Raw genomic sequence first — 72,089 nt, forward strand, 5'->3', positions numbered from 1 at the left:
CAATCTTTTGTCTTGAAAATAGTCTTCCATTCATCACCTTCTCTGATTCTAATCCAATGATAACCACTCTTCAAATCAATCTTGGTAAAATACTTTGCTCCATTCAAACAATCCATTATGTCATCCATCCTTGGCATAGGAAACCTATATTTCACTATGATCTTGTTAATAGCTATGGAATCAATATACATTCTCCATTATCCATTCTTTTTAGGTTCTAATATAGCAGGTACAACACATGGACTCAAGCTTTCTCTGATCAAGTCTTTCTACAACAACTCATGCACTTTCCTGTTAAGTTCTTCATTCTCTGTAGGTGTCAATCTATATGGTGCTTTGTTTGGAAAACTAGCTCTAGGAATCAGATACACACAATGGCTTATACTTCTTACTAGAGGTGAACCATTAGGAATATCATCAACAATAATGTCTTTATACTCATTCAGTAATTCTATAATTTCTACTGGTGCTTGACTATCACTATCTGTTGTCACTTGGTCATTACTAGCTTCTACTACTCAGTCATTACTATCAACACTTGGTCCTCTAGGAACTATAGCAAAACAAACTTGATTCTTCTTACTTTCTTTTCAAATTGTTTCCTATTAACCATGCAAACTTTTATTGTAGTGCAACTAACCTCATTTGGACTTTCAATCAAAGGTAACAATATTTGCTTCTTCCCATTCACCCAAAGAGTATATTGATTCAATCTTCCATCATGTACAACATATCTATCATATTGCCAAGGTCTATCCAACAAAATATGACAAAAATCCATAGGCATAATATCACACAAAATTTCATCAAAGTAATGTCCAATTTTGAACTTCACAAGGCATTGCTCACTTACCAATATCTTTTGCTCATCTTTGATCCATGAAACATGATAAGGTTTGGGATGTTTTAGCCTCTACAACTGCAACTTGGTAACCAGCTCTTCTGATGCTAGATTTGTAGAACTTCCACTATTAATGATCACTTTGCAGCATTTTTCAACCGTATTACATCTTGTCTTGAAAAGACTCCTCCTTAAAACAAGTTCATCATCACTTCCCTTACTACATAAGGTTCTTCTCACCATTAGATTTTCTCTAGCCTCAGGTCCACTTGGTGAACCCTCATCATCTCCTTGATTCATAGCATTTTTGTTACCTTGCCCACTTTCAGAGGATCTACATTCAAAAGATCTATGTCCCTCCTTACAACATCTGAAACAATTACCATGAAATTCACCTCTAGAATAAGAATTACCTCTTCCTCGGTAAGAATTAGTGTCTCCTCGATAAGAATTACCACTTTTTCATTTGGTCTTGCCTTTTTCATCATTCTTCCATTCAAATTTTCCTTTATCCTATACAAAAAAATTAGATCTACCACCTTCACCATAAGATCTACCTCTACCTCTCTGGAATCTACCACCTCTACCTCTTTGTCTTTGTTCATGCTTCTTTGCTAAAATCTCCTCAACTTTCAAGGCATATTGATATGCTTCTTCTACACTTTCCAACTTCACAAAACTTATCTCATCTTGAATTCTAGATCTCAATCCATTTAGGTACCTTGCAATTTTCTCAACATCATCATCCACATGTCTAGATCTGATGTCTAATCTATAGAATTCCTTAGTATATTCTTTTACAGTCATATCCTTTTGTTTCAAATTTTGCATCTTTCTCAACAACCTAACTTGATAATCAGCAGGGAGGAATTTGTTCTTTACCTTGTTCACCATCTTTGGCCAAGTTTGGATCTTCTCCTTTTCTCTTCTTTGTCTATCAGTTTGCAAGTACTCCCACCACAGTGATGCACGACCTTTCAACCTAGTAACTGCAATCTCCACCTTTCTATTATTAGGAGTATTTTCATACTCAAAGAACTTCTCCATATCAAATATCTAATCCAACACAGCATTGGTATCCAATTTTCCATCATAAGGAAGAACTTCTACAGTAGGCTTTGAATTTTCCCTACACAACACTCACAACAATCTCTCCTAATCTTGATCTTCTTCAGGTTCTAGATTATGGTTTGGTGTTGTTGCGTAATCATCACTTACATCATCAAGATGTGCTCCTCTCCTCTGGGCTATCTCCACAGCATCTAATCTAGTTTCAATTTGTCTCAACTAATCCAATATAGCCTCATCAACATTTCTTCTACCATGAACCATCTTTATAAATTAGGTTCTTGCAAGATCATAACCCTCTGCAAGTTATAGGTCAAATCTATAGATCTGCCACCCTACAACCAAATAAAAATTAGGGTTTTACATGATCCAATCTCCACAAAGACGAACCTCAAGCTCTGATACCAACTGATGCAGGCAAAGGGGGTGAATAACTAGGGCCAAAGGCTCACCCAGCTATCCAAACCACCTTGCAAGAGTTAACACAATGGAAGAAATCACAAAAAACAACAACCAGAGGAGGAAGAAGAGAAAAACACTTTTATTGATTCATCAAAACATCTTCATACATACATGCCAAACCGTAAGGCCTTCTGGGTTACGGCTAGATACAAAATATGACTTCTAGATCCACGATCTAGCTTTAAATTTGTATTTCTAGACATAGGCATAAGCACACTATTTATACTTGTCAAAATGGCTTATAGATCATTCTAGAACATTACATAAGAGAAAGGTCGACCCAACAATGGTCTGGACACATCCCAAGAAAAGATCTTAACATAAATATCACGATCGAAATAAATCTCCCAAGTTGGCTCATAGAAAATTTGCATCCAAATGCTGACACTTGGCATAAACTAGGGAACTCGGCATCCACTGGGTAACTCAGCACATGAAGAGTCACTCGGCATAAACTAAGTAACTTAGCACATGAAGAGTCACTCAGCAATCATTGGGTAACTTGGCATATATTGGATAACTCGACACACATTGGACAACTCAACACATACTGGAACTTGACACACACTGGAAACTAGTACTCAGCAATAATTTGAAACTAGCACTCGATAGTCACTAGAAACTAGCACTTGGCAATAACTGAAAACTTGGCAGCAATTGGCAAAATGAACAAAAGGTACAGGATTACAAGGAAACCCAGGATGCTCTTGCATCATTGAGTCTCCAAAGAAGGTCGACTTCTTTTACTATCAAGATGCACCTAACTCCTCTTGAAGAGGAAAAGGGAGAAGGAATGCATAAAATAAAATTACCTAATCTAATCTAAGGGAGTGATGCACCAAAATAGAGTGTTTAACCTTATCTTTTCCCATGAATGCATAGCTAACTAGTTATAACCTCAAAGAATACAGATTTAGATCTTGCTTAATTTAACAGCCATGTGTAGATTAGACAACAAAAGAATGCTATATGAAGATTCTTCACTTAATATCATTCAAATGTCAAAAGTAGATACAATGATGCAAATTGCAGAATATAGACAAAAACATTAACCAGAGGCAAAGAAATCTTACACAGTGTGTTAATGGTTAAAAGAGACTTAACAGAGGATTACAATGGCTCAGAGGCATGAGAAATTATAGTAGTATGCATAGAAGCAATACTAGAGAATAACAGAAAGATCAACCCCTTTAAATATTTTAAAATTTTTCCTTTAAAGCTCAAGCATAACTAAGATATTTCTAATTGAATTTATTCCACAATCACTACCATTAAGTTCTCAGAGAACAAGCAAGACAATCAAACAATAGATTTGATTTCGTACACTTGTAGGGGCATGAAAATCATGGAAACCTTGACTGGAATAAACCCTAAAGTGATGGAAATGACACTAATCAATGCATAGTTGAGTAGATGGATAATCGGATGATGAGTGCATGCTCCTTTTGCATTTACTAGGCATGGGGATGTTGAAAGAAATTTTTAGATGATCAAAAATCCAATATGCCATTAAAGATTCATTTTCCTTTTTTCCTATTAGCACACCAAGTCAAACGTATTAGCAAGTCAATAATATTCAATGTTCATCTTGTACCTTTCCTACAATTTTATTCGTTGAAGACCCTTTTCCTTTCTAGCTTGGACAAGTTAGAACACCTTTATCATGGTCAACTCAAGGTTCTATGATCATATGATCATTAACCTATCTTATGGTTGGAGGCACCCTCAATAATCTCTATGATCTTACGATCGTCAGCTTATCATAACATCGGGTCTCCTTTGAAGTTTCTTTATGATCTTATGATTGTCACGATGCTACAATAATTCCTTTATCTTTGTGGCTTTGGAAGACCTTTGTAGCTACACTTACAATCTTACAAAAACCACATATTGTAAGATCATATCCCTTCTTACAATCTCCTGTGACCATACACTTTTACGATGTTATGATAGTTGAATATCATAACATCATTAATTAACTTCACGATCTTATGCTAGATCCTAAGATTGTAACATGGAACATAGTCATATTATCAAAGCCCTAACCTTTCATCTTTTATAATTTGAAGAAATGAGGGCCTACTAAACTAACCATATCAGAGACTTGGCCAATGAAATGTCCACCATACACCAACTCAGTCTAATTCATCACCTTGTCATGTTGTGGCCCACACAATAAAGTCTGGCCCACAAATCCACATGTTAGAAAGTCACTTTCTTGCATCGTACAATATCCTAACAAGAAATGGAATGCAGGAAAGCAATGGCCAATAAAAATCCATCTATATGCCAACACACATCGTCCACCTTAGCTAGAAATAGGATGACCCACAAACAAGAAACAAGGCCCCACCTTGGACGTGTGTTACATTGTTGTATCCCTGCATTGCATACAGGACTTGCATCTTCAAAATGCGGGAAAGTGAGAGTCGTAGATTACCTAAGATCTAACAGCGAGGCAAGTTGTGGGGGAAATAACTTTAGGAAATAAGGAAATACAACAAGGTTTTATTTTATTATTTCATATTCCCTTTGGCATTATTTAATATTAAAGGTGGGACATGACCATTGGGTGGACTTAAGCATTTAAATTTAATTTTTTTGGAGGGAGGGTGTTTTTTGGTCAACACAACTTTACATAAAGATATAAATTTAAAAATTTAATATTTGGTACATAACACATATTGGGCATTTCTTTCAGTTAGTATGTACATTCTTGATCTTACATACTACAACTAAGAGCTAAAGCTCATACTCATAGTTGTTGATTGAAAACACAACACGTAGTGATATGATAGAGTGGACATGTGTCATTATTATTGGGTTGTTGTTGTAAAAGGTAATGTTTGTTTCCCTTTTGGTTTGAAATACACCTCGCATCCTTGATCATTTGTGATCTAAGAGTCAATGTAAGGTTGCAGTCTAAGAAAACTAGTTGATGTGGTGACATGTATAACAATCCACATGTCATCATTACAGGAGCCTTTGGTAAAGTTTTGGCCCCATTTTTCCTTCCTACTTGAAAACCAATTGATATGAAAGCTGAGTTGCAATGAAAGTTAAGTTATATTTTATGTTTTTTAATATTTTAACACATCAAGATTTTGGGGTAGTTTATGGAAAAGACGAGACTTATTACCCTTTTAGCCTGAAATCCACCGAACATTGTTGATCATTGGTGATCTAATGGTCAATGCCCATAGAATGCTCATAACAGGCAAAATATTTACAAGAAATTCCCATAAGAGGCAAAATATTTACAAGAAAATCCCATAGAATGCATCAAATACCCATTTTATTAATATCAAAATATTTACATACAACCTGTTCAAAGTGTAGGCACCAAGGAAAAAATAACGGGGTAAAGAAAACCCATGGTATAGCCCAAGTTTGCAGTCTTGTATACATACATTTTCTTTAATGAGACTTGAAGAGGGCATCCCCTCTTTTACAAGAAATATTAGGGGGCATACCCCCTATTACAGTGAATTTCATCTGAATGAGAATGGTTTGTTAAAGGTTATTTACAAATGATATTTAGTTTTAAAAGAGACACAATGCAATGTTGAAGTGACACCTTGATGGTAACCCTTTGTTTGCCTTCAATCCACCTGTCATAGCAAAGAGCAACTACCATTCCAAAATAACATCGAATAGGGTTAGAGTATAGTAAACCTGAACACTAGCTATAATTTTCATAAGAGTAAATACCATTCAAGGATTTCACCTAAATTTGACTGATATGTAAGCCCTAAAATAACCAAATGTTCTAGGAAAATAATAAAAGAGAGCATTGTTCATCATTATACTTGAAATGACTCAAAAAAAAACTTCCAATAAAAGCATCCATAGTCAACATAGTAATTTTCTATGCTAAATAGATTAACAATAATGTTAAGATTTAAAGAAGTAGGAGTAAAGTTAAATAAAAGAAAATGTAACAAGAGTTTTAAAGCTTGAGTTTCAGTGAGCTCTATAGATTAAGTTAAAACAAAAAGTACAAGATAGTCACTAGTCCACTCTAAAGGCCTCCCAAAGGTCCTTAATAGAAACCCTCAGGGTTCTATCTTGCAAAATATCCTCCTCCATGAAGTGCTCCTCCAACCAATCTTCTTCTAAGGGCTCAAGGATTGAGCATAAATAGAAGAGGAAACATAGGTTCCTCTTGTAGGAATCACTTTTTGCCCAAAAGACAATCCGGTTCTCTATGAAGATGATTGGGTAGGTGACAAAGGGTTCCCCATGAACATAAATCATGTCATAATTCTCTTCTAATGGGATGGTAAGGCCAACCCTAATATTTTGGAGGATAGTATCCAAGACACCAAGCAGAACATCTTCAAACAATTCCCTACATTAGGTGGCTATGAGATAATGGTCCGCATAAAAATAGTGAGCAACCATAATGAACATGTATACAATATTTGAGTTGGACCATAATCTATTAGGATTGTTAACAAATTAGGTCCCTAAGCATCATAGGACAACACACCAAATGACCATGTTCTTAACTTTGAGAATTTTCATACAATCTATTTTGATAGGTCTATCAAAGGCCATGAGTCGAGAGGGGCAAGAAAGCTTTATCCAAGTATCCATTGAAGAAAAGTGGAGCCTAGAAAGCCAACCATTGAGATAGATAGGTGAAGGGATTCTTTCCAACCTATAACTATAAATGCCATAAAGGTATACAATTTAATTGTTAAGAAAACCTTTTGAAAATAACTGCCCTTAACATGAAAGAAATAAAGAAGGCATATGTTGTAGAACGATGTGACAGTAAATGCAAGTTGCCGAAAAGGAAAAAAACCTTAAGAAGAGACGCATGATGTCAAACTATCTTGAAAAAACATGGACATGTGTGTGGATAGTGGACACATGTCTTCCTTGCGGGGGACAACTGAAAAAATTAATCCTCACTCTGAACTTTCATCCAAAATGATTTCAGCCTTTGATTTTTTTAAAATTGAATGGATAGCATTGAATGTTCACTGTTTATGACATTAAACTTCATAAGAAAAAACATTAATTAATGTTTGAAAAATTATTATTAATAATATAATTTTTTTTTTGAGTAAACTGGACACGTCTTCTTTGCAAAGGACAACAACAATTCTTTTTTAAGGGATTAACTTCATTATGAATGAAAAACTTATAAATATTAAAGCTTAATCATATTTAACTTTAAAAATATATTTCCATATCTTTCAAAGAGTCTGCAAGTCCATAATTTATTAATCAAAACTTGAAATGACGTTGTATATTTTCATTAATATTGAAATGATACTTATAATGTTCATGAGGAATGATGCATGTTTTTCTTGTAATTTGTCAATTAGGGGTCTTCAAACTTGGGAAACCCTAGTGGTGGTGCCCATCATCAGTGTAGAATTGTTATGTAAGTATTAAATCTATAAATTTATCAAGATATACGTTCCATGCAAGGCCCTTTGCAATGTCAACATCTAGATAAAACCATTTTATTAAAAAGTCTCTCCCACATTGTGCCCATTTCCTGTGGCACCTCAATTGTCTAAAATTGAGGTCCAACAGAAAAGATTGCATTGCCACATTTTGGTTAGGTTGTAAAAGCTTGCACAATCGACCAACCCAAGGGATGCCCACATCTAATTTTGCATGCGTAATGACATCAGTGTCAACACCCCTATACACTTCTTTGAATTTTTTCCTCAACAACATAAGCTTGTCTGCCTTTTCTCCTTTGAGATCAAAGAGAGATGCTAGAATTCAGGAAGCAATGTCCGTGTTGACACGATACCTATTTTCACTCTCCAGAAACTCCTAGCTGAATACCATTTTCACGACCTCAAAGACAAAAGGCTCAACATCATTGAAAATTTCATTTAATTTTTCATCAAGAAAAGGGCATAGAAATGCCTTTTGTGGCTCTTCCCATTTGCAGCTCAATCCTATTGGAGTATCCATTACAAACAATTTACCCAAACTGAGTAATTTGCACCACTAAATACTACCATAGTCACTTCAAAAAATAAATTGATAAATGAAAAAGAAAAGAGCCTACTAATAACTTAATAAGGTCAGCTACCATGGCATTCATTTAACCTTTCATATCCCTTAGTCCTTAAAGTTAAATTCTATTAGTAGAAAATCTTTGGAAATCTTTCCCACATATGTAAGACTATAGTTTATAATTTTACTTCACTACCAAACCAAAAGTGAAGCATGTGAAGTGAATGGCAGAGGGATTGTAATTGATAGTGATGGGACATCTAATTAATGTCAACTTACATAGAGAGTGCCAAGTGGAGGTGACAGTGAAGACAATGGACACTTGTCACCATTACAGAAATTAAAATTAGATCAACCCAAAATAAAACTTCCACCGTTGATATATAATTAATTGTCATGTTTAACATGCTTCGAAAAAAGTTGTACAACATTTGCCAATGCATTACATTTTTTTGCATTAAAACAAACCAAACCACCTCATTAATTATATACCCTTTCCAAGTAAGGGGAAAAATAACCTTGTACATGTTAATTATTGTGGATCTCTAATAGATAAAACAATTACAAATAAATACTTGTAGAGAATATCTTACTTGAACAATGTAGAATATATTTTCTCTTCTATGGTAGCGATCTCAGTAATATATATGTTTATCCTTCTCCTTCAACAGTAACTATAAAAATGAACTGTTGTATATCAAATGAAACAATGGTGATAACAAAATGATGCTTATACAATATTGTCGCTTACTGTAGGTACTTGGATGTCGTGTGATTGATGCTTTCCCTGCGGCAGCTTATGCACATATATATAAGGGTGAAAGACATGACTCCGAAGAGTCATGTCTCTACATGGCCCAAGGGCCATGTAGAGACATGCCTCTTCGGAGGCATGTTAGTTTAAATAACAACCAACCTTTGCATAAGTTAGTGCCCGATAACAATAACAAGGCACAATAAGAATTAACACTCGATAACAATAACAAGGCACAATAAGTATTGACACCTGATACAAGGCTTGATAAACATAAGTGCCCGATCATTATGAAGTATGTCAATTAATCAATAACATGATCTCAGTACTACTGCTAATCCATGAACTATTATAGGGATGTAAGCATATATATATATATATATATATATATATATATATATGATTATGGAATCAACAATAGTTTCAGAATATCAATTAATTCATGTTTTTCTTCTTCTAACACTAAACATTAATAGTACATTATGTATTTTTTCCATCAAATGGGAAAACATCGCCTCATAAATTATATATTCTTTCCATTCAAGAGGAAAATATTACTTCATAAATTACGTAGTTCACCCAAAACAATGAATTCATTGCTCAATTTTATGAAAACTTTCCACGTTGGAAAAATAAATAGCCAATAAAACTAAATTTTTGGTACATTGAAAAAAAAAAATCACAAAGGAAAAACAATTTTTCCCTCCTGAAAAAATGATGGATTCACTAACATTTTATAAATTTTCTAAGGGGGTTTCTTAAATTTATCCCTGATATGTGTGTGTGTGTGTGTGTGTGTGTGTGTAGACACACATGTGTACACACATACATTCTAAGATGTATAATGATTATGTATCTTTTTCTATTTAATAGGAAATAACTAGTTGAATGATAATGTTAAATAAATAATTTTATGAAAATAAAAGTATTTTTTTTATAATATTATTAATGTAATTAATCTATACATTTTCTTATTGGTTTCCCATGAATTACTTTTCATTGATTTTCTTCGTATAAATGTAGAGCTTTCTTTTTAGGATTTTATGGACTTTTCATTTTTCATTTTAAGGATTGCAATTTTGGTTTCTTGAGTTTGTTTTGTGGATTTCCATTTGGGAAGCATTGGAAATATATTGCTAAATTTATGGCATTCTCCTTTCAAATTAGTTATATGCATTTAATATTTGTTAATAGCATCTTTCAACACATAATGGATTGTGCATTTATTTTTGACATTTTTTCTTTAACTGAATGATGTGAATATGTCAAGCTCTGGAGATCAATACTTTTATATCTATTTATGGTTTACTCTATTATCTTTTTCATGGATCAATTTGATGGTTGTTCCTCCCAGATTTCTAGATTTTCTAGTTAACAAATGTGAGAAAAAAGAATTATTACTTAATCAATTTTGTACAATAGCCTTGCAATGTGATCAATACATCATCTAAACCAGTTTAAATAAACTAGTACATGCCTTGATGTATAGAGATAAGCCTTTCAAGTTAATTGATTATCCCTCTTTACACTCTTTATCAAAAACTTTTAAGGAAAATATTTCAGAAGAAGACCTTAAAGTTTTCGCAAACAAGTTGGTAGTAGAATATTTTGAGACCATAATTGATGAGATAATGGTAGAGGAAATGGATTTTTCTCAGCAGGATACTAGAACAGATGGCTTGTTAGACTTGCAACATAATAAAGAAGTGGATTATTCAAGGATGTCTATTTAATATGCAAGAAGTAGTGGATCATAATCCATTAAATAGTTCAACATATGGAGATATGTACTTCCCAACTAAATCTGAGCAGAGGTTTATGCAATAGGAGTTACACCAAGATGAAAATTTGGTATTCCATCCTAATCCATTAAACACTTTATCATCTATAGATATGTACTTCCCAACTGAGTCTAAGTAGAGATTTCTATTGACACAAAATTCTACACCCTTGCTTGAGGTATGACACTCAAGTGACCTTGTGTAACATGAAAAAAATCTCCAATTTGCAGGACTTGAACTATGAGATTGAGTCTCTAGAGAAGGTCAGCTTCCTTACAATCAGGATGCACCTAACTACGATTTGAGAGCAAAAGGGAGAAGGAGATGCATGAAATCAAACTACCTAATCTAAACTAGAGGGGGTGATGCACCTAATTGAAATAGTTACAACTCTACTCAGGGATGCACAACATGTCAGTGAAAAGCCCAAATACACAAATCCTAACTCTATTCTACTCCCAAATAATCACATGCAGGTTTAGAACTGATCAAATGCTGGAAGGAAAGACTTCTTCACAATACAAAAATCATCAACAGTTTGAACACAACATACAACCTTTAGAAACTAGGAAAGAAACATTCAAAACAAGGCAAGATATATGCACAAATAATGAATGGCAAGAAGAGGTACAGAAGAGAGCTATTTCATTAATGGAAGGAAAGGAATAAAATTGTAGAGCACAAGGCTACTGCAAGTAGACATAGCAGAATATAGAGGAACCCCTAAAACATATTTGCAATTTCCTTTTATAGAGTTCAAGCATAACTCTGATACTACATTGAGTTCAAACCCCAACTGGGTGAAGTTGAGATTATAGAGGAGAGCAATAATTGAGAATCAGAAGGGAATTTCGATCATATGTACATTCCAACATTGGAAATTATGATCTTTGTGTGAAAATTGAGCCCTAAAGAGACAAAAACGGTGGTCATAACTACTCTGAATGGGTAGATGGATAAACAAAGTGGCAAAAGGATAAAATTTGCATTTACCAGGCATGGGGAACACCAAAGAGTGGTTGCAAACGATCAAGGACTTATTCGCTATTAAAGGAGCTGCTTGATTTTGTGTTCGTGACTATGCTAGGTTAGCCATGTCATCAACAGAACTCAATAGCCAAACTTTTCCATGTGGTCCTATATCTTTTAAGCATTTCGCTCATTCGTTGCTTCATAGCTCATTTTCTTCATTAACTGTTTGGCCCTTCGAAACTATGATATCTATATTTCATGCATTATCACTACTTTGCAACTCTTTATCACTTTAGCCCTCTAGCCATTGTGACCCTGCAATCATCATAAAATTGGACTTCTCACATCCTCATCGCAATTTGGACTTAAAAACCCTTTAATCATGCAATGATGCAAAGCCATCCATTTTTGCATTTGTCACTCCATTGGAACCACCAAATAGACATCTTTCTTCACCGTGCAACCTCGTGAACACTACCTTGGATGACTACTACCTCTCTTCGCAACTTCACAACCAGAAATTTAACTACAACATTAACCCTGTGAAGATGTGGACAAAGCATTTCGCATATTTGCAGCCCTAACTCCTGGTTATCTTTAACTTCATCTAATATTGTGATGCCCCTGTTGGGTGATGCAACGCGCTCCCCTGCCCACAGGTTGTTGATTATGTGGTGTTCCATGTTCACTAACAGTCATGGCTTTTGGTGCAACGGTAAATGGGCCCTACAATTGGTATCAGAGCCTGGTTTTGGCCTGGTCATGGGTTCAAATCTCCCTGGTGCCATCCCGACCCGCGTAAGCACCTGGTATGCGCGTCGAGGGGGAGATTGTTGGGTGATGCGACGCGCTCCCCTGCCCGCAGGTGGTTAATTATGTGGTGTTCCATGTTCACTAACAGTCATGGCTTTTGGTGCAACAGTAAATGGGTCCAATAGCCCCTTCGTTTCTTAATTGCCATGATTCTTCATCACAACTTCGCAACTCAAAAACTCAGTTCATGGCTTAACCGTGCAAAGCTATGATGATCGTTAACCTGACAGTTTCATGCCATCGTAACCTCGCAATTGCATCTCTTCATTAACCATGTTGACCCGCAAAGATGTCTTTAACTACTGGTCACTCCATCACAACCTTAACTATTAACCCATATTTTAACCCTATGAAGTTGTGACAATAGACTTTCGCCACTTTGCCACCTTAACTCTAGGCAACCTTTGACCATGTGCAATGGAGCGATAGCAAAAAAATTTGACTGAGGCTATTGACTATCGCATCATTACAACTTGGAACACTGAAGCTTTTGATAGAGTGGTATAGATTCAATCTATCTTCTTTATTCGACAAACAATTCCTTTGAAACTGATCATATTAATTGTCTCTTGACCCTTGCGACAATGCAATGAAGAGACTCACGTGTGTTTGGCCCATGTTGAGATAATGGGTGTTGCACACATTGCATAATATTGTCATATTGTATTATTTTATTTTATTATGTAATGTTGCATCTAGATGGACATGCAACATGTAAAGATTCCCTTGGGATATACTTGATGACTTGTATTGTAACATTGTGATAATATTTCATGTAATTATTTAATATTGGAGAAAATAATTAAAATTCTAATATTAAATGTGGGGTCAATGGGTTAGGTAGGACATAGTTTTAGCACATGGTTTATGTAATACCACTTGGTGGTTTTGTGGGACTTATTACTATATAAGCAACCAAAAAGGTAGTTGTTGTAGTAAGCCAGAAGGAAGAAAAAGGGAAAGAGTCGAGTGGGACAAGGCTTAACATATTAGCCAAGGGAGCATTTGTGAAGGTTGGAAGCATGACATGGGATGTGTGGATTCATGTTTGTTCACATGGATTGCTTGTTTGTGGCTACAGCTTTGAAGGCTTCCATGGTTATATTACATTGGTATTTTTTGTTGAATAATACATAGTGTTGGATACTTTTGGAAGCTAGGTTTTTCCCTCAATTAGGGTTTCTTAGGGTATATCTTGTGTTACAATTTTTGTGGATATGTTGTCTATTATCTTGCATGTGGATTTTAATTGCATATTTATTTCAGATCTATTATGGGTTATGCGAAAACGATTATATCCTTTGTTGCAAGTTTCCTTACAAGTGGTATTAGAGCTATGGTTTTATAATTCTAACCCTAGATTAAATCCATGGGAATGCATGAGAAGATAAAAGAAAGGGAAAGATATATGAGTTGTTAATTGCATATCTACGGGTTTTGGATTTGCTATTATGATGGAATGTTGAAATATCTTGGGCATGTAAAATTGTTGGTCAAATGGATTTTAGGGGGAGCTTGCACAAATGATCTCCTGGTAAAAATAAACCTCACCATTGGATCCGGATAGATGTTTCCATAAATTTTAATATATATTATGCCCTAGTTCAACCATGTTTAGAGGAAATGAAAGTTTTATTTAGTTTTAGCCCGTGATGGTTGTTAAATTTAATCTCCTCAAAATTTTCATCACAAAAAAAAAAAAAAAAAAAAGTTCATAGTGGAAATGGTAAAAAGACTGTCTTAGTAAAATAGTCATAACTTTCTTTCAAGATATCGAATTTCAGACTTCTTACAAGCATTGAAAGCTAATCTAGAGCACTACAACTTGGTGTAGGTTTGGTTTTGTGATTTTGACATTTTATCAAGTTTTAAGAGCCTAAAAGATGTTGTTTATTTTGAGCACATATTAGGGCATAACTTGGGTATACAAAGTCAGATTTTGGACTTCAAGTAGTCAACGAAAAGCTCTTAGAGAGCTCTACACATTGGTTTAGATTTGATTCAAGTTTGACATAATTTATTTAGTGATATATTGATTTAAAAATTTTATGGTATATATTGACTATGGTAGTTTATGACATTGTATATTTTTTTAAGATTTAAGATTTGATGTCATTGTATACTCAATTCATATTTCAAATTGGTCTCATGATGATATGGTTATCAATGTTTGGTTTGGATATGTATGATGACTTACTGGGTCTACAAGTTGAGTAGTGATGTAAGCAGTCTATACTTATAAGTTGCATTTATGGTTTGGATATGGGTTGTCTTTTCCCATTGATCTTTCATTGTTGATGCATATTCAGATTGGTGGCTTGGTTTTTGGGTTGTTTATGCCCTAGGTTATATGATTTGTTAATTTTTCTTCATGTAGAAGGGATGAAATGTTGTTACCAAGTACAATCATGGCAGAGGATTGTGGTTGACTATTTTACGTTGATAAGTTGGACATATTGAGAGTTAATTGCTCGGTTCATGGATGTGATCATGGTACCATGAATATTGGCATGACATGATTGGATATAGAGGTAAATCTTTGATGTTCATTTTTTTGGATTCCTAATTTGGTTATGGTGGTATATCTTCTTGATTGATGATCATAGTTATTTAGTTTCTTTTGAATAGCTCATGATGTACACTTTGGGTTCTTTGATGGTTTGATGCTTTAGTTGATTCTCATGGTTAGAGGATGGTATTTTTATCATGATGTCATGGATAGCTTGGATACATAGTTTAGTGGGAGCTTGTGACAATGATAAGGTGACAGTGCATGATTAGTTCCTGGTTTGGTTTGTATCTTCTTGAGTTTGGAGATTTTGGTTTCACTTGGTATTGATACTTTGGTTGTGTGTAGACCTGGAGGATCTTCATGTAGGAGATGGGTTTTATGATGCCTTGGTACCATGGTTGAGTGAGAATTTTTGGCATTCATATATTTATTGAGTGGTTGCAAATGTTGGAGGTTTGTCTTAGACCCTGTTGCTACAAAAACATCTTTAACATTTGCATGGTGCACTTGGTTATCTTTATGGTGTGTAAATATGGTTAGATCTTGAGGACTCATGGGGTTCTTGGTTATCTTCATGTTGTGTGGAGATGGTTCTTCATGGTATGTGGAGATGGTTTTCTTCATGGTGTATGGATTTGGTTGCATCTTGAGGACTAATGAGGTTCTTGGTAAAGGTGTGGTTTATGCTTTTATTTGACATGTTATCCTTGGTGTTAGGATGGTTTCATTTTTTACATCATGTTATACTCTTGATATGCATTTAGAGTTTTGACATGTTATAGTATGTTCATATGGAACATGTTATCTCTTTGGTTGAGATGGTTAGATCATGTTGTCATATTTATGTTCTTGAGGCTATGATTGGAACTTTGACAATGGTCTTGGTTTAGTTTCTTGGTATTGAGTACATTGATCATAAGTTGAATACTTCATGATATTGATATGTTGCATTTGGAGTTGACATGGATTGATTGTTTACAAGTGCTCATGGATACTTAGAGATAGTGGTGATGTTGATTTCTCTTGGATTAGAGAAGTATTTGTTGGGATGGTTGATGATCTCAACAAGAGAGTCTAAGGGGCATTCATCTGATATGGACTTGAGAGGAGATTGTTCTTAGTTGAGTCTTGGTTGAAGACTTGGATATTATCTTGATGAGCATTCCCATTCTCCACTCTTGGTCTACTCGACTTTTTTTCTACTTGAGAGGTATAGCCCATTGTTTCTCTTAAGTGCATTATATTTATGCTTGTCTTTCATGGATATGAATCTTGAGCTATGGTACATGAGTTAGTTCTAGAGGGTTCATTTGAAAAATGGTTTAGCATTGGTTGTCTCCATTTGCATATGTTGTTATGTTGGTTGAGTTTGGGAGATGGTTTTATATTGGGCATATTCCTTGGATTAGGTATAATTAATGAATTTAATCTTCTTGTGAAAGGCTTACATCCATGATTAGTTATATGGTATAGTTTGGGTGTTGTTGAGGCTTCTTGATTGGGGTTTTATGGAGGAGATCATACTTGCATAGTTTACATCTAGAGGTGTGTGTAGGACATGATACATGTTATGATTTGCATAGTTTCTCTTTGGTCTTGGTTATCTTCTTGGATGTTCGATTTTTGCTTACATTGATTTGAGATTGGTTAGAGATTGTGATCACTGGTTTGTGCTCATGTATGTCATGTGAAAGATGACATGGTTATTCCTTTATCTATTTCCTCTGTTGGTTATGGAGAGCTTGGGAGACTATTGAAGATTTTGATGAGAGTTGTTCTTGCAAGTTATTAGTTTATGTATTGTGGATGTCCTTGAGACTACATGGATTCACTTCTTTGAGATGTTGTGAGTGGATTGGTTACAAATTTGATATTATCTTTTACAGTGGGAGCTTTTTAGTATATATGTGGCAGGTATTTCTCTTGAACCTTGTGATTGTAGGTTACAAATTGGATATGTTGATGATGTGAGATTCACTTGGTATACCTTTAGAGGTATGGATAGTTGGATGGGTTTGGCACTTGTTGTGGGTGCTATTTCAGCTATGGATATTTTGACAACTACGGATACATGTGATTACCTTTAAATCATATTTTTGTGCTTAGCATTTTAGTTAGTACAGGATTTTATGATCTTCTAATGTGACAGGTTGGGTGGTTTTCTCTTTGGATGACTTTTATGTATGTTTGGTGGTAGTGGCATAATATGAGGTGAGATTATTCATGTTTGAGATGTTGGATACTTTGATTTTGTTGTGGGTACCAAGATAGAGCACATGGTGTACTTTGATCTATGATGGTGGATATGCTGGGAGGGATTATTCCATTGTTCATTTATGTGGCTATAGATTGACCCTATACAATGTATACAAGTGGGAGATTGTTGAGATAATGAGTGTTGCACACATTGCATAATATTGTTATATTGTATTATTTTAATTTATTATGTAATGTTACACCTAAATAGACGTATAGCATGTAAAGATTCATATGGGATATACTTGACGAGTTGTATTGTAACATTGTGATAATATTTCATATAATTATTTAATATTGGGAAAAATAATTTAAAGTATAATATTAAATGTGGGGTCAATGGGTTAGGTAGCACGTGGTTTATGTAATACTACATGGTGGTTTTGTGGGACTTGCTACTATATAAGCAACCACAAGGGTAGTTGTTGTAGTAAGATATAAAACAAAAAAAAGAAAAGAGTCAAGCGGGACAAAGCTTGACAGGTTAGCCAGGGGAGCATTTGTGAAGGTTGGAAGCATGCCATGGGATGTGTACTTTCATGTTTGTTCACATGGATTGCTTGGTTGTGGCTATGGCTTTGAAAGCTTCCATGGTTGTATTGCAATGGTATTTTTTCTAAATGATACATGGTGATGGATGCTTTTGGAGGCTAAGTTTTTCCCTCAATGAGGGTATACCTTGTGTCACAATTTTTGTGGGTATGTCTATTTTCTTGCATGTGAATTTTAATTGCATATTTATTTCAAATCTATTATGGGTTATGTGGAAATGGTTATATTTTTTGTTGCAAGTTTCCTTACAACCCACCATGACACGCATCCAATGCTCATTATATTCTCGCTTTAGTTGAACTTCAAGCATCTCTGAAAAGTGGGGAAATGCCAAGCATTGATTTGCTGAAATCTGATGGCTAGGAAAAAATAACTGTAGATGTTGCTAACCTTCACAACCTAACAACCTAAAATTGGATGCTAGGACTAACCACTACAAAGCCACGCTGACAGTGAACTAGACTGCGTCGTGCTCTCATAGCCCATTTGACGGTTAACTATTAAATTGGAGCGACAAGGTGACAAAAGGTAGTCGCATGATTGCAACTTGAAATATTCATAATAACATAACATGTAGTATGAAGAATGATTAAGACTTAGGGATATAAAAGAAAGGAATAAGGTTTTTACATATCATGAACATGCTTGCATGGTAATTATGAATAATCCAAAGAACATGGTCATGACCATCACCCTTGGTACTTCGTGAGATTGGAAACATTGGAACAAAAGGGGGGGAACAAAAATGGCTAACAATTTATGCAATACAAATTAGACTAGGATGAGAATCTAGCATCCCATGAGGAGGATTTGCTACACTAAATAGCAAATAATAGTAGGCTATCTCAAGGGGAATATAACTATTCACAAATTTTATTAGCATTGCAATTGGATGCTTTAGATAAGGTGGATAAGAAACCCCCCTAAAAAGGTGTAGAAAATCCAAATATGCTAAAGAATAGGCAGAGATTGAAGCAAGATTATAGTTTATCGTTAAAGATAGACTGATTGCACCCAAACATCTAATGAGGAGGACAACATGTTCTCCTCATCCACAATGAATATTTCCACATGGAATGTTAGATGCATTAATTATTTTGACAAAAGATAGAGAATCAAAAAAGTTATTAATTCTCTATTTGTAGATTTAATATTGCTTTAGGAGACTAAGCTATCACAGGAGGCTTTTAGTAAGTATATTCACTATAGGTCTAAATAGAGGCAATCCATTCTCCAAGCTTAAGGGCTTCAAAAGGTTTAATAGTATTATGGAATCCAAAATCAACAAATGTTCAACTGGTTTAACAAGATATATTTTGGCAACTTGTTAAAGTTCAACATTTTTCAAATAGCATTCTTTGTGATTAATGTATATGGCCCATCTTCAATACACGACAAATTATCCACATGGATGAGACTCTATGTCATTTTACAGCAATATGCATATTATAATTTCAGTTTCGGAGGCGACTTTAATGTGATCTTTAAGTGAAAAACAAGGAGGCATTTTTCCACCTATGAAAACTATGGAAGACTTTGTAGAATTTATTAGATCAAATACCTTGGTGGATATAATTCCCATGAAGTGAAACTTTACATGGACTAATAGACGTATGGGTTTTCTTCAAATTGTGGAAAGGGTAGACGTTAGAAATTACTTTATTTTGACTTTGAATCAGAGATCCCTAACTTTTTAGATTCTGATCATTTTCCTATTATGTTGATTGTTAAAGCCTCAATGTTAGAGAATCTTCATTCTCACAAATCATCTTATAAATTAAAAAATATATGGTTTTGTTATCCTCATTTTCATGTTCTTCTTCGATAGGGGTGGATTAGTGCACCAAAAGTTAATGGGAGAATGATGTTTAGATTTTATCATACATATGTTGAGGCAAAAATTAAAAGATGGAATAAACAAGTGTTTGGGAATGTTTCCACTGAAAAGACAAGGGTCAAAAGAGTTGGAAAAGATAAATGAACACATTTTTTCTCTAGCTTAGATGGCGATACATTTATCAAACAAAGAGACATACAAGCTGAATGGGAAGAATTATGTGCTCAAGAGGAGTATTGGAGACAAAGATCCAAAGAGATGTGGTTATAGCAAGGGGATAAAAACACACAGAAAATGCATACATTAGCTAAAGAAAAAAGGGTAGAAAAAACCTATACTCAAAATTAAAGATTATGTAATAGGTAATTTAATAATTGATGTTCAAGGGTTTCAGTTAGAGGGGGTTGAATTTTTTAAAAGTTTGTTGGCTACAACTTCATCATCTCACAAACATGACTTTGAGCTAATAGGTAATTTAATAATTGATGCTCAAGGCTTTCAATTAGAGGGGGTTAAATTTTTTAAAAGTTTATTGGCGCCAACTTCTTCAGCATCTCACAAACACGACTTTGAGCAATAACTCCTTGATGCTATCCCTCAACTAATAACCCAACAAGATAATAGAATGTTGCTTGCCCCATTCACATTGGAGGATATTCAAAAAGTTGTGTTCTCAATGCATCCAGATAAGGCTCTAGGTTTGGATGGATTTACAACATTATTTTATCAAAAATGTTGGCATGTTGTGGGTTGGGATTTACTTAAAGTCATTAAAGAATCTAAAGGAAGCACTTCAATGTTAAACAATTTTATTGTTACAAACATTGCCTCGATTCCAAAAATAGTAAATCTGGAGACCTTTGTAATTTTAAGGTCAATCTCTTTCTGTAATAAAGTGTACAAAATAGTTACAAAAGCAATATATTGAAGATTACAACCCACCATAAAGAAAATAATCTCGCTTGAGCAAGGATTTGTACCTGGGAAACAAACTATTGAGGGCATTTTGGTTGCACATGAAGTGTTATATCCTATAACCTCTTACAGTACTCCCACATTTATGGTAAAACTTGGTATGATGAAAGCCTATGATAGGATGAGTTTTCCATTCTTGATTAAAGTTCTCCTAAAATTTGGTTTCACTCATAAATGGCACAAGTAGATTTTAGCATGTTTAAAGGGTGCTCAATTTTTAGTAATTATTAATGGATCTCCAGTACAATTTTTTGTTACAGCTTAAGGAATTAGATAGGGTGATCTATTGTCTCCAAGGCTTTTTATTATAATTGCTAAGACTTTTAGTAGGTTTTTTCTCCACCAGATTTACATGGTTATTGGAAGGGAGTATCAATCCAAGGCACAACCATCACAATAATGCATTCCTTTTTGCAGATGATACTCTTTTATTTGGCAATTCTATGATATTAGAAGCAATAGAGATTAAAAAAGTGTTGGATATGTATACGATGGTTTTGGGGAAAAAACTAAATTCTTCAAAATCTATGATTTATTTACTAAATATAGAAAAATATTCTATTGATAGTATTGTAAACATATTGGGCTTTGTCCATAATGAACTTCCTATTATGTATTTAGGAGTTTCCCTTTTCTTGGGAAGTAATAAAACTATTTACTGGAAAACAATTCTTGACAAACTAAAAGCTTGAGTTGCAACATGGAAAGTAAGGTGGTTATCACAATTAAGACGCATATTTCTCATAAAATTGGTCCTTACAACAATTCCAAATTATTACATGTCAATTTTAAAAGCACCTAGGGGTATAATTCAAAAATTGGAGAAATTGATCAGACATTTCCTTTGGCAAGACAATATGTAAAATGAAAAGAAGATCCCCTTAATATCATTAAAAGAGGTTGCTTTATCAAAAGATGAGGGATGAGTAGGTTTTCACAATACAATAGATCATAATAAAGCCTTTGGTGGTAAAATAGTCTGGAATGTGTACTCTAAACCACAGAAAATGAAGTCCAATTATGCAACAAAAGTATCTAAATTCATCTCATACAATAGCTAACCACCCAATTGGATCAATAGCTTGGAATTTTATGATGGCATCTTGTGATATTATTACCAAATATACGTTTTGGGAGGTTCATGATGGACAAAGTAAATTTTTGGATAGTAAGGAGATTCAAAAGTACGATATTGAAATTAAGTTCACTAGGTTCATAGGAGGAGGCTTGTGCAAGATGATGTCAGAAAATTGTTAGAAAGTAAAGTCTGCCAAGATAACTAAGAGGGGGTTTGGGGGTTGAATCAATTATCTTATCAAAATAACTTTTAGTAACCTTATTAATTCTCAAACATGTGATCAACATAAACCATAAGAAGATAATCACACAATAACACTAGATATGTTCACTAGGGAAACCCTTGATCAAAGGAAAAACCCTGATGGGGATGGTACCCACAAGATGATTTACTTATATATAAGTTCTTTGTAAGAGGATGGACTCTATTAGGAGCCAATGAAATACATTCAATATATATCATTCCATGTTAGGGGACTTTGAATCCCTGTGAGAAGATTCCAACCCTGATAGGAGTTGTAGAAGGTAGAAGGACCCACTGTCCAAATAGCTTCAAGGGAAGACCTCTAAACTCACTATCCAATTGGCCTTGTATTATCCCTTATAGAATAATACCAATTACAACTGATCTCAGCAATTCAAATTCTTTCACTATCCTCTTGTTGTGCCTCTTCCACACCAAACACTTCTCAGATCTCAATACCAGATCTGCAAACTTGCATCACAATAATCCCTTAGATCGCTTACTCGCATGTACTAATTTTCTTCACATACACTTGATCTACTTATTCTACAACCAAGGAAATAATCCTTCATTTATACCAAGTCCTCAAAACAATTTATTGAGTCGGCCTTGAGGCTTTCCCAATTACAATTACAATTACAATAGAACTTCATTAAGATAAAAAAAAGTGCATGCTTCATTACATCTTTTCATAATTACATAATATTGTCGGTTTAGTCTTCCCAAATCTTCTGCACATGTGACCTCGAACTTTGCACACTCGCTGACATCATCATCATGATCTCTTCTACCTATGTCTAACTTTTCTCATCCAAATTCTATACCTATTAGAAAATATAATCCAATTACCAAAAACCACTTCTTAAAAACTTTGTCTACAAATTGTCTTCTATAAATCTTGAATAACTATCACTAGTCTTCATCTTTCTGCATGCACACTTAACTACCGAATCAAGACACTCTACAAAACATATCCCCTACTACACTTGACCTCATCTTCAATCCTCAAACCATAAGCTCTCAAAAACTATCGGTTACTCTACAATCTTCTCAGTATGTTGACATCAATGACAAACATGGCCATGAATGCAACACACAATCATGCTAACAATCTCTCCAATGCTCCAACAATGCTAGGATACTCCCCCATAGGAATATCATTAGCATTCATGCTAACAATCTCCCTATTTGGCATTGATGGCAAAATAGATGAAAAATATCTAAGTTCCAAGAATACCAAACATACGGCTCTATTGTTGTTGTTCCTCTCATCTTTTCAAATCCTCTTCATTAATCAAATATGAATCTCTTAGGAACAACTCTTCACCATTGTTGTTGCTCCCCCATTGACATACTTCCCTTATCAAATATGTATCCATCATCTCCTCCATACTAAGGAGTTCATTCTCTTCCCCATTCACATGAGATGTTTTTCATGCGTTCTCTCCCCAATTGACATCAATGATAAAGGTATCATTATGTTAATCTTCTACTCAAAATTCTTCAATCAACTGAAGTATCCAAAGACACTATCCAATACCAGTTACAAGAGTCATTTATGACTCTACTCAAACATAGGTACTCCCCATAGAGGAAGCATCAACATCAAGTCCAGATCAACAATAGTGCTATGTACCATTGCATTGATGTAATATCTACATCATCTACTTTGAAGTGGACAGGGGCATAACCCCAAGCATACCACACAAATATTCAAATGTGTGTTTAGGCAAAGGCTTTGGAAATATATATGTAATCTGCTCCTTTGTACTAACATATTCTAGTATGATATCTTTCTCTCTCAAAACATCATACTTAATAAATATGTGTTTTTTCTTAGAACGTAACACATGATTCTTAGACATACGTATTGTACTTATGTTATCACAATGTATGATAACAAGTTCTGAAAACTCTATCCAAGTATCCTTCAGCATCTGTTTCATCCAAATGATTTGATTGTAATTGTTTATTGCTGCTACATACTCTGTTTTTATTGTACTTTGTGAGATATAATCTTGTTTCTTCCTTACCCAAGAAACCAATCTTCCTCAAAGGAAAAATGCTCCACCACTTGTACTCTTTCTTTCATCCATACTATCTACCCAGTTAGCATCAGTATTAGCACATAAAATAAAGTCATTTGATTTTTCATACCACAACCCAAAATCAATTATACCCTTCAAATACATGAATATTCTTTTTACTGTGGCATAATGTGATTCCTTAGGATTAGCTTGAAATCTTGCTACTATACCAATTGCATTGGCTATATCTGATCTTGTGTGAGTCAAATATTGCAATCCTCCAATCATACATCTATATTTTTTCTACTCAACAATAGATGTCTCATCCTTGCTAGATAACTTGTGACCAATTACCATAGGTGTATCAATAGGCTTACAACTTTCCAAACCAAATCTTTTCAATAAGTCTTTCAAATACTTAGTTTGTGATAGGAAAATATCATCATTGTTTTGCACAATCTATAAACCCAAGAAAATTTTCATTTCACCAACCATGCTCATCTCAAATTCCTTATTTTATTAGTAAATTTGTCACTCGCCTCATCATCACCTCCAAAGATTATATCATCCACAAATATCACAATAATCAATAGACCATTCTCAATTTCTTTTAGATGCAGGTTATTATTTGTAGTACCTTTAGCAAATCCCAATTTTGTCAAATACTTGTCCACCCTTGCATACCAAGTTTTAGGCTCTTGCTTCAGTCTGTACAATGCTTTCTTCAACTTGCATACCATATCTCCTTCTCTTGTCAAAGGAAATCATCCAAGCTGCTCAATGTAAACTTCAAGTTCAACATTCATAAATGTCGACTTCACATCCATCTGGTATACTTTGAATTTCTTATTAGCTGCATAAGCCAAAAACATTCTTATTGCTTCAATTCTAGCAACAAGTGTGAATTTCTCCTCATAATCTATGTCTTCTTGCTATGAATATCCTTTTCATACCAATCTTGTTTTGTTTCTCACAACTTTTCCTTGTTCATTCATCCTATTTATGAAAACCCACTTAGTTCCTACAATATTTTTTACATTAGGACTAGGAACCAATTCTCATGTCTCATTCTTCACAATCTGATCTAGTTCTTCCTTCATTGCTTCAATCTAATGATCGTCCTTCCAAGCTTTGTCCGCACTTTTTGGTTCAACTTGAGAAATCAAACACAACTCTTCATGTAATTTGTTTCTTGTCATCACTCCTCTGTGTTTGCTTCTAATAATCTTATCAGCAGGGTGATTCTTTATCAAATTCTTGTTTGGTGTCACTATCTCAACTCTTACTTCTGCTCTAGGTTCAGATCTTGGTTCTTCTCTCGATTCCATAACTTGGATCTCATTTTGCAAATCATTGTTATTTTCATAAAACAACTCAACACTTTCTTGATTAGTCTTAGGATTAACTTCATCAAAATTATAATCAAGTATTCTTTCTTGAACTCCAAACTTCTCGTCCACTTTAACATTTGTGCTCTCATTAATAGTCTTAGCCCTTTGATCATAATAGTCTAAGCCCTTTGATTAAAACATCTATAAGGTTTTCTTTTCAATGCATAACCAAGGAACATACTTGCATACTTCTTGAATCAAACTTACCAATGTCATCATCTCTCTTAATGTAACACTTGCTTCTAAAATACTTTACTAATGGTGCATGTACAAACCATAATTCATAAGGAGTCTTGTTTGTACCTTCTCTTATTTGCACTTTGTTCATTGTAGACACTATTGTATTTGTTGCTTCTCTCCAAAATGTCTTTGATGCATCATTTTCAAACATCATAGCTCTTATTGCTTCTATTACAAACCTATTTCTTCTCTTAGCTATATCATTTTGCTAAGGTGTTTTAAGGGCTAAAAGTTGTCTCTTAATACCATGTACTTCACAAAACGTGCTAAATTCATTTGAAGTAAATATTTCACCTCTATCAGATCTTAGACATTTAATCTTCAATATAGATTCATTTTCAACTCTATTCTTGATTAACTTACAAATGCTTTAGACTTTTCTCTAAGAAATGCTACCCACATCATCCTAGTAAAATCATCAACAAGAATCATGAAATATTTTTCTCCATAGAATCCTCTTGCCTTCGTAGGACCACTCAGATTTATGTGAACAATCTCCACCTTTGTTGTTGTAGTAAACTTCTAGCTAGGAAAATAACTTTTCTTCTATTTAGCCATGACATATTCTTTGCATATAACGTTAGTAGGCTTCACAATTTTGGGCAAACCTCTCATTGCAAATGTACTACTTGCTTTAACAATATTATCACATTTTATGTGACAACTTTTTATGTCATAACCAACTCTTGTCAACTTTAGCAACCAAACATGTCATCTCAATAGGATTCAATTGAAAAACATTACCTATGGATCTTGTGCCAGTGACAATCATCTTACCGTTCTTATCCTTGATAGTGCATGTCTTCTCTATGAACTACAGCTGATATCCCGTGTCAACTAGTTGTCCAACACTCAAAAGATTGTGTTTCAATCCATCAACAAAATAAACATCATCTATGTAAGTGTTAGCATCAAGAGTAATTGTTCCTATTCCTTTATGTGACAAGCTACATTATTTCTAACTTGACAATTTATCCATCATAACTATTAAACTCAACAAATTTATTCATATCACCAGTCATATGATGTGAAAAAACATTGTCTATGATCCAATCATCCTGTGACACTCTAGTTCTTTCTTCTCTAACTTCTTTTTCAAGACTTTCTTCTTTTATAACAACAAATCCTAACTCATCATCACTTTCACTCAATACTCTTTCATCTAATTCATCATCATCATTTGCATACAAACATTCTCTAGGCTTTCTAGACTTGAAATTATTTTTGTACTTCTTAACTCTTTTAGGACATTTAGAGGCATAATGACCAAATTCATCACAAGTCCAACATTTAAAGATTTTCTTACCATTTGGTTCTCTTCTCACAAGCAAGCAATTCCTTCTTCAATCTTTTTTGTCCTCCTCAAATCTTGATCTACTGCTACTAGCATAATTTCCACTGGTGCTTGCACTCCTTGATAGAGTAGGACAAACATAGTGCACTAAAGGCTATTTCAACTCTAGGAAAATTTGCAATCATACTTATTATTGTTGCTTCCAATCTTCCAAGATGAGTCTCTCTATAGATTTTTTTAGTGTAAGGTATCACTCGCTCAATCCTCTGCGCTGTCTTTTTGAATGGTGGTGTTAAAATTTTCAAGATTTTCCATACGATGTCATCTTCTTCTTTAGTTCCTTCACAAGCCTTGATTCTGTCAAAAAAATTTGATATTTTGCCAATATAACTTCTTACAAATTCATCTTCCATCATTTTAGCCTTTTCAAATAGACATATCCAATTTTGTAGTCTAACCCTCTTAGCATGTTTATCACCTTCAAAGGTAGATTCCAAAGCTTTCCAAATCTCACTACATAACCCTGAAGATTTTACTCAACTTTCTGATAGCCTTAGAAATATCATCCTACCCCTCTCCTCCATGTTAGAGGTTCCTCTAGCTCCCTTTTACCCCACCTTAGATGAAAATCAAGCATTAAGTGCACAGCTAAAGAAAGATAGGCACATGAGAAGAGTAGGTCATAACAGGGTGGAGGATATCAAAATGAAATGATTGCCATGCATTGATTATATAGGTGCATCTTATAAGGCATTAACACAAAGAATGGATAATATCCAAACAGATATTGAGCTAGCAAAGGAAGAAGATAAATCCTATAAACAATTAGTAATGACCTTAAAGGTAGTTGGGGACATGAAAGTGAAAAATGCAATGAAGGCAGGCCTGCTAAAATCACTAGATGAAAAATTGCAAAAGTGGATGTTATCTTTAATTTTCAAATGCGAAAGTGTCGCTAAAACTCTAAAGAACCTAAAGCAGTTGATAAATGATCTAAGGGGTGACATTAGAAGGATTAAGAAGTATTATACTGATCTGGGTTGAGCATTATATCAGGGTGATGGTAAAGATGTCACTGACATGGGGAAGATGAAAGATGTTTATCAACAAAACATTGATAAAATTGTAAGTCCTTCAGTGTACTACAGAAAAGAACTTCCTAAGCTTGCCAGTGTTAAGGCTACCTTGTCATTATGCAGGCAGGAACTTCAAACTTTCAACGAGGAAGCTGAAGAGATGAAAGATAATCATCTATATCGGATAACAAGGAATGATAATGTCATCATACTGGATGACAGGGATATTGCACATGTTATTGCAGCACTCCAAAAATGCAAGTCCAATCAAGATGCAATTATGAAGAACAAGGAGATGAAAGGACCACATGACACCTACCGGATTCCTCTTCAGTTTTAGTTTTTATTTTGTGACATTTGTTCTCAAACTTTTATCTTTGTTACTATTTCAAGAATTGTGTTTTGAATTCAGTGATCTGAGTGTCATTATTTGTTTTCCTTTGTCATTTTGTCATATCTGCATCATTTAGAAAAAGACCATTTCTTTGTATGCTTTACTGTATACATGATTTTCATGGTTGTGAGAGTATACGTACAAGAATCTTGGTAACATATAACTATGTTTCATTTTCATGGTTGTGAGAGTGAATGTCATGTTTATATCTGTTTTAGTTTATGATCTCGTGTCTATTCACAGATATTTCATGGTGATGTATATCCATTAGGAGCCTCCTCTGCTCTCTGGCTAAGAGTATAGCCACTTTTATATGCAAAATACCAAAAACAAATTCATTGAATAACTACCACAGGGAGCTGTACCTGTAAAATTCAGAGAACTAACTATTTGCAATTTGTTCAAGTGTTGTTGATAGAGAAAGCTTTAGTAAGGGTTTGAGTCAATATTATAGAAAGGCCTATCTATTGTTCAACACTAGGATATCCATGGTTGTATGAAGACAACTTTAGGAGAGCTGCCTAAACCAATTTTTTGATGAAGCAAGGCTGCACAAAATCACTAGTTTTCTGATATAGATTTATAACAGGAAGGCAGACATTGAAAAGAACATGAAAATGGTGTAGATTTTGATGTTGGTTCCCTTATACTGTTGGTCTTGTTCCTTCATTCATTATAGCCCAGACACTAGAAAAACTTCTTTATCACAGACCTCACAAAACAAACGATGCAGAAAGTTATTTGAAATTCAGCAAGCCATGGACAAGGAAGACAAATTGTTTTACCATGCATTCTGACACTATTTTTTAAGCCCAAAAACAATGCTTTTTGCTAAGAACATTTCAATTTACTCTAAAAAATTTATGATGTGATTTGTATCCATTAGACATGGATTAAAGTTTATTACCACACCGTTGGAATTAATGTTGGTAACTGCACATTTATTTGCCAGATCAAAATTTCTAATGCTGGAATTCCTGGGATCAATAAAGCTTTGTCCACCTTTTTTCTCCTTCAATAGTCTCCAAGACTTTAAAAAGTAGCATACCTCACCAAGCCCACCAGTTTGGATTTTTAGCAAAGGATTCCACTCCACAAGTAGTTCATTGTTGGTTCTACAGTGCTTTTCATGTCTGTGTTTAACCAGGGTGAAGTTGCCGTGCAATATTTTACAAGTTCAAGGCTTGGGCTGCATCAAGAAAATAATGACTATAATTCTTGTAAATTGGAGAGATCGCATAATTTATTGTCAAGTTTTCTAGGAAACAAGATTGCTTCGGCAATAATGAATCCCATAAAATTTAGGCAAATGCCAAAACAGAATTTTATGTTCTTCTTTTGAACGTTAGTTTTTATGCCTTGCAGTTGATTTTCAACAAGTAAAACCTTCAGTTAGTCATGAATTTAGTTCCGTTTATTGACTTCACAATCTACTTATTTCCTCTTCTATCTTAACTACATGGATATTTTTCTGCAATTCCATGTTTGTAGTTCAATCCAAGGTACTTTCAGAAAGATAATCATCAGAAAACGAAAAAACCACTGATGCCTCAAAAATGGCTTGGATGATTGGAAGCTAGAAGCTGACATTACTATGAGGCATATGCATAACAAATTGAAACAGTTGAATTCATATCTAGTGCCAGTTGCGTAAACATTTATTCAATACAATGTGATATATTATGAAATAATCATTGCTTGCACAAGGAGCAAGCAATATTTTGAGATCTTATATTCAATACTCTCTGCTTTGAAACTTACAATCTTCTTACTCAATAAAGCAGGATCTTGTGACCCTTTTTCCCGACATTTTATCATGCTAGGAGACATTAATCTCTCCTACTAACATGTTAATATCATTCTAAAATTCAAACGAGTCACTTGCACATTAACCCTAATCCCCGTTCAGCTGAAAGGGCTAAAAAAATAATTTACATGCAGGAAAGGAGATGGCTAAAAGATTTTTATCTATGCAGAAAAGAAGACAGTGGAACAACCACTGAATTTGTCTGCATAAAATGCGTCACAAAGAAAAGACATATACTATATTATCATCCTTGGGAAAGTAAAAAGTGTCTGAGACTTGTCCTAAATAGCCGATTATCCAAGGATAGATAATATATCTTTTGATGGAAGATCAAAGCCAAATTCCTCAAGAAAAGAGAATTGCAGAGTACAGCTAGCATATGTCAGGGAAGGTGCTACAATCAGCCTTTGATCTTTTTCCTGAATTAGAAAGCATATGAACCAACAACACATTGATCTAACAGTACTTACCTATTATTGGGAGATTTTTCATAATAGTGGTAAATACAGATACCCGAATGCGCACCCTTTTCCACTTACTCTGCTTCAGATTAGGAAAGAGACCCAAAATGTGCTCCGCCATAAAATCATGTCTAGTTAATATTCCAACTATAGGAGGTCTCTGCAAAGTCATCAACTAATGATAAGATAATAATCCAACAAAACATTTTTGACCAAGTATCCAATTCAAATGTGCATGAAGGTTGGCAAAAACTAGAAAGGCACGTACCCCAGAAGATTTGGGCACCACACAAAGATGGCGCAAGCCAACTTGTCGAAAAAGCATCAATGCTTTTGCCAACGACATGGTTTCCACAACAGTATAAGGTGATGTATTGGTAAATGGATGCAAATCAACAAACATTTCCTCTTCATCTGCACTAACCTCAATATCTTCAAGCTTGATGCCTTTCCCTGAACCAGGCTTGGCAAAGTCAACAGAAGAGAATTGTTGACTAAAATCTGTGCTGGAAAATGTTTGTGATGCTAAAAACAGTTTCCTCTTCAGCAAAACAACCAAATGTGAACGCAGCACAAGGCCACATAATACAGGTGCCTCTGACAACGGAGGTTCATCTATTACAGGAAAACCATTGTGTTTACAGCTCTTCAAGACCCGCAAAACATTGCCAACCCTTTCTATTCCAGCAAATGTCACCAATGGGCCTTTAACAACATCGCCTGCAGTCAAATGCCTCATATAAGGCTCAGCGTTTGCTTCAAGAAATGGAAGTCCCTTTAGGTGAACAATCTGGTCATAAATGCTGCTGTTGAACGCATCACCAACTGCCTTAGATATTAATAGTACCAACATGACTAGAGGAAGCATCAGTAAATTATTGGTCAGCTCCAGAAGAATTACACATAATGACACTGTCATTCTCATTGAGCCACCAAGAAAGGAAGCCGCACCAAGCACGGCAAAAAGTCCTTGATCCAGTTCTGTGAATGATCCCATAAACATGCCAACGAAACGACCATAAGTGGCACCAGCCAAAATCACAGGTATAAATAGACCTGATGGTACTGCGATTCCGTATGTCAAAAGTCCAAGCACATACACCGCACCGAAGAACAGTAATATAGATGAGGGATGAAATTCTGTTGCTGTGCCACTGCTGAAGAGATTGCGAATTGCATCATCATTTGTATTGAAAAATAAGCTAGCAAGATCATTGTAATGACCAGGTTGACACTGGAACTTCTTGAAATTTCCCGAACGACCAATTGTAGGACATGACTCTTCTAATCCTTCAGGACAAGGTATACATTTAGCAAGCCATGGTAGTCCAAAGGCACAAGCAGATGTAATGATAGACAGAGTGCCAGTAAGAATCAACTTCAACAAGGGACCCCTCCTGTACAAAAGAAACTCATGTCAAACAGAAGACTGATCAGATTACCAAAGAGAAATAAAGTTGTACACTTGCAATTGGAGATTAAGTCTTCAAAAATTATTAATGATGCATCGATATTAGAAAATAAAAAGAGATATAATTACTAATGATAAATTCAGTTAATAAAACATTATTCAGACATAACATGGAGGAAAAAGCACGTGTTGTTGAATCAAATTTAAAGATAAAATAGTACTGTATCAAACTCCGCAATTGGGAAAATGAAAACATGATTAGGATGTAATTTCCATACTCGTTAATGAGACTATAAACCCTCAGAATCTTGTCCAAAAGATAGTTATAAAGACCCCCAAGTATGCCACCAAAAACTCCAAGAATTATAACTGGAAGTAGATCACTGATGTGATAAGATATTGTCACTGAACTGACATCGAACATGATCAAGCCTCCTTTTCCAAAAAGGCCGCAGTGCCCACTCTGACAATAGTCAATAAGTCCTCTCAGCACTACAGCAACCACTGCTGTTGTAAAAAAGGTTCTCCAAAGAAGTGCACTTCGCCACCTAATTACAAATTTAAAAAACCATAAAATTCTTAGTGAAACATAAAACACATCTATGTTCCAGAAAATCTGAACCAAATTTATCACTGCGTATGAAGGAAAAAATGGCAAACCATGATGCTGCTTCCTCAAGTGCAAAAAGAACTCCACCAACCGGTGCACGAAATGCTGCAGCAACTCCTGCAGCAGCACCACACGTAACCAAATCACGCCTATCTCTGTCATTTTTGAAATATCGCAACCATCTCCATGTCAAATGATAACGCTTTGAACCTCCCTGCCCCAATAGTGATGCAATGCATGCACCAGTATGTACCATTGGCCCCTCTTTACCTACGTGCAGAGAACCAGAGACAGCAAAAATGCTACCAAATATCTGCATGTAGAAGCCACAATCAATACATTATGCTTGAAGAGCGCTATGGTGTACACCATGAAATCCAAAGAATAAGTTCAAAAAATGTCTGTCTATGTTGCTTTAAGGAGTGGGAGTGAAATGCAAATATGCCTACTCAAACTTAAACTTAAATCCCATGCCTCTACATATGTTTTTTTTTTTTTTTTTTTTTTTTTTTTTCTTTTTTTTTTGGTTTTTTTTTTTTTTTAAATCAGTAAGAGGCAAATTGCCCAATTTATTATATTTCAAAATAATTTTACAAAATATTTTACCCCATTCAGAGTGCAGGCATTGGGTTTAAAAGAAGATCCCTCTAAATATGTTAATCTTTGTATGCTTGTATTATTTTATCATAAATAAATGTTCAAAAATTAAAAATATAAAACTTTGCACCTAGATTCCCTAATCCATACATAAACAGAGACTAGCTAGCTTACCAAGGTGACTAGCCAGCAAACAAAGGCTCCAATAATAATTCAGAGCTGAACCAGTTCATTGTACAGAATAATAAACTTGAAGATTAATCTTCATTGTCTCTATTAGTTTTTACCAAAATAGAAAATCCTTATCTAGGGGAGAGGACCCAGTACTTGAGCATGTTCCAATTGTTGCGATAGGAGTTGTTAACACCCACACTTGTTGATTTAATATTCAGCATTTTTTACAATATTGCACCAATAGTTGTGACTTTAAAGTTGTTCTTGCTAATGATGTGATGCAGGAGCATCCAGAGGTATAAGGGCAATCCTGTGTCACCCAAAAAAAAATGTACTTAGACTTAGTTTCTGTTTCATGTGTTTTCATTTCTGGATACCCATTTGGGTCAAATAAAGGTTCCAACTCTCACAGTTCCACTATCAGTGTTCAAGGATAGAGTATTTGAACACCTTGGGATACATGTAAATGCCGAAAAACTAGGAGTATGTAATTGAGCCATCATTTTGGTGAACTAGGAGGTGTAAATTGGCCAAATGAATGTAATTGTAATTTAGAGCATTCCAAAAAAAGAATCAAGTCAAAAGGCCCCACAGTTTGAAAGTTATCGCAGTTTTTTGGGTTTTGGAAACCTCCTAAGAATGCTTCAAAGTCAGGTTAGGGGTATTAAATGACCTCGAAAAGGGCCGAAAAATGGGGGACGAGAGAAGCTGGTCCATAGGGCTATAGATCGCTTCGAGAGCTTTCCGGAAATGTAAACGGTTCGTCAATCGGAGCTACAGTTCAAAAGTTATGCCTCTCGGAAGTTCGGTTACCGTTTTTTGATTCTTTTAGATTTGCACCAACTTCTAACGCGGCTTCTGGAGCCTTCTACTTGGTCGGTGGATGCCTGCTAGCACTTTCTAGAATGTATTCTTAGTCCTCAACCCTCCAGGGTCTATTTAAGGACATTTCTGGCATTGTAAAAGGCAGTTCGGGGTGGAGTTTGAGAGGAGGTACTGGAAGGAGAAATTATCTCCAAATTTATGTTATTGTAAGCCCTTAGGGCATGTTTTGAAGTCTATTTTCTCTGTACTGAATGTACTAGCTTATTTTCACAGTTAATACAATTTCCCTTTTCCTGTTGTGTCCATTTTGTGCGTGGGTTGCGTCCCCATCATGATGACTACCCATAATTGAATGAAGTGTGTCCCTTTTCCCAAAAAACAACCAATAGTGTGATGCCACATCAGCTGCACAAGTATGGGGGTCTCCAATGCACTATGATTGGTCTCACTTTTTTTGGGGGCTGTTTTGGACACCTTGGCAAAAAGGATGGTGATTTGGCACCATATTTGATGATGTGGCTCTGAAACCTTAGTTATAAGCAGGGGACTTGCCGAGTAAGCTACTATCAAAAAATGGGAGTGATTTGAAGTTTCCACATAGGATTTTGAGAAGCACAAAGTTAGGGTGCTCAACTACTAGGTCCTCTCCCCTAGGAGAGATTTCAAATCTTTTGTATTTTAAATGATATTCAATGAATGCAAAAGATTGTGAACTGAAATTTCTAAAAAAGAAAGAAATTCTTTAGTTATACAACCGAACATCATAAGCTTCCCTCCAAGAGGAAGATGTAAAGATAAAATATAAATCTCAAAGTAAGGCATCCCTTTATTTGACAATAAACATTAAAGTAATTTCCAGGAAGACTGCCAAAATTCCAAACTTCAGAAAACCAGCATCAATAAGGAATACAAAGCTTGACTAATTTCTCACCGCATATACAGTTTGTCTATAACCATGGTACGAATTTACTACAGTGAAAGAATTGATTGATCAAATTTCCAGCCAAGATCCCATATAAATGAAAAGGGAAGATTCCATCTCATTGCATTAGGCACAGAACAGAACGTAGGATAAAAGTTATGTTCCTGACAACACAATATAACAAATAATCACAAGAAAAAGAATAAAGCTACTTATAACAATATGTCAATAATCTCCCTCAAAGTCAAATTCATTAATCACACTTCGTCTTTGTTTTCAACCATAGAATTTGGTCAATTTTGGGTAGTGCCTCCTTCCTTTCTAAAAGGAAAGGACTTAGATAGAGCTAATTATATATGAATGCTCTCCGTCAATTATAAATTCAATTACAATAAGATTTCAATCATACTTGTATTTGTATTTCAACCATAGAATTTAGCCAGTTAGGTACATCTCATTTACTCTTCTAATTGTATTGTAACCAATGAAGCAATAAAATGCCACATTCTGAGAGAATACATAGTATTAGGGTACTACGTTTAGATCCATTAGCCAAGGTACACATACCTTCACAAACAAGGTGCTTGGAGCCAAAATAGCAGGAGCATCCACTCCATTAAGGTAAGCCTTAACTTCCGGTATACCAGACCCAGCAGCAGCTGGAGCAATGTAAGCACACAGCAATGCTGACAAGAGAGCCAAAACCAAATTAGAGCTGGCAAATACTGCAAAAGCCAGCATGTACCTGCACTAAAACGAATATCAATTGTTAATCTTTGTAGAACAGTTCAATTTTCAAAGACATTAATAATTTAAAAAGCTTTTCGATATCCATTAGCCCCCTGCCAATTTTTCTTCTCTAATCAATTCGATTAAGAATAACCGGATACAATGTGATCTGAAACAATAGTGTTAAAAAAGTAAAAACTAACACATTTGTATCCAGAAACACTCTCAGCTTCCTAACCCGGTATGTCAAGCAAAACATCAACAGGCCATAGAGTCCATAAAAATCATAGCATCGCCATCTTTTTAGCACACACCAAATGCAATACAGTCATACAAGTATCATGGTCAATTTGAAGTTAACCCAGAGATTCAAATTACCACAACTAGCATTTATTATCAGTTCATCCATTCGATGGGACTCATTATTCTCCAAGGATGTTAAACAACTCATCCAATTAGATGGTGTTAACATTAACCAGCATATAGAACCTGTTAATACAACAGACCAGTTGAACGGCATAATCCCGCATGAACATTTTAGGTCATGATATTAGCAATTACATGTTCATTTTACGTAGTTCTTGCATGTACATTTTACGTGAAAACACTAACCATCAATTATGTTCTGTACATAAAGCCGTAGAAAGCCCAGTAGAAATGCAATAACAAATTGATATTGATAAAGTAAGAAACCTATAGGCATTGTGATTTCCAGGTCAAGTAGACCATTGGATCAGAGCATAAAAATCGGCAATTTATTGATTAAACTTGATAGATGAACAGGCCACCAGACAACAACCATACCTTTTATCAAGCATATAGTTGGAGGTGATCACAAATTTCATCCCAGCTATGTTCTCAACTGCTAAGTTGTTGAAAAACCCGACTAGCCCTGTGAAAATGCCAATCAGAAATGCCAGAGTCCATTTCAGGACAATGTACTGAAAGATTTGAACCCGCGACCTACTCCTCCAATCATGCTTAAACAGATCATTCTCAATAATCCTGCCCGCAAACCAAGAACATTAGAAACCAAAGAAAACAAGAAACACGTAAAAGAACCATTATCTAACTTTTAGATCCACTAAGCCTACGCATGATAAACATACGCTGTAAGTAATGTAAAATAGATTCAATTTAGGCAAGAAAGATCATTATCAATAATCATGCGCGTACAGAATAAATTTTTTCTACAAAAGAACGCAATAAAAAAAACCCAAAATCTGAGTTTTAAGATCCGCAAAGTCCAAATATGAGAAATAGCTTTGCATATATCCAGAAATAATTCAATTCAAAACGAGCTAACATCTAAGATCTGAAAAATTATGCAAAGAATAAACATTATAGAAAACAGAGCATAATGATTTATTCCCTTTCGAATTAAGAATAAAACGAACCCCATACAAGATAAAAGAAAATAAAATGGGAATGGTTTAATGAGGCAACGTACTCATAATCCAAGCTCTCCACAGGGGAAACATTAGCACCAACAATTGCTAGCTGCGATGTGCCCTCAATCATAGACCCTCTGAATGTTCCTTTTCTCTTGAGGAGAGGTGCATGCAAATCATTTTCCACATACCCTACTTCCTCGCTCTCAATATTTAACTCTGCATCTTCGATTACGCGGCCCATATCTGTCAACACACCCAAATCGTACCTTCATACAAATTAATTTCCAGACATTATCAACCCACTTAAATTCTCCTTACATACTACACGAGGCCTAATTTTTCTGAAATGCAGGAGCAGAGGAGTTCACTTATTCTAATGGCTGATAAATCGACCCTGAAGACAATATTAGTACACGCAAAAAGCTCGGATATTTACTAAATTTAGTAGAGAAAAACTTTAAATATCATTTCGAACAGATTCTTCGCAAGCAAGGAAGAGGGCACCATGTAGAACCATCAAATTTCCATGGCGCATGCCTCTAAGAATAGTATAATACTGCACAGAATGTCTCGCTGAAAGGCTACAAAAAAGTCTGAACTCATCCATACGGGGCGCAAATCGCCAAAGACAAAAAAAACAAAAAATAAAAGCGGCCCCTCTATTTTTAGGCCTTTTCTAATTCACGCATTGCTGCACTAAATTTTCTAGGATAAGATTGTTTAAATACTAAACCAAATGTCTGGGCTTTTCATCCACCACTTGTTCTACGAGTTGGGGGTGTCTGTCAGTCGGCCTACATGGCGATTTTTCCCTGAATCAAGAGCACTTTAAGGTGGATATGCTTTAATCCATGAATTTTCAAAGATTAGGGTTACTTAGAAGGTTCCTGACTGCATTCTTGCATGTAATTTTCACACTGTCTTATTTCCGAGTCTCCCATGAATCATGGATTTGCTTGGGCCATTCCAGTGGGTAGACGATCTGGTTAGGCAGTTTTTTCACATGTTGGAGAAGTTAATGTTTTGTAAATTGTTTCCTCCGATAAGGGTTGTTGCATGACAACAGAACTTAGCCTTACTATCTAAGAAAAACTGATCAACGGGTTTGAAAACACATGGTGTTATTGGAAATTGTAAAGATCGATGTAGTCTGATCAGGGCATTCTTTTTAACGTGGTGCAGATCTGGCAGCCAGCGTCATCTTCTATTTTGACATAAATTAGAGAAAGTCTATTCCAAACCAGATTTCTGAAAGAAATATTTCTCAGAAAACTTCAATTGACGCCAATGCCATAAACAAAACTCAAATAATCATGCAGCATGTGATTATTATTTTGTGTTTCTATCTGATTTTTTTGCAATTTGTAATTGGCATTTATTCAATATTAAAAAAAAAAATCTGTTATTATTATGTTTTTTTAAAAGAATATCGGCCATAGGCTTTGACAAGATGAAATTTACTTATATAAAATAAAATCCTTCCAAATTTGCATCTCTATTCAAAGCTATTTTATATTTCCCAAAAAAATGAAATTTTAGGGTCAAATTAATATTTGCGACTACCCATACTATAGAATCTCTAAGATTAATATTTTGTGTTAGGGTTGAGATTATTCAAATTAATTTTTTCATTAAAAAAATAATTCTAACGTTTTTATTAAAAAAATAATTCTAACATTTTTATTAGTACTTGGTTAAGTACTATTGCATTTTTTTAATTGCTTATATTAAATCGTGATTAAATGAATTACAATTGACCAATTAAATTTTTATATATTTATCTTTTATTATAAAAAATTTATTTTCTAAAATATACATGCTAAATTTTAACTTTATAAATTATCGATTTGTGAAATATTAAAAAATATATTATGTGACATTAATGTGTTAGTATAGATGCTTTTTAGACCATTTTTGGACAATTACATCAATGAGTCAATAAAAAATCATTGCACGTAGAACAATACCACATTCTTATCTAAAGAAAAATACATTGAATATAATTATAAAAAAGATATCAAGTAAAAATAAATATATTTAATGTAAGATATGCATCATAAATAATAAAAAGAATTTATTTGCCTAGCAAAAATAGCGAAAATGACAAAAAATTTGAAAAAGGTAGGAAAAACGATGAATTCAAAATGTAGACCTCCCTTAACCTATAGTGCCAACAAACATCAGACGATAGGAGGGAGCGGGCTACCTATCAAAAACCAATTTGAAGTACTTTCGGCAGTGCAAGAAAAAAGACAAATCTTCAAACCACCAGAAAGGGTAGATGGTTTTAAAACCCTAATCAGGCTTCATGTAGAATGAAATGAAACCGTTCAAAAATAGCAATAAAACAATGATGAATATGGGTGGAAGATAGTCCAAAATAGAAAAAGCAGAAAGTATGGTGGCAAAAAGTAGATTTCAAAAAGTTATACCAGGACTGAAGGACTAGATCAGTGGTTGAAGAATCAAGAGGTTTTTTTCAAAAAAACCAAATATAACAATAGAGAAGTAAATCATATCCAATCATCGTTGAAACAAAGTCAGCAAAACTATCAAGCCTTTCAACCTATCTAGATCTCAAGACCTAATAACATACATCTAGGCTCTCTGAAGTCACATTAGTCTTTGTCATCAATTCTAGCAGAAAAGCTTAAATCATTTACATCGATACAGGAAAACCCTATTGATTTACCTACTCAAAAGGTAACAAGACACCCTCAGTATCGGCTTACATTCCTCCCCACTAGAAAAAGCACTCAAACTCATACAACTGAAGCAAAGATCCAGACCCTAATCAAAGCAAAATAGACTACATTGAAAACAATGAAACAATCATCATCATCAACAAATTTAGTGAAGCAAAATGGCAAGAATGCTTAGATCTAAGTATCTATGCAATTTGGAATGGTCGAACAAAATACAGAAACAATCTGGAATGGAATCTAGGAAAAATCCATAGAGCGAAGGTAAGTAATATAACACCTCATACAAATCAATATTGGCATTTGCAATGTCAGGACATTAAATCTAGGAATGTATTAATAGAATTATCCAATTGTTTTTACAAAGGGCACCATATAATTTTTTTAGCATGGCAACCCAATTTTAACGAAAACTATAATAAATAGAAACATGTAATTAAATGGATGGAGTGTGAAAATATTCCACTAGAATTAAACAACAGTAATATAATAAGAAGAATAAGACAATCTCTAGGAACTTTAATAGGATTTGAAGCTAATAAATTGAAAACTAATAAGATAAGATTCTTAGTAAAAATAGATCAAAGTGAATCAAATAGGAAAATTATCACAAATGGATCTATATATAGATTAACTTTAACTGAATATATAGGGGAAATTAATAAAATCATAGGAATAGATTTTAACAACATAAATATCAAGAATAATCTAAAGAAAATATTAAGGAATAGTAGGACAAGAGAGGAAAAGGAGGAAGTAAATAGAGATAAAAGAATATCAGAGTATAAAATCCAAGACCTGAAGGAATCAGAGATAATCCAAGATCATAAGGAAAATGCTAGGAAAGAGGAAGAGACAAAACACATATGAAGGACAAACAAGGATTTTCGACATTCAATAGAAAAATATAGAAAATGTATAGATTGCGGTATAGAAAAGGAAGCAATAGAAGAGATAGAGATCAATGTTAAAAAACTTAACATGCTCTCGCATGAGGTACTGCTCCTACAGAATGATATGGAAGACCAATTCATTATAGCAAATATTAGGCATAAAGAACATAAAGGCAAGGTTGTCGTGAGGGAAAAATCAAAAAAAGAAATAGGGAAAGGAGGTAACTCAAAGTTAATTTCAATGGAAGAGGAAATAATTACAAAACAAAATGCAGAAACTTACAACAAACAGTTGGAGAGAGAGGCCCAAATAAGAAGGGAAATCGAGGAAGAAGTAATTCAAGAACAAAATCATATAAGGGATGAAGAATTGTTGTAGAAAAATGATCAAAGCCTCAATATATCGCTAGCAGATTCAACCCAATGGAGTAATGTCACTATTAGGAAAAAATCAAAGAATTTTGGTAGACACCAAGCAATGGGAAGGACATGTTAGATTTGGTCGAAGAAGAGGTAAGAAGGGTAGTAGACAGAGGTGAGAAAGAGGCACTATAGTTGGCAGAATTAGAAAAAATATACTCAAAAACATAACAAAACAAGGAACAAATAAGCAAGTAGTGAGAAGAACAGGAGGACCAAAGAGAAGAATACTCAATATGGGAAGACTTTGAATCCATGGAGGAAACTCCCATCTGGGAGGAAAGATCAAAAAGAGACAGGATGGAAGGTGAAGAAGGAAATTTAGAAGCAAAAGAAGAACCAATAAACAACCAACTAATTGAAGAACTCTTAACAGAAGAAGATCAAGAAACAAAAGAATCATAAATTATAGGAAGAGAAAGGAATCAACTAAATTTGAAGCAAATGGGTATAGCCATTAATCAGGAAGGGCTAAAGACACCTAATTGTGGAAAACAAAAAAGAAAATAAGGAAGAAAATCATTAAAAGAGCTTAGGGAGGTAGCAGGACAAGCAAAAGAACAAACTAAGATTATAGAAATTTTACAAGGCAAGAAGGGGAAGAACCTTCGCAAGGATAAATGAGAATCACCACATGGAATGCTAGGGGCCTAAATGCCCCTAGCAAGAAATGCTTATTAAATTGTAATCTAACACTTTTTGACACAGAGATCTTATTAATTCAAGAAACTAAATTAAACAAAGAAGAAGGCTTAAAGTTAGGATAGAAACTAGGCACTTGGAAATTAGAATTTAAACCATCACAAGGAGCCTCAGGAGGATTGGGAATTATTTGGAATAACCGAAAAATCAATCTAGAAAGTATTACCCCTAATTCTAATTGGATGGAAAGTAGGGTTTCCAACACAAAAACCAATCTCTAGTTGATAGTAATAAATGTTTATGGGCCCACACAAACAACAGACAAATTAATAGTATGGAATGAGATCAATATATTTCTTACTACATTACAAAATGAGAGCATTATTATCGGAGGAGATTTTAATGCAATGTTAAATAGAAATAAAAAATACGATGGGATTCGAACAATAACTAGAGCTATAGAAGACTTTAGATAATGGACAGAAAGAAATTCTTTCATAGACATTCCAACAAAAAATGGAGTGTACACATGGAATAATAGAAGAAAAGATTATAGCTACATTGCAGAAAGATTAGATAGATTTTTCTTTAAAGGAGAGATAAGCAATTTGGAAAGGGAAATCTCAGCAGAAATTTTACTAATGGCAGGATCAGACCATTTTTCGATTAAAATTGAAATCAAGGAACTGTCCAAGCCTAGCAGAAATCCATTTAAATGTGAAAAAATATGGTTTATGGACAAAAACTTTATGAATAATATAAAAAATTGGTGGCAACAAGAGCAATTTCAGGGATAAAAAATGTTCTGCTTCGTATCCAAACTAAAAATTATAAAAGAAAAGATACTTAAATGGAATAAAACACAATTTAAAAACATATTTAAAGAAAAGTTAGACATAGAAGAGAAACTGGAAAAATTAAACAAAGGAGTTATAAAAAAGGAATGAATAATGAAACCTATCGACTAGAAAAAGAATACCTACTAAAACAAGAAGAAATTTTAGCCAAAGAAGATGTATATTGGAAGCAAAAATCTAGGGAGAAATTGTTGGGAGAAGGAGATCGCAATACAAAATTCTTTCATAATAGTACCCTTCATCATAGAGCCTGTAATAATATAACAAAAATAAAATATACATAAGGTGAATTAATAGATAATCCAGATAAAATGGCAAAAAAATTTGTAGAGTGTTTTAAAGATATACTCAATAATTATGACACTTCTAATAGAATAGACCAAGAAGAAATGTTCAAAAACATACCCAATGTAATTTCAATTGACAATAATAAATCTCTCAATAAACCATTCACATTACAAGAAATCAAAACGACTCTCTTTAGTATTAACTTAGACAAATTACCAGGACCTGATGGATTCCAAGCATTCTTCTTCCAAAAATGCTAGGAAATAATAGATGAAGGCTTATGGAAAGCAATGGAAGCATCTAGGAATGGAGGAACTCTTTTAGTGGAAATCAATCATACCTTCATTACTCTTATCCAAAAGAAAAATAGGACTAAAGAACCTAGAGATTTCAAACCTATTGTTCTATGTAATACTATCTATAAAATTCTCTCGAGAGCCTTAGCTAATCGCCTCAAAAACTTTTGCCTAAGTTAATTTCAAAAGAACAAACAGGATTTGTACCCAAGAGATATATTCTAGATGGCATTTCCATCATCCAAGAAACAATTCATTCAACATCCAAAAATAAAGAAACTTGCATGTTATTAAAACTAGACATACAAAAAGATTATGATAAAGTAGACTAAAAATTCCCATGTAAAACACTAGAAGCTTTTGGATTCTTGAATCAATGGATAAACATCATTTATCAATGCATCTCTACCCCAAAAACCTCTCTCCTTATTAATGGAACACCAGAAGGATTTTTTAGTATTTCTAGGGGGCTTTGACAAGAAGACCCTATCTCCCCCTTTCTTTTCATCATCATGGTAGAATCTTTTGGAAGAGCTATAAAAACAATGCAACTTCAAAATAAAATCAAACGTATAAAGATCACCAACAATGTGGACAACACCACACATTAGCAATTCGTTGATGATACTATACTACCTGGAACAAGCATGAAGAAAGAGATAGACTATGTCAAAACATTTTTAAATAATTACATGAAAGCATAAGTCAAAACATTAATGCAGAAAAATATGAAATATTTTATCTAAATGCAATAGTAGATAGAGAAGAATATATATGCAATACGCTACGATTTAAAAAGGGCACTTTTCCATTTAAATAGCGAGGAATATATTTGGAAAAAAGAAACAAAAATAATCAAGGATGGGAACAAATTTTGGGAAAAATAGACAGTCAAACAGAAGCCTGGAAAGGGAAATGGCTAACTAAAGCCAAGAGAACAACAAAAATCAAAGTCGTTCTATCAAGCATACCTACTTATCAAATTTCATGTTTACAACTACCTAATATAAATTAGAAAATCAAAAAGAAACTAAGAGATTTCCTTTGGAATGGATTAGAAGATAAGAAGAAGGCTACATTAATAAGATGGAAAAAAAATATGTAGGCCTAAACAAGTAGGGGGCTTAGAAATTAAAAAATCTAGAATGGCAGAATGGAGCTCGAGGAGCAAAACAAGTATGGAGATTGTATCAAGAAAAAGACCGTAAATGGGCCAAAATTCTATATAACAAATATCTTAATGCATCAGATAGTTCATCACTACTCAGAATTAGCAACCCTCCCAAAGGTTCAATAGCATGGAATTTTTTAATAAAGTGTTATCCCCTTATAACCAAATATACGACATAGGATATCAGTAAGGTGATAAAGCTCTTTTCTGGGAAGACTCTTGGAATGGCTATCCCCCCCTTGACCACTTTGACGTAACCCATGATGTAAAAGTTCACTTACAATCTACTTGGGGAACAAAGGTAGAAGATTATATTCAACCGGTCCAGTCCAATGAAGAAACAACTTAGGAATGAAAATCCTTAGACAATTGTGGTCTCAATTAGGTAGACCAAGAGAATCTATAAAAAATCCTTAGAGATCGTCCTATTACCATTAAAGATAGGGAGGATAGACTTATTTGGGTAGCCTCCAAAGATGGAAAATATAAAGTAAAAGAAGGATATAACCAAATCATAAACTCGCAAAGATGGGAAGCCATAAACATCTTGATGAATCTCTGTTGGGATCCAGCAGGGTTACCTAAAGCAGGTATCTTTTTATGGGCAACCATCCAAGAAAGAAATAGACAAATCTTTCAGAATGAAGAACTAAATGCACTATCTATCTACAATAAAATTGAGGCTAGCATTGTGGATGTCATAAATTATGACCTAAGAAAAACTTTGAAAGAAGAAGGCTCCTTCTCAAAGTGGGATGCTAAAATTAAAAAGAACTAGAAACTCCTAATCAATCTGCCACTCGCATATAAGAAAAACAACAATGCGGCCAGAAAAGAATGCAAATGGGAACTACTACTAAAAGGCTGGAAGAAAATGAATTTCAACAGAGCTTCTAGAGGCAACCTCGAGAGAGCAAGATTAGGGTTTATTATCAGGGAAGAATTTGGAAATTGGTTAGCTAAAAGAGAAAATTCATGTTGGGATTAGTCTTGAATAATATAGTAGAACTAGAAGTAGTAGAAGAAGGATTCAAACTTTGTATTAATCTTAAAATAAATTAAAAAATCATAATTGAAGGAGACTCACAAATAGTTTTAAATGCACTCAAGAAAGGAAGAACTCCAAATTGGATATTAAATTCTAGATTAGAAAAAACTTTAAGACTATTGAATGAATTTGAAGAAATCAAATTCCCACATATATTTAGAGAAGGCAATACTGAAGCAAATAGTTTAGCAAATAGAGGTACATATGGAGAAAACATAGCAACATTTAATCATAGCTAGAAAAGAATTATTATCATAAGATTTCGACCCACTTTGCACTCTCCCTCGACACTTGGATATATGATTATATCTATTGGTACTAATCTCGGCTCACATATCTCTGTATATTTGAATTCTCTCTGCAAAGATAATGTGACTGTAGGCATCATAGTAATTATGATCTTGAGTGGAGGAATAATCACTTAGTTGCATGGAGTTGGTGTCATCCCCCAACTCTCTAGATGCTTTCCATTAGTGATTTTACAAATTTAGGTCAGAGTCATTAATCTTCATACTCTCCTCACCTTGTCTGGATTAGGTTCTGTGTTGCCCCAATCTATGGATTCCAATATTTTCCTGTATCATGCTTTTGAAAATAGAACTATGGCCTTTCTTGGTCCAGTTAAACCTGAAAAGTGGAATCAATCACTCAAGCCCATTCATGATATGAGTAGGGTAGTAGTTAGTAGGATTTTGGGGGAAGGTGTTTACAACTACAAATTTTCATGGTGCACCAATAGTGACATCCTGGGGATATGGATAGGATGCCTGGCTAGGGCTAGAGTTGAGAAATGGGACATTATCAGACTTAGCTAAAATATATTTGACTCGAGTTGGCTAGTAGGCTTAGAGAAAGTGGTTTTTAGCATTGATAATAAACCCAAAATCCCACTGCCTGAAGCCTACATGGCTCACCAATAGGGTAGTTCCGAACTTGCCACTACTCCTAAGTGCTCCTACCTGGTTGTCAGAGATAACATCCTTTTATTTTGAGAATGGCCAAGGATGGAAGCTAATGTGCAATTCTTGTTTTGTTGGAGAGACATTAAAGAGGATCCAACAAGGGAGTGGCTTACAACTTATTTGGAGGCCTTTGATGTATACATTCACCTGGATGTAGACTTCTTTGACCTAGAAGTGGTTGAGTTCTATCTCCCCAACTTTGACAAATCAAGTAAAACTAGGAATACTTATTAGTTTCTACTTGGTTCCAGGGAAAAAAATTTCAAGGATGCCATAGAAATAATTATGGTCTTTGGGAATAGACTCATGATGTTTAATCTGGATCATGGGTGTGCTTTATGGCTTTCCCTATTTTGCTATGTAGTCCTAGGTTTGTTTATTATAATAGTTTAGGGTAATATCCGGTTTTGACTTCTGCATTTTCCATAGGCAGCAAGTAGAATATGTATATTTTAGGGCCTTCCCTATACTTGATGGTTTACAGATCTCTCACTTATGTCAATCTTGTTTATGTTAATATTAAATATTATCTTAAGAGTATTTGCTTCCAATTCAAGGGAATGGAGATCAACCCTTTGAATGATTTTGTCTTTTGTGCATGTTTATGACTATCAAATCTAATAAAACGATCAAATCACATCTTGCTAATTCGTTTCTCAACCTCTTAAGGATTTAATTTGTATATTCTCACTTGCAATTTATTTTTTCAGAGTTTAAACTGCAAATGGAAAATGCATGGTGTTTTGGCATTCCCTCCTATTACTATGTTACCTATTTTAATATTAAATTATAAAGGGTTGTCGAGGATTTTTAGGAACTGCCTTTTTATACCATCCTAAAATAGATTTTAAATTTTAAATTATTAATAAAGCTAAATCTCAAAATCAATATAGATTTGAATATAATTAAAGCAGAAAAAAATCCTAAATTGGATGATGATTAAATTTAGCCTATTAAATCTATTCAGTACATATTAATAACCCTTTGATATCAGGCACTTCTCGCTTATTAAACTTAGAATCTAATAGTCTTTATCTCCTAACAAGTAAGCTTTAAAAAAGCGTTGTTTTTTATGCTATTAAGATTATATCTAACCCTTTTGGCTGTTAGACTTTGGTGTTGGTTTCCTTGTGGACAGGTTTCTTGCTATTCTTCAAGAAATTATAAATTTGATTACGATGTTCTACTTTCCCAAGTATTTCAACTTTTTTTTTCTTCTAGCACTGGGGTATGCCCCTTTTATTATATGTATAATAAAGGACTTCGGTCCCAAGCTAGACTAGAGGTTTTCTTCCTTCGTTCTTTCCTATCAGTGCCCGTGAGAATGGAGAATTTTGTAATTATTTTTTCTTATTTAATATAATATAAGGGTTTGGTCATTTACTGATCTATATATATATATATATATATATATATATATATATATATATATATATATATATATATATATATATAGAATTGCAGCTAAATTTATTAAATTTAAACTAATGTTGCTCAGGCAAAAGTCTACAATGCAATGATAACTTGTGAGCCTCTCATGTGGGAGGTCTTGGGTTTGAATCTACCTTCACTTAACATATAATAATAATTAATTCCAACAAATGATAATAACTAATAATTTTAAGAAGTGTTCTAAAAAATCAATTTTTAAATCAATTTTTAATCATTTCTCTTACAAATAATTCTAAAACTAAAATATAGACAAATAAAAAGGGGATGAAAAAAATGTGGTGAAGACATGTGTCACTTTTTTCAATAAGCAGTCACTGCTTATTTTTAGCCCCCCTCTTTTCCCATAGCTTATTTTCATTTCCTAAAAAATAGCTGCTTCACAAAAGTAGGAAAAAAATCTAAATTTTCCTTTTCCTACAATTTTTATTTTGCATGAGAACACATTACTACTTTAATTTAAGTTGAAAATTGATTTAAGCAGCAGCATGGGGACATGGTGTTAGAGGCAAGTATGAAGCCACTAATTGTTTTTATTTTGAGTTTATAGGCTTTGTATGAAAGCTTTGTTCTTTGATAGAAATATTGTAAAAGGTTTTTTAATTTTCGAATTGATTTTCTCATAATTTAAAATATCTATTTTTAAGATTTTCTAAATTAAAAAAAAACTTCTATTTTTTATTTATTTTTGATCGGTAAGAGGCCAAAGCCAAGATTAATTATTATTTATTTTTAAGCACAGGTAGATTCAAACCCAAGACCTCTTCGATGAGAGGCTCATAATCTACTGCTGTGTTGTAGACTCTTGCCTATTAAACTTTTATTTTGACTTGTCAGTGGGACAAGTTTTTAATGACCCAAAGGAGTCCCATTTTTATATTAATCATTAAAAAATGGTTTACTATTTTCTAATATGAATTTTATAGAATTTAAATGGACTATGTTGTATATTTATTCAATTTTTTTATTAATTTAAATGCGGAAAATAATGAAAGGAATGTAACTTGAGGAATATTCATTGTAAGAATTTTATGAATGAGACATTGGTAACAAACATCATTTAGTAGTTTAGGCATTTATTACCTTTGCACACCATCTTCTTTTTCAGGTAACGATTCAACATGCAATTTGTATCACAATGTGTATCTAATTCAAGCAATTTTCTTGATTTTGAAAGTTTTCCAAATAGCACATTCTTTTTCTTCATTTCATTCACAAAGAAGAACCTTAATGTATGTGTTTGTAAGTCCATATATTTGCAAACTTTCACAAAGACTGACCTTAATGTTTGTATTTGTAAGTCCTTACCTCTACAAAACTTCATATTTTCCATGAGTTTATTTTCCTATTTGTGATATCCTTCCCCAACTTGTCTACAACTTTATGAGAAAACACCATACAAAATGATTTTTTTTGTCTTTTATCAAAACTCATTCACAAATGCAAAGCATTTGGTTTGAAGAGCACACAAGTTATTGAATCATGGGCATAATTTAGATTTGTGTATTTTCATATCAATTTTAATGGGGATAAATATATTTGACATGTATGTTTAATATTACATGTTCTTTTAATTTATTTGATGGATATTAATTTGAATTACATCTATTATTAGTAGTTTATTCTTCACATTTACTTCTTGTTTGAGAAATTTGGTTTCTTAATCTTATAAAATGCACTTCTAAGTGAAAAAATGAGTTTCTATTTGCATGAATTAACAAAAAAAAATTAATGTATTGTTCATTTTGATAGTTGTATTGATACTCATTACATTATTTCTATTAAGAATCTACAATATTCTTCATTTACAAAATAAATAAGGCATGTTGTCATGCCTCCCAAAAAATCAATACATTCTGGAAAAAGAAATTGAGGATTTTTTTTTATTTTTAAGCTATATTTGAATTGAAAAAGTTATTTGTTTGATTGTTTAGATTGGTTTTTACATACACAATATGAATATATTATTTGAATTCATTGATGCCTAAGTTTTTAGATTTTTTTAACAGAATTAATAGAAATATTTTATTTTGATTTAAAAGATATTTCTATTTTTTTAATTTTTTTTAACAAATAGATATTTCATCATTGGCCTCTAAATTTAGTTAGGGTTTGACGGTGGAAGGAAATCATTTAAACAAGCAATTAAAGGAAGGAATTTGGAATTCCATATGACACTAGATTTGTCAAAAAAGAAATAGAGAGAAGTGGAGATCAATCCAAGATTGGAGGTAGAGATAAGATTTTTGACCCTTTAGCTAATTTTTTCATACAACCTAACTCTCAAATGACTATGGCAATAGATAATTAAATTAGTAGGCTTAAGGACTCTGCAATATTATTTTTTGTAGTGGATATTACCATTTTCCTTCCCTTAACTTCTTAAATTAGTGGTTTCATTGAATATAGGAAAATAAATTTGGGTATCATTTCTCATACTGTTGGATGTTCAAACTGTAAATCTCATTAACATATTGTTGGAAAGAAAATTTGAATTGTTAGGAAATATGAATTTTGAGCACTTCATTGGTCTATGGATGTTGTTAATGATGAAATCCTAACATTGTCTAGCCCTAGATGGCTTACAATTGGGAATTTTCCACCTTTTTTATGGAGCTTCCTACCCCATGCCATGGGAACTATTGGAAAAGTTTTTAGAATAAATAAGTCTAATACCCTAATACCTAATATTTATGCTCAGGTTCTTATCTTAATTTACCCTAGTGTGAATATTCCAAATAGCAATTGGTTTGATCTAAAAGATAACCATATTTGTTGCTCATTGACCTTGTTTTGTTTGTAGAAAAGGACATAAGAGAGCTAATTGTCTTATCCTCAATAAGAATATTCCCTTGCTTCCTAAGCTAAAATAGGTGGTTTTTGTTAACCCTAATGGAAAATATTAGAGTAGGGAAAATAACACCTTTCTTCCCTATCCGTTCATGGTCCCTCAGGATGTTTTCCTAATGTTGATAACATTGATGCCCTCAAAGTCTCCATGGATTCTCTCAAAATACAATTTTCCTCCCCTTATATGGTAAAATATTCGGCTCCATCTATTCGTGAGCAATTGATTGATATTCCCCCCTAGTGACCTATATCTTGGGTTAAACCCGACTCCATAGAAACTCAAGCATAGAATATAGAATGCACAACAAATTACTCTATAAAGACTTAGTAAAAAGGTTGATCTTATCATAAAGAAGGATCCATCTCATTTGAATGCAAATAAACCTCTAATTTCCTCTATACACAGATATAAGATTGGAAGTATCACCCAACCCTTTAGCCATGTACCTAACCATGAAGGACTTGATGTTGACTTGGTAAATGCGAAAGAGGCAATCAAGGATGAAGGGCATGTTGTTGAACTATTTATAGACAAAGATGCACCTAAGTGTGTTTCTCATTAAGATAGTGATGAAACACATAGTGATGGTGTAGGAAACATTAAAGATATGTAGAGAAAGGCTTTGATTGATAATGGATTCTTAGTGGGTGTAATACTAGCTCCTCCACCCTTGTCACCACCTCCAAATGTTTGAAACTATCAAGCCAAGAGAAGATCCTTCGAAAGATCATTGGATTGGATAATGCTTTTGAGTGAATCCTTATTTCAACTAGGGTAAAATTTTTTATTTGTTGCATCCAACTCAAAGGTGGATCACTTCATTTATAATGCTAAATAGATTAAGACGAGTACGAATAAAATCACTAAGAGGACTCAATGAATGGACAAACATGACTTAACAGAGGAAGAAGGTATTCCTACAAGGAAAAGAGGAAGACCTAGAATATCATATGGTAATACTAAACCTTCTAAAATCCCAAGAACTAAACTCCCAGAATGTTATAAGAATTTCCAGACCCTAATGGATAATGAATAATCTTGTGTACCATGATGAATGTGAAATGTGCAACTTGGAATATTAGAGGGTTGGAGTCCTTGTATAGAAAGTATATAATCAAAAGATTCCTCAAAATGTGTAATGATTTAGGAATTCTCATGTTTTAGGAGGTAAAAGTTGTAGGATTTGGCCTAGAGATTTCCTTGAAGTGTATATGGAAGATGTCACCTCCTTCTCTTTAATTCAATATCGTAAATGGAAGGGGGTTATTATATCCTTATTGGGCTAAGATGGAAGAGATATGTAAAATATTGGAGTGATTCACCTTTTAATAGAATCATATGGGTGGCTTTTATCCATATGAGAAGTAGATTGGTTTATGTTCAGTCTACTCTCTGAATGAATACCTAGAAATAATTGAGTTATGGAAATGAATTTCCAATCTCAAAAATGAAAATGAGGTTTTAAAACATGAACTAAAAATTGTTGAACTTGAGTCTTAAGAAAACTGGTGGCAAGAAGAACCTGAATTGATAATTGAGAATGTAGACCTTAGATCCCAGTTAATTTAAGTTACATTTGAATTAGATACTATCAAGATTGAGCATGCAAAATTAGAAAAGTACAATATCATTATGAAAGGAGAATTAATACAAGCTCTTGACAATAGTTAGAGAAACTTTATTTCAGTACTGAGAAGATAGATGAACATATATTTCACCAAAGATGTTCTTATAACAAGATAGGACTTGGATATCTTATCGGAGAGAAATCAACCAAGAAAGTTGAAATCAGAAGAGAACCAGATCTAGTTATTTAATCCCCTAAGGAATCTGATCTGAGTAAGGTAGAATCAAGCACATCTACTGAAGTATCAAAGGAAGTTGAACTAGTCAATTTGTTAGCAAAACATGATGAACCTAAGAAAATAGAGCAAGTTGATAAACCTAAGCAAGATGAACCACCCAAGCAAGTAAGAGATGAGTTAAAAGGTAGATGCTTCATATACAATGAAATTGGACATATGAAAAGACATTAAACAGGTAAGTCTTTTAAACCTATTACTAATTTGTATTGTCATAATTGTCATGGTTATAGACATAAAGTAGTAGATTGTAAGAAACCTAAGTTTGATGGTAATAATAAAAATAGTAGAATGTTTAGGAACACTAACCCTATAGGTAATGAAAGAGGGAGATCACAAAGCAAATCCAATGATGGAGAGAAATCTAATGGAGAAAAGAACCAGTTCATGTGTTACAAGTGTAATAATCCTAGACACATTGTAATGAATTGTAGAGAACCTCAAAGTCAGAATGGAACAAATCAGAGAAGAAATGCAGTTTTATGTCAGTTATGTAATAACTTCATACACACAACGAGATATTGCAAAATGGATAGAAGAAACTTTAATAGGAATCTCAACTACAAAAGGAACACCAACATAAATGATAGAAGGAATGGAAATGGTAGTGAGAATAGTTAGAAGGAAGCAATCAAGGAACATGTTGGTGAATTGAAAGAGGTATTTGTGACAACTAAGGATCCAAAAAACTCTTATACAATTTTGGAGGAATAATATTTTGATGCAACTGATGAGAAATTGAAGTTGCAGATTGTTTGTGACTCATCCTACCTAAATTAAGTGTTTTAGAAGAGGTAGAGCATCAATTGGTTAGAACTCATGTTAGAAAGTGAGTTGGAAGTTGCTTAGTAAACAAGAGGTAGTTGACATATAGAGGAAGCTATGGTTAAGTGCACAACTCTAGATATGATTGGAATAAGAGAGAATTAAGAAAACAAGTTTACCAGTGAACAAAGACAGTACTTGAATTTGTGGCAGATACACATTTAATGCACAGTGCGATTTGAAATGATTTAAGGATCACAAACAAGATTATGCATACCATTTGATCATGTGAAGTGTCTTAAGAAAATTGAAGAGTGGTTTGACAATGAAGTAAAGTGTGAAAAGAAGTTCTTGAAGCATGAAGTTGAAGAAGACCTAAAACATGATTTTAAGGTATTTTATGGAACTAAACTAAGTTTTTTTAGTACATATAGCTGAATTGCAATGTTTAGTAAGACCATTTATGATGTGAATGAAAGGCCAAGATATGTATTCAAGAAACACCCATTTGTTTCTCTTATGGATGACCCATTGGGTATATTTTCTCAAATTCTAGAGAATGTGCTTCATGTCGAAGATGTTAGAAGCTATATACATTGTAAGATTGAGAGCATAGGTGATGAAGATATACACAAGGACTTAGGGACTACATGTAATAATTATCTATCCTTGAAGTTTGAGTATGTGTACCTAGATAACTTGAGTTTAGTGAAGTATATGCTTTATATGAAGTTTGACAACCATGAATGGACCCAAATCATTTCGAGTAGGGTACATGATGATATGTTTTGGTTAGGTGATGCACAAATAGAAATTGATAATGAACTAATTGACAAAAGGTGATAGGTTTGAGAAATGAGGGATGTAATCCCATGAACAAGAAAAATGTAAGGAAAATGGTTGAGACAAACCTCAACACAAGATTTGATGGAAGGAACATGAGGGTAGATACAATTCAAGAGAAAGGAGTGAAATTGCTAAGTAAGACATTAGGGTACAAGTTTAGCCATGGTTGAAGGGTTAACTCAGTACCAACTGGATTTTTACATGCCACCTATGGAATAGAAATTCAGGGAAGAAAAGTAAATATGTGTGAGATTATCAAATTGTAGTTGTTAGACAACATTGCAAAAGTGAAGAAGAAAAAGAGTGCAATCTTTAGATTTGAGTCCTTATTGACTCATTTTTTTTTCTATGCTACAAGGAAGTTCCTAGGAATGACAAATTGGGACAGAAATGAGTGCACAATGAACTTGGTGACTCAATGCTACATATCTAAGGTAGAGAATGTCAGAGATGATGACATTGATGGAATGATGAAGAGTTTTCAGTCAAAAATGAAAAAAGGTACATAATACCTCCATTCATGATAGAAAAATATAAGGATGAAATATGCTTCATGGTGGAGATAGATAACACTTGTATGGAAGTTGTGGTACCAAGGCTTAAGTTCATTAAACCCATGGGATATGAGATGAGCGCATAACTCATAGAAGGGTATGCGCAAATCATACTCCAATCAAAGAAGGACATAGAGTTCCCTAGATGGGGAACCTATGAGGAGAAAATGAGAATAGTTCATTCTGAACTACATAGCAAAGATAGTAAGAAGAAAGTGGAGAAATTTATTGATTCCATCCTTAAGGAATCAGTTATGACTAGAGATGAATTCAATGAGGTGAAAGGGATAACACTTGAGATGATAACTAGTGGATAGTCTAAAGTGATAGCAACAACTCCTATTGCTATTGTAGGACCTTCAGAAGGTGTAACAATAGCACAACCATATGTGTAGATCCCTATTGCACCATATGCAATAGTTGTGCAAGTGCAACCACTGAGGACAAGGAGTGATCAACCTAGGAGGCATTCAAAGGTGTAAGTACCTATTGTGAAAAGGAAATCAGAATGATTGGTGAAGGTGAAGCAAGAACACGCACCATCATCCAAGAAAAGGGTCAAGCAAACTACTTGTAGACTAGGCAAGAGAAGGAAATCGATGCAAGTTAGTGAATTGAAAGTTCTGAGGATGAAGCTGAATATAGACCAGTAGTGCAAGATGCACAAGAAGGTAAAACATCAGCTAGAAAGAAAGAATGGAAACCAAAGGTAGAGAAACTTAACATGCAAATAATTAATGATGACCAATGATAATATTAAGAAACGCCTCCCAAAAAAAAAGCCTAAAATGCTGGTGAATCCAACATTTTTTTGGCAAGAAAATTTTAATGTCGAGGGCAATTTTTTTGTTCCATATAGGGAAATAAAATATTATATGTTGGCAGTTTTGTCTTGCCTTAGCAAAAATCATTTTAAATGTGACGAATTAATGTTTTTTTTGGCCGATGGATAAATAAATGGTGGCTATTTTTTCCCTTGCCAAAAATGAATTAATAATGTCAGAGGAAAATTACTTGTTTTGTAAAAAAATGAATAATAATGGTCTTGGCTAATCTTTAGTGGTAAACTGAAAAATTGTTTAATCTGAATGCGAAATTTGCACATGTATTGGCTATTGACTGTACTCATTGCTGAGTAATCACTTCAAGTATCAACTTGTGTACTGTCTTAGGTGTGTTATTAATAATGTCGTAACATCGTTACTTCAGTGTCACTATTACCAAGTCGGCTACTGTCACTTTCGTATTGTTAATAGTAAATACAATAGTTTTATTGACTGTTGATTACTTGGAGATCAATGATAACAGATGCATCTCGGGGCCACTCGCTTGAAAAGACCTATAGTCGCATGTAATTGTCCAGAATGGAGACATGTGGAAAGGTTTACATGCAAATCATTACTCAATGTTAGGCACTATCAACTGTCTAACATTAATGCTAGTACATTTGTGTCACAAACTTAAAATTAATAGGAATACAAAAATTTAAGATATGAAAGATTGTGAATGCCAAAGAATTAAATGCAACTACCATGATGGAAGTGTCATTAAATAGCAAGTGCCATTAAAAAGCCTCTTCAATTCCTCTTTTATTATCATTTCTCATATTCTTCAGACTTCAATTTGAATTCTGTTTGCAGTTGCAGTTTGCAAAGTTTCTTGAATCTTAGTCATGGTTATGCCAATTCGCCTCAAATGCACTACAATGGCTCTCCAAAAGCCCTTTCTAGGTACAATTCTTGATGATGTCCTTGCCATGGTTTGCAAGGTAGATGCCCGAAGTCCTTTTATCTGCTATGCTATATTCATGGTACTCGGCCATGAATTCTTGAGAAATGATAAGAGGTACTGTGTGTTCATGGATATTACCTCTCGCTTCCTCACATCTCATCTCGACCTTGGAGGCAGTCAAGTAGACATGTTGATTCTTCTACCTAATGTTTTTAAGGAAATTTTTTTAGAAGATGATGTCAAAATTCTTGTATTGGCCAAGCAGATATCAAGGTTGGGCATTGGCATCCCTTTTACAGATGTAGCAGACAAGTGCTGGGAGGAAGGCATAGGGTGCATTATACAGAAGCATCCTTTCTTGCTCGACATGAACGAACAACAATTGACTCGCCATCGAAAGTGGGCGTAGCTCGGAAGGGATTTCCTACAAAAATGGTTGTTGTTGGATGACATTAGCAAGACCGACTTCACGTGGCTAGACAAGTTTAGCGACATCATCTTCTCCAATAGATTCCTCGCGGATAGACTTGAAGATCTTTCTGATTAAAGGCTTCAAACTCTTGGCCCCTCAGCTCACTCATGCTTCCAGCCTCCCCGGTTCCCTATTTCCTTAGCCCTATTTTCAAATATTGTAACTTGTTTCCTTACCCATTGCCCTTAGGGAAAAAAATTGTTTTAAAGATATCTATATTTTTCTTTGAATTAGGCCTTGCCTTTTTTCGTAAATTACAAAATTGTAAAACTAGGCTGATTTAATCAGCTATTTTGAATATCTATGCTATGAATCAGTACTATGTACATTGTACAATCTAAAATATTATTAATGAAAACAATAGTTTAGGGCTTCTCAAATCGTTGTTCTTGTTAGTCTACGACTTTGTAAGTTTGTTTTTGGCATTTAGATTCTCAATGCACTGTTGAAATGTTACTATTAGTCTATGACTTTGTTAAAAATAGTTAACTGCTAATAATTAACTATTTTTGTTTAATTTGATTGGTTAAAACAAATGGAGCTTTAAGGAAAACTAAAGATTAATAGATTATAACCTTAACAAAGTTAAATATAATTTTGATAACTTATGTGTCAAATTTTTATTTCATACCTATCTTGTCACCTATTTCTAACTTTTTTTTTCATTATGAAATCTTTTAAATGATGAAGAATAGTTTATAAACAATTATCACAATTTTCAATAGATATAGATATTTTAACTATATTATATTTTAATTTTGAAACTAAATAATAAATATGAATAAAAATATAGCATTTGCAATTATATTTTTAAATTTTAATTATTTTATTTACATTATTATTATTTCATGATATCTTGCACCAATTTTATTTTATAAAATTTAATAAATTTTCATTGAAATTTTCATATCGTCTTTACAATAAAAAACTTATGATAGAAAAGAAAATCAATTCTCTAATAGAAAAGAAAATCTTTTATTTATATATTAAAACTATTATAATAATAAAAATTTATCGGTAACAAGTTCTGTTCGAAATCCCAACTGTTGCATAAAAAAAGGATCGATGGCTCAAAATGAATTTCAGGCCAATTTGGAGAATGCTTTCCCATGTGCCTAGATTCATTTGGAATCGAGACACATGTCTGGTTATTGCCAATCATAAGACTCAGTTAGTATTTTTATTTTTTTTAATCTAAGTGCATTGGTTTAAATTTTATATTGTAATAATATATATTTTTATAAATTATAATATATTTTTTTGTCATTCAATTAAAAATAATATTAGTTATATTATATAATCATTTAAGATTTATTATTATTATAAAAATATTATTATTATTATTTATAATTATTTATTATATAGTAGAACATATAATATAATTATTTATAATATAATATAATTATAACCATATAATATATATGTAATAGAACATATATATCAATGATTATATAATATATTTATGAATAAAATTTAAATTTAAATTAACATCATTACAAAAAAAAAATTATATTACATTTTTATTAATTTTTTTTTTATTATAATAAATTTATTAAATTTAAACTAGATTTATATAAAAACTAAAGGCAAGTACTAGTGGCACTTGTTTCATATCTTCCACCAATTCTATTTTATAAAATTTAATATATCGATAATTAAATTAACCCGAAATTGAGACACGTGAACTATAAGATTCTATCCGAAAATTGAAATATCGATCGTTGACTAAAAGAAAGATCGACGGTCTGAGATGAATTTCAGGTCGAATTGGGGAATGCTTTCCTATGTGTCTAGATTCGTTGAAATCCCAACACGTATCCAGTCATTGTCAATCGGAAGACTCAATTAATATTATTATTATTATTGATAATTATGTTTATAAACAACAATTATCAATATATGTTAATAATTTATAGATAATTAAACTATATTACATTTTTATTTTGAAACTAAATAATAAATATGAATAAAAATATAACATTTGTAATTTAAAAAAAAAAATTATTTATGTTATTTAAATTAAACGATTGTCATTATAATTTATTAATAATTATTAGTACTTGACGATAGCTACTAGGCTTAGGGCTAAGAGCTAAATATTTCATTTTCAATGTGATTCATTAACGTTAATTTTTTTATTTTTTTAATTTAAGTGCATTGGTTTATATTTTATATTGTATTAATATATTTTTTTATTAATTATAATGTATTTTTTGTCATTCAATTAAAAATAATATTACTTATATTATATAATTTTTTAAGATTTATTATTATTATAAAAATATTTTTATTTTTATTTATAATTATTTATTATATAATAGAACATATAATATAATTATTTATAATATAATATAATTATTAATATAATAAAATTATAACCATATGATATATATGTAATAGAACCTGAACATATATATCAATGATTATATAATATATTTATAAATAAAATTTAAATTTAAATTAACATCATTACAAAAAAATAACTATATTACATGTTTATTAAAATATTTTATACATTATAATAAATTTATTAAATTTAAATTAGATTTATATAAAAAATAAAGGCAAGTACTAGTGACACTTGTTTCATATCTTGCACGAATTTTATTTTATAAAGTTTAATATATCTTCATTGAATATCAATAATTAAATTAACTTGAAATCGAGACACGTGTGCTACAAGATTCTACCCAAAAATTGAAATCACGACCGTTGATTAAAAGAAAGATCGATGACCTGAGATGAATTTCTGACCGATTTGGAGAATGCTCTCCCAAGTGCCTAGATTCATTTGAAATTCTGACACTTGTCCTCGACAAGTGTCACAATGTCATGATTGACGGATGCGTGTCACAATTCTGGATGACTCTTGACAACAGTGATATCACTCCATAAATTCACCCGAAAATCATATCAAATCATTGATAATTAAGTTCTTTTTTTAAATTTTTATTATTGTTATGTACATTACTAAATTATTGAGTCTTGACTCTTTATGTCATTTACATGTACATTGTACATACTATTAATAAAGTACCTAAAACCATTAATTACTAAATACTTTCTTTTTAACTATTAACCCCACCTTGTATGTTCATTATTTTTAGAGTCCAATACAATAGGGTTTTCAAATTTCAAATTTTCTCAAACTGGCAGAATTCCATTTTGCATTCTAAAGATTGAAAGTGTGAAACTTGAGTATCAGACGACAACACCAATTATCCAATCTCAATTTCGGATATTTAATTTTTTAAAAACTTTTTTCATTGCAATTTTCAGCAATAAAAATCTTGATTTTAACTGTCTTAGGTTTACACTTTACAATTATTTCAAATAGGGCCTAAAGAAGAATTTTGTGTAATAACCAGTAGCAGGCATGGGCAAAACAAAGTCAAAAACTTCCCATACAAGTGCAAGCATAAAGGAAAAGAAACAAATTATAGAAGTCAGGCAAGTGCTACAAACCCCATATTTCACTGATGAATGTCATGATATTTTTTATCCTGTTATCCATGGAGATTTAGGAATCATGAGAATTAGACATTCATTGTTTAATAAGTGGAAAGATCCACAGAAGGGGAGAAATTATTAAAAATATAACAATAGTATTCGTGCACATACAAATAAACTAGCTGCTCTGGTTTTTGGATTAGCAAACCTCATTGTACCCAAAGTATTCCCTTGCCCTAAAATTGTAATGCTATGCACTCAGAATTATGATGAAAATAGAAAGGCAATTGTAAGCCAAAACACCCAGGAGGAAATTTTATCCATAACTAAGAGTGAATTTTTCACTCTATTAGACCTAGGGCTAGGGTTTAAACCAGAAAGCTCTAACGAGTGCATTGACTTGGATAAACTAGCACAGGTTTATGACAAACTAGAAAGAGTTTTTCAAGATTCATTTATTAAGGGTTTAATAAACTTAAAGTCCTCTAGTTCTACTAGTGTTACACTGGACTTAGACGATAAGCCTCTTTATCAGTATGATATTTTTGTGCCATGGGTTCAGAATACTATTTCTTTATTATCATTTTGTTTGGGATTGGACAGTAACAAGGAAGTGGGGGCCAGTGTTCTTGAAATGATTTATAATATCCATTGTTGAGGTCAATCAGTTGAGCAAGTAGATGTAAGATATAATTTTGTTCAGCACATTGTTGAATCTATGCAACAACAATTACTAATGATTAAATAAAGTACAACTATAGGCAAGATGAAGACATTTAGGTTCACAATTTACTTGTGCTACCTTCTTTTAGCAAAGCATCACCCAATATTTGAGACAGAGAACAACAAACTTGATATTGAGGTCTATAAGTTTGATGAGAGAACCTCGAAGAAATCAAAGACTCCAAGTCCAGTATATGAGTGGAAACATAAGATGAAGATGATTGCTGCAAATAAAAACTGCAACAATTTTGTAGACTTCTTTTTGGCACCTATTTACCAAAAAATCACAGGCATTTCAATGCCTAGATTGCCTGTGTCTTGTAAAGATTGCATTCAACTGGGAAGTCAGATTTAATTGGATGATTGGTTCTTCATGGAAGAGTACATTGACTTAAGGTTTTACAGTTTAGCGATTGAACCCTACAAACTTCCAATGCATGTTATAGAAAGCATTTTTGCACTGAAAAATGTATGGCAGATGGAGAGCGCAGATGAACTTTTTAGTGAACAACTAAAGAAAATGATATTTCCTTCCTTGCCTTTTGCAATTAGAGGCCTCACATTTGAGAGAAAGGCTTTCAAAGTGACAAATGAATTGGTAACTTTTTTTGGCTTTGATTTTGTCAGTCACTGAAATTATGATCCATTGAACATAATAAAAAAAGGACTTATTGCCAATGGGAACTCTGTGAGAAAATATCAACATCAGGAAATGCCATTGATAGAAAAGATTAAAAACAAGGATTCATGGGATGAGGTTAAGAAAGAGATGGAGAAACATGCAACAGAGAATAATATTTCAATGCAAGAATTGTCATCCCAAATTATGACAGTGCACAAATTAGAGCCTTTGACATACTTAAATTTCTACAAGAAAGCATCTCAACCTTCTGAGAGGTCTATGCCAAAAGAAATTAAAGAGGCATGCATAGCTAAAATGTGATGTCAAACCAAGATGACTGATTTTTGGAAAATGAGGCAAAATTTGGGTGAACCAAAGACATCAGCTAGTTTTGATGAAATTGAGGAGGATGAAATTTTCAACAATTATTGGAATAAAGAGCATCCAACTATACTATATGATTTTGGCAATGACAGTGATAATGAAAGGCAGAAAGAGCTCGATTTTGATGCTGACATTCAAGGTATTCAAGATTCTGGGTCAACTAGGGGCAGAGATATTGTTACACTTCAAATGAGGAATTTTTTTAAACAAACATATAGTAGAGGGGAAACTATGATACAAAAAATAGGTTATGTAGGTATAGGGTCCATTGGTGGAAGTGGTGAAGGGATTTGGAATTCAGTTCCAGTACTAGACCCACCCAAAATAGGATGTAAACCAATCATTGGACTCTCTAAGAATGAAGATGATTCATCTAGAAAGGGCAAAAAACATTACGCCTCTACTTTTGAAGGTCATCCCAAAACATTATTTATTAAATCTTTGAATCCAATTGTAGTTGATCCCACTGGCACTAGCACTAGCACTAGCATGGATGAACCTTGTGCAAAAAAGAAAAAAGTTATGACAATTACACTGCCAGCAATGTCAATGATTACTTCTATAGACACCTAAAATTGTCCAAATCCTATTTCCTAGCCAATTAAATAGATATTTATTATTTATTTAATTACCCTACCTTTAATTAAATAAATTTACATTTATTTAATTACATTCGCCTTTCCTTGATTTAAATAAACTAAGGTTTATTTAAATCCTAGCCTTTCCCCTTGCATCCTAACTCATTTCCTTTAATTAAGTACTTTGTTTACTTAACTAATCCCTTTCCTAATCCCACTTGGAATTAAATATTACATTTAATCCTATTTGAGCACATGGCTCCTACCTTTAACCCTAACCTAACCCATCTTTCTAAACCCACCATCACCTAATCCCACTTGCTTTTCCTAACCACCTTGCTAATCACCTTTTAATCCTAAGTGTGTGCTCACACATGTGTGAGGGATTTTCACACTTCCCACACCCCTCATGTCTTCCATGCCTCTTACATATGTGTCCTCTTGCATGAGAGTCAAGGTGTCTCACACCTCTTGCACACTTGTCCTCTTTCATGAGAATCAAGGTGTCTCACACCTCTTGATCATGTCACCATCAAAGGTTGCTCACACATGTGTGAGAATATTTCCCCCTTTGAATGGTCAAAACCCTAATCCACATGGAGTCCACTTGGCCTCCACCTCATGAACACCTCATTGGTCCTGAGAGATCCTAGCCCTTCATCTTGCCTTTAATCTCAACTGTCCATTGCATCTCTTTTCCTATAAAAGGAGAGCTCTCTCCTCATTTCCACATCTACCATCTACCTCATTGTTATGCTACAGGAATTGTGAGCAACCAAATCCCATAAGAAAGGAAATCATCAACCATTTGGTGATTTCATGAGGTTTGCATTGGTGTTATTTTCAATAGCTTAAGATCTTTGTTATTTCATGTCATTTTTAGTTACATGTTCTCTTGCATATTTTGAAGTTTGAATGATCATGTAGGAATAGATGTTAGTTTCTTAGCATTTATTCTCTTATTACATTTTTATGCAACACAACTTCACCAATGTATGCACCAGTAGCTTCTGTACAAAATCTAGAAAATAGTCCTAAAACGCTAGGATTTGGAATGGACCATCTTCAATTTGTTGGCAATCCTCAAAATACAACTGTAGGCGGAGTAAGTTTAACTAGAGTTAGAGGAGCACACAACGATACAATTGATAATTCACCTTTCAAAACTCAATTGTGTTAGCAAACCCAAATTTTAGTTTGAAGGAGTTTGCATCAAAGTTTGAATAGACAAGTGAAAGAAATAGGCAAATTATGAAGACTTTGAAAAGTGATGTAGTTGTTGAATGTCAGGGATCTATTGACAGAATATTTCCAACATATGATCCAAACAATGAAATGATGAACTTCATGGTTGTTATGCCCCTGGGTAGAGATAGTAATCCACCACAAAATGTAATAAATCCTAACGATATACAAGTTACCAGTCTTCAAATGGATTTGTCAAAAGTGAAAAATATTGACAAAATCAATATATCAAAAGAGAGCAACAAAATGGTCTACTCTACACTTCTGAAAGTGGAGAGGGAAAACAAAAAGCTTACAAAGTAAATAGAAAAGTTACAGCCAGACCTCGATAATGTGAAGGCAAAGGAGAAAGCAACAGACAATAAATTCAAAGAATTGCAAAATAAGATAAAGAAATCTTCTCCTATAGAGGCAATCGTCCAGCAAGAAATGATGAATGAACAAGTACAAAAATTGACTAAAGAATTAGATGAGTGCCAAAAAAGACTTTAGCATGAACAAGCCTCTACTACATAATTGTTCAAGTCTATAGAGAGTAGTGCATAGGTCAACAATAAATTGAAAGCTGATTTGGACTATGCTGTTAAAGAAAATAATATTTTGAAGACTGAATTGGAGAATGAAAAGAAACATTCAGGGTCGAGGGAAAATATGGTTTTTAATTTTCAAAAGGAATTGGGGAATGAGAAGAAAAAATAGGAGTCTAGTGTAAAAACAATCGACAATTTGAATAAGCAATTGGAGAATATGAAACAAAAAGAGGAGTCAACTACAAAAACTATCAGTAATTTGAAGAAGGAATTGGAGAATGTGAAGAAAACAGAGTCTAGTGATATTGCAACCACTAACACAATCCACCACATGAGGAGGGAATTAGAGAATGCAAAGAAAAAAGAGGAGTCAGTTGTAAAGAAAATCCTTAATTTGAGAAAGGAATTGGAGAACGCAAAGAAAGAGGAGTCTATTGACTCTACTCAAAGACTCCATGATTTTAAAATGGAATTGGACAATGCGAAGAAAAAGGAGTCCACTGTAAAGACAATCCATGATTTGAAAAGGGAACTCAAGAATGAGAAGAAAAAAGAGGTAACTACTACAAATACAATCCAAGATTTGAAGAAGAAATTAGAGGATGAGAGGAAGAGAGCAACTAATTGGCAAGGGCAACTAGAGGAAATACAAAAAAAGAGTGAAAAAGAGATGTCTAAAATGAAGAAAAAGATGGAGAATGTAATGGTAGAAAATAGAACGACCTCTTTCGAAGACCATCATGTGAAGGATACTATAATAAACACGGTTAAGCTTATCAAACAAGAAAATTGGGACAAAATAATGAAGAACAGTGATAGTTTGTTTGAATGGCTTGATTTAAATAGCAATCTCAGACTTGTTTATGAAAATGTAAAAAGTGATATTGTGGGTAAAAGAAAAATCTTCACCAATTCCTTAAAAAATCTTTCTGGCCAAATTTTGAATAAAGTAAAGAGATCCAGTGATAGGGATTTGGAAAAGCATGGAATAAACAACCGCTTGAATGCCTCTGCAATGACCATTGAAGTCGGTCACGATTGTGAACAAGTAACATAAATAGGTGAAGCTCTCAAATTTGCTTCTAAAGAATTCCTTACTTCATGTAAAAATATCTCTCAAAAGTATTTATTGTTGATGAGGTTACAACTATTTAGCTACAACCTCAAACAAATGAAGCTTTCAAATGATGCAGAATGGAGGGCCCTGAAGAAATTCTTTGAAGCTGGGTCATCTTCTCAAACTGAAGCTATTACTATTGCTTTCATTGGTAGTAATGACACATAACTAATAGCACTAAAAAGTAACAACTTAGTAAGTGATAGTACTATAATTATTTTGTTACTTATTGCTCTTTAATTCAAAATTTGGATTTAATTTCAACTTTGTTTAATGTTAATTGTTACAAGAATCAAGAGCCAGCATATCAGGATAGTTGGGCAGCTAGGAACTGGCATACTATTACTACATAGAGAAAATGGAAAAAATTTCCCTAGTCCTACTACTTGAAAAAATTGTACAATTGACAATGTGATTGTATAGTACCAAAGTAACAAGAATCAAAATCGGATCAGAATCGGCAAGATCGAATCGAATCGTGAATCGAATTGTTGAATTGTGTGAATCACCATGATTCTTGCAACTATGTTGTATACACATAATGTATTATGTAGTAATAATCTAATTATATGTACAATTACAAACCGACCTACAACTATTATTGCTCCCTTGTATCTGTAAAAGGAAATTCAGGGTCGTTTCAATTTGACATTGAGTCATTTGCAAAGGGTTGTCATTATTTATAATTGACAATTGTTAAATGTATTAAGTTACAGGTTGATTTATAATTATAAATTATAATACATTTTTTAAAAAAATAGAGCTTATTCTATTAAATGCATTGTGTTACAATTTCTTAAAGAAACTAGAATCAATGAAAATCTCAACATGTTAAAAAAATACAATCAATGAAAATCTCAACATGTAAGTTTGTAACATCAACATGTTCAAAAAATAATAATTTAAGCATCTATAAAGGGATAGTGAGTGAAGGCTATAAATTAACTTCTACAAACATGTTACATAATTAATTAGTAAGTAGAATCATAGATCAGAGCTACTAGCCTACTACTTGACTCATGCAAAAGTTAGAACTTGAGGTTGAGACGTTACTATAGTTGCCATTCTGCTTGGACTAGCTCAACATCACTATCATTAGAATCCTCCTCATTTATTGCATACAACATTTCATTGTTCATTGTGTTTTCTTCAGATTCACTGTCAGTGTCATACTCACTATGCATGCCAAAGTCAACATCATCTTCCTTGCTTCCAATATCAGGATATGAACCACAAACACAACCATAACCACTGCCACTGCCACTACCACTGCCACTTGGGTTTGAAATGTTGGCAATCCCTCTTCTTTGACATTGGTTTCTCCAAATTCTGATAGCCCTGTCATAAGGGAAATTTTCTACCTCATACCTAGAATTATAGAGCCTCAAGTAATTATCCAAATTTTTATCTAATTTTTTTCTAACCTTTGACTTTAGGAAGCCCAAAGTATTGAAAACTCTCTCATCCTCCACTGAACCCAATATCATTGTCAAACATAAATTAGTAAGCTTGAAATATTCTGGTATTGCCTCTCTCAACTGATTGCTCTCACCAAGGTTTTTCCAAATCTTTGTTACTGCTCCCTCTTCATTTGGGTTCTCCATAAGAGCATATTGTTCCCTCATTATGTTTGCAAAATAATATGATTGATCTCTTAATTGAGATTCATCTAGAATTCCATTTATAGTGACTCCATTGATTAATTTAGGTTTGTTAAAATGTTGAATCAAAGCCATCATCCTTCTTTGAAAATTAGTCAAATAGTTTAGAGACCAATATTATGGAAAAATAATTGACATTGCTTTAAGTAGTTCCTCTGAAGGGAATCTGAATCTAATTTTTGACGAAAGATTGTAGCAAACTCACTTGACAAAGTCAAGCACAGAGTCTTTGATCTTCTTGAAGTCTTCACTTGCAACATGTGAAAGTACCTTCTCTGGTATTGATTCAATTTTGCTTCCTGCTTCTTTGGGGTTGGAGTCAGGGTTGATGTGGGCATACTACTACATTGGTATGTCAACTCCATGTACCTTGGCATATACCTCATCATTTGCACCAATATGTAAAAAGTTCTCAGGATTGTTCAAATTTGAGATTTCTAACCACTTTGCAAACTTTGTTTCATCTAATGGTATTAATTGGTACAAAGTATCTAGGCTACTACATGTCATTTTACGTAGCTTATTATATTCTAGGACTTGAGATTATTTCCTCAATATGGTGGGAGTGGACCATTTAGGTTCCTCGAGGATGAGTGGTAGTGTTTCTTATACTATTGAGAACTAACAATTGGATGTCATTGGTAGATGTACTTGTGAAGTTGTTTCTTTTCATTTTGATCTTTTTTTTTTTGGATGGTTATATTCTATTGTATTGTACATAATTATCAAAGATCTAATTAGATGATGTATATTCTTTGAGTTTTTCATACCCTGTGACTTGTACATTAGATGATTATTCATTCTAGTTATGCCAAGTGGCATCTTATACAATTTGTATATTATTAAACTAGATTCATGCTTGTGGTTATCCTATGATGCGGATTTGTTTTGTTTTAGATTTAGTATTAATAAAACTTATGTATGTGATTCAACGTCATAGAACCCTTAAGAGATATATTCTATTTATGGATTGTTTCTATGTATGTGAGTTATTGCTTCCACTATATAATCTCTTTTTGTTATGATCTTTTAAATATTTTTTGGAAAACTTAGTGAAACTTTAGGTTAATCTCTTTTGAGTTCCTTGGCAAGGCATTACACTACATAATTTGGAAGACGTACACGAGCCATCAAAAAATATTAAAGAAAATCATATGCTGGAAGTTCACATAGACAAAAGGGGTTCTCCTATAGATTATAACTTAGAATTTATTTATTTATTCTGAAAAAAGTGGGCAAGCCATTGAATATATTAATATATTTATAGAAAAAGATAGATTCAAAAACTCAACCAGGAATGAACCAGCAAGAAAACCCGAAATTGTTGCTAAATAGAAAAGTTTGGACTATAACTTGGAATTACAACCTATAGAAAATGAACAAGAATGAGAATATTTTTCATCCAAAATTATAAACAAGTATGACATAACATCCCAGAAGGACTTGAATAGTTTGGCACCTTAGAAGGAATCAGTAGAGAATATAATACTTTTTTAGATTTATATTCCTCTTGAGGTAGAAGATTTCCTTAGAGAATCTAAAATAAGAAGCTTAGATAAAACATAAAATAATCACTATTTGGAATCATTTGGGGTGCAAGCCTTAGAAAATATTCAATCAGATATGGAAGATATAAATAGATCAACTAACTATCTAGCAAATTCATCAAACAAAGAAAAGGATGAGGATGACAAAGAAATTGGTAATAGAATTATGGAAGAACTAGAGAGATAAGAACTAGATAAAGAAGTAGAAATAAAAATTAGTGATAGTATCCAAAATGCTAATGGAAATATAAACAATCTTGGTATTGAGGCAAATAAAAAAGGCTTAGAGTTTCCACATTATGGGAAATTTGTAGTAACAAGGGAAGGAAATCCTTAGCTGAACTTAGAGTAGTGATAGGTCTAGCTAGAAATCAAAAAAAGATTAATGATCTTTTGAGCTCATAAAAATGTAAATTCTTATATGTGGATTAATGAGATAGCAACATAAAATATTAGGGGATTAAAGGCCCCAAACTAAAAACATCTTCTTAAGCATAAGTTATTAGTATCTGAATCTAAAATAGTTTTAATTCAAGAAATAAAACTTAATAAAGAAGAAAGAGAAAAGATTAGATGAAAATTAGGTCTTTGGAAAATGGATTTAGTAGACTTAATAGGAGTTTCAAGAGGTTTCGGTATTATATGAGACCCTATACGAATTGACTTTTTACCCATTATCGCTCACAAAAATTGGATGAGAGATAAAGTAAAAAGTTTTCAAAGTGAAATTCAATTCATTTTAATTAATGTGTATAGTCTGATAATCACAAAAAGTAAAAAAAAAAAATGGAATGAGATAAGTAATTTTCTAGAGTCTAATCCAATAGAAAATTCTATGATTGTGGGAGAGTTTAATATGATTCTAGAAGCCAAAGGAAAAGAAGTGGATCCTCAAAAAATAATCAAGGGAAAACTTTAATCAATGGTTTGTTAAAAATAACCATATATATGTTCCAACCTCTAGTGGAACCTATACATGGAATAACAAAAGAATTGGTTTATGTAATATAGTTGAAAGATCAGATAGATTTATCTTTAAAGGAAATTTTATTAATTTTAACTATCTATTAAGTATTGTTATCCTTCCAAACATAGGATCCAACCATTTTCAGATAAGGTTAGAAATTGGGGAAATAAAAAAACCATTGAGAAACCCTTATAAGTGTGAAAAGATGTGGTTACTAGATTTAAAAAAATGTTGATAAAATTAATCAGTGGTGGAATGAAGAAAAATTTGAAGGCTCAAAAATGTTTTTGTTTTGTATCCAAACTAAGATCCTTAAAAGATAAAATTAAGAAATGGAACAAGGATCACTTTAATGATATCTTCAAAGAAAAATTTGAGAATGAAATAGAGCTAAAAAAGATAACGAAGAAATAGTTAAGGAAGGAATGGACAATAATAAATACAATAAAGAAAAAATCTTTTAGCAAAGCAAGAAACTATCCTAGTAGAAGAAGATTTTTTTTGGAAATAAAATTCTAGAGAAAACTTGTCACAAGAAGGGGATTAAAATAGATTTTTTTCATAATAGTACTATTAATAGAATAAATATTAGTAGAATTACAAAAATTATGGATGATATAGGTAGGATATCAAATAAACCTAAAGATATAGCAAAAACTTTTGTCAAATATTATTTTGCTATTCTAAACAATTTTGAATCTTCCAACTTACAAGCCCAAACTAAAATGTTAGGATCAACCCCTAAATAAATTTGGTAGATGATATTAAAATTTTAAACAAAAAATTTAGTAAGGAATAAATCCAAGAGGTTCTATCTCTAGGAACAAATGGCTATCATGCTTTCTTTTTCAAAAATGTTTGCATATAACAGGAGAGGATCTGTGGAAGGCTATCCAAGCAAGTAGGAATTATGGATCTCTTTTGAAAAATTTAATAATACTTTCTTATCTTTAATTCCCAAGAAATATAATTATGAGGAACCAAGAGACTTTAGACCTATAGCTTTATGTAATACTATTTACCAAATTTTGTCTAAAGCCTTAGCCAATAGACTTAAAAAGTATCTACCTAAACATATTTTAGAAGAACAAACTGGTTTTGTTCCAAATAAGTATATTTTAGATGGTATTATTATAATCCAAGAATTAATACACTTTGTACAATCAAATAAAGATTCTTGTATGCTAATGATATTGGACATTCAAAAATCTTACAATAAGGTAGATTGGAGATCCTTATGCAATACCCTTGAAGCTTTGGTTTCTCTCATCCATAGATTAACTTAATTTTTAACTGTATTTCAACTCCAAGAATTTATCTTCTTGTCAATGGATCTTCTGAAGGTTTCTTTAGTATTTCTTGAGTTATCAAACAAGAAGATCCAATATCACCATTTATTTTCATTATTATGGAAAAAGCCTTTGGAAGAGCATGTATTTCAACTCCAAGAATTTATCTTCTTATCAATGGATCTTCTAAAGGTTTCTTTAGTATTTATTGAGGTATGAGAGAAGAAGATCCAATATCACCATTTATTTTCATTATTATGGTAGAAGCCTTTGGAAGAGCCATAAAAAAGGCGTAGGCATAAATGAACATTAAAGGTGTGAAATTAACTAAAGAAATTCCTACTATCACACACCAACAATTTGTGGATGATATAATTCTTCCAAGGGAAAGCACATTGGAAGAAGCTCAAAACTTTAAACAAATAATAAATAATTATATGGAAGCTTCATGACATAAGGTCAATGTTAATAAATCAAAAATATTTTTCATCAACACAAATGAAGAATTAGAAAGAGATATATGTAGGATTATGAGATATAGAAAAGGTACTTTTCCATGTAAATATCTTGGTATTCATCATGAAAAAGGTTTAAGAGAAGGTAAATCCAGGGACGTGATCCTAGAAAATTTGGATAAAGTCATGGGAATTTGGAAAGGGAAATAGTTAACTAAAGCAAGA

General features: G+C 33.1%; 1 protein-coding gene across 3 annotated transcripts; it reads right to left on the reverse strand.

Annotated features, from left to right (window-relative positions):
* Positions 1-5,876: 5,876 nt before the first annotated feature.
* Positions 5,877-38,802, reverse strand: LOC149570386 (putative chloride channel-like protein CLC-g). 3 transcript variants are annotated; one of them, XM_089823032.1, is made up of 8 exons: positions 37,544-38,791; positions 36,898-37,098; positions 35,932-36,109; positions 32,897-33,159; positions 32,515-32,784; positions 31,094-32,222; positions 30,835-30,985; positions 5,877-6,001 (listed from the first exon to the last, which is right to left on the reverse strand). In XM_089823032.1, exons 1-8 carry the CDS (start codon positions 37,726-37,728, stop codon positions 5,892-5,894), a joined length of 2,487 nt encoding a protein of 828 aa, XP_089679158.1. In that variant the 5' UTR covers positions 37,729-38,791; the 3' UTR covers positions 5,877-5,891. The 3 variants fall into 3 exon arrangements, with proteins under 3 accessions (XP_089679158.1, XP_089679159.1, XP_089679160.1); XM_089823033.1 differs by lacking the exon at positions 5,877-6,001 and adding an exon at positions 29,383-29,746; XM_089823034.1 differs by lacking the exon at positions 5,877-6,001 and having other exon boundaries at positions 30,236-30,985; positions 37,544-38,802.
* Between the last annotated feature and the right edge of the window lie 33,287 nt (positions 38,803-72,089).

Source organism: Cupressus sempervirens, chromosome 3 (genome assembly GCF_028749045.1).
Source record: "Cupressus sempervirens isolate cs-2001-9-10 chromosome 3, ASM2874904v1, whole genome shotgun sequence".
NCBI lineage: Eukaryota > Viridiplantae > Streptophyta > Pinopsida > Cupressales > Cupressaceae > Cupressus > Cupressus sempervirens.

What these genes read in the sequence shown, in the direction of transcription:
- LOC149570386 (XM_089823032.1), bottom strand. Translation starts at nt 37,728, where the DNA reads ATGGGCCGCGTAATCGAAGATGCAGAGTTAAATATTGAGAGCGAGGAA. An exon ending in GTTTATAGTCTCATTAACGA is followed by an intron (nt 32,223 to 32,514) that starts GTATGGAAATTA and finishes TCTTTTGTACAG; the next exon opens with GAGGGGTCCCTTGTTGAAGT. An exon ending in TGGTGCCCAAATCTTCTGGG is followed by an intron (nt 30,986 to 31,093) that starts GTACGTGCCTTT and finishes ATGACTTTGCAG; the next exon opens with AGACCTCCTATAGTTGGAAT.